Source organism: Carassius gibelio, chromosome B24 (genome assembly GCF_023724105.1).
Source record: "Carassius gibelio isolate Cgi1373 ecotype wild population from Czech Republic chromosome B24, carGib1.2-hapl.c, whole genome shotgun sequence".
Classification (NCBI taxonomy): Eukaryota; Metazoa; Chordata; class Actinopteri; order Cypriniformes; family Cyprinidae; genus Carassius; species Carassius gibelio.
In genome coordinates, this window is record NC_068419.1 from 2,444,525 (window position 1) to 2,516,613 (window position 72,089).

Genomic DNA, 72,089 nt, shown 5'->3' on the forward strand with positions numbered 1-72,089 from the left:
AATCTGAGGCTGCGAAAAAATCTAAATACTGAGAAAATTGCTTTTGAATTTGTGCAAATGAAGTTCTTTTCAAAAATTCAAAATTTACGTTTTGATGTATTTACTATTGACAATATATACTTATATTTACTAAATATCTTCATGAAACACATGAAAAGAAACATCTTTACTTAATATCCTAATGATTTCTGGCATAAAAGAAAAATCGGTATTTTTGACTCATACAATGTAATTTTGGCTATTGCTACAAATATACCCCAGCGACTTAAAACTGCTGTTGTGATCCAGGGTCACATTTATCATTAAATATATCAGCACAAAACTGAACACAACAGAAAACACCAAAGAAGAGAAATTAATAAAATAGCAGATAGTTGGCATTATGATCAACTGTTGTGTGTGTGTGTGTGTGTGTCTCTTACAGGTCTGTTTGAGTGTGACCCGGTTGTGCTGATCAGAGGTCAGTTCAGTTTCTTCTGCTGGATCAGTGTTGATCGGATTCTGACCCAAACACACACTCACACACACCACCAACAGCTTCCACTTCAACATACTGCAAACACAGAGAGAGAAATCATTACAACAAACAAACAAACAAAACAAACATGTTAGAATCACTGGTCCTGACACCTGACCCAGCAGACTCTCAGTGTCCTCTAGTGGCTTTGAGATGAACTGCACTCATCTTTTCTTTCATCATCCTCCTCTGAGACTCTCCTTCTGTAGCTCACATAATGACTCGGAAATACATGATTATTTACTACCAGTGTTGTTTTTGTTAACTAAAACTCAAGCTAGTTTAAGGTATAAACTTAGACGATGAATATTAAAAATGCTGCACTGGCATCTGCTAAACTGACTAAAACTGAAACTAAAGTTCATAAAAGTGTACATAAAATTATACAAATGACAAACGCACATTATGAAAATAATAAATATATATTCAGCCTAAACCATGAGGTTTCAACAGTAGGCTGTGATTTGTGCTTAAATACACACAAAAAAATAAAAAAGACTCAAATAGTGGAGATTGTGTTAAGATGCATTATTCAGTCCATTTGACATTGGTGAGACATTACAGAAGACAACATCCAACTACCCCAACATTCACATAACCCAGTGGTCTCATATGCATATATTTAATTATTACTTCCTACTAAATTCATGTGACATCATATTTAGAAAGGGCCCATCATATTGAGATGTACATGATGAAAAAATAAATAAATGCATGTCAGAATAAATTATCTGCATGGAGGGAAAATAAAATAACAGAGTTGGGGTAAAATTTAAACATATGTACCCAAATACAAACAAGTCACTATTAAAATATTTTCAGTATAAAATTTTCCTGGCTAGTTTATGAATTATGCACACAACTGGTGTGTCATTTATGTTATAGACACTTACAGTTCAAATCAGACCAAAATATATATTAAATGTATCACAAATAAGCTAAACCCATCATCTCTTGAAATGAAATTTACATCGTCTAAATCTGGATCATATGCAGACCAAAGCATGTTCTTAATATTAATTGTGAACAATCAGACTGGTGCATTGAGAATCAGTGTGAATCAGAGCTCATGGTGAAGTATTTCAGCGACAGGTTTTTATGCTTCAATTCATTTCTCATGTTGGCATTCCAAATATTGTGATAATAAATACATCACACTTCAGGGTTGAACACAAGACCCAGAGCTCAGGTCCAGCAGGTGAACACAAAAAAACAAGACTCTACAAATTATTCTGATTTAAACTTTTTTTTCCACATACCTGATCTCCGTTTCTTGGAAGCGTTCTCCTCCAGTGATTTTGTCTTTCAGCTGCGCTGAGCATCTCTTTGTTTGTGGATCGTCTCTTTCCAAGGTGGAGCTTCACACCATGACAACAAAAGTCCCAGGACTATTAGCTCCCACACGCGTGACAACCAGCACAAAACAGCTAGAGAGGACTGCAGAATTAGGATTTTAAATCATCTTTAAAAAATGACAAATTAAAGCTCAAGTGTAAAAAAAAATAAAAAATAAAAAAAAAATAAAAATACATTTTTCAATTGAAATTTTACATTTAAAAGGAGGAAAACTAACATTTAAGTAAAAAAAAAATAAGTAAATAAATATTTAAAATTAATCAATGATAATGTCTAACTGGGCAGATAACTTATTCTGGGTCTATTAATAGAAATAATGTCCATTTCATCCCAAAACCAAACCAAGGTAGTTTATTTATTTATCATAAAATGTATCATTAACCACTAAAGTTCTTTTTTTTTTTTTTGTACATTTCAGTTTCAATAATGATTCAAATAACTAATTGAAACACTCAAGTATTAAACCTATAAAGCAAATAATTTTTTTTCCAAAACAGGAAAATTTCTGCAAAATATAAATAAAACAAACTTCATGTTACAAGATTCACCTGTACACAGAAAAGAAAACAGAAGTCATATGGAGGTCTCGTAACCATTTATACAGAAACAAGATCATCATGACACAAACTGTACAAAGACCTCAAACAACATCCACACAAACTGAAGACCTCAGAATCAGGTTTCTGACTGACAGGAAGCAAAAGGAGGAAATACTGAAAGCATACCGTAACATATATACAACAAAGACAATCAATCTCAATCAATCTCAAGTATTCTACATGAGGAATAGAGTTAAATTACATCATTTCATCACATATATATTACTGATCAGAACTACTTAAGAGTTCAAGCTACTGAACAAACGCAGAAGACCCATCAAACCCCTGTGAGAGGCAAAGATAACACGACTTCACAATGACTATAAGCCATAAAATGTCTGGCCAGCGGGTCAGATGTTCGCTTTTAAAAACATGTCCGAGATGTTGTTTAGAAAAAAAAAAAAAAAAAAAAAAAGGAGGGGGAGTATTTTACAAATAGCCACAAAAATAATTCTGTACAATATAAAATTAATAGCAAAAACAGTAAAATTGTTCTGAAAATGCTGCCTTGAAATACTTCATAAGAAATCCCACACGTGTCCGAGAAAATGCCTCTCTTATTAATCAAATGATGGCTGTGGTTGGTGCTCAAATAATATGAGCGTAGAATGTTACGGAAAATAAATAAAGAAATGTCCATGTCAATATTTGGCATAATTCAATCTGTTTTTAAGATTAAATATGACTCGAGACATTTCGGTTCAGAAAATACACAGATGTTGTAGATCCGAAACGGATTCAATAATCAGTTATGGGTGATTGTTTAATGGTTCAAAACGTCTTCTGAACACACTATGTATTTTTGTACTCATTTAAATATTGACAGTAAACACATCAGAATGGACCAACATTAACCCTTTGATGCTAAAGCAGCCATTATCTAGTAGTTATTATACAGTTTGACCCGTACACAAGTCAAACCAGCTGTCCTCTTGAAATGTCAATGTGTTTTTATTTATGACAACGAAGTATTGATGCACCATGCAAACTAAATTAGCATTTTGGAAGAAAAGATTATTTGGAATGTTATTTTCTTTCATGCATCAAAGGGTTAATGACATCAATGGAGATGAAGCACTGGATGCTTGTTCAGCATCGTAGAGTTCAAATAACACCGACAGGTCAGACCCATCATCAACACCTTTATGCAAAACATGATGAAAACCTGGTCAGGGGACTAAAGCAGCAGGACTGTCAGTTACCAAATGATTCGACCGCTGTAACAGGAAACTAGTGTTGTTCATCGCTCACCTGAACCCACCAAACACAGGTCCAGACTCAGGTACCATTATTACACTGTGCTTAAAGCAACAGTTCACTCGGAAAACGGGAAATGGTCATCAAAGCAGCTATAACATGTGAGTTTGAGAAGCCAAGAAAAGAGCAGCCTGAACAAGCGGTTAAATAAATCATGAGGACTATCCGTGACGTTTAGAGTGACGCTGATGACTATTTTCTTTTTGGGGTTGAACTAACAGTTTAAAAGCTGTTATGTTAGTGCACGTATGCGGAGATACAAATGATTGTTCCTAACAGTAAAGTACGCTCATAAAATGCTCTTGATTTAAACCGATCCTTCTCAGATGTTTGTAAATGCCTTCTTCTCATAACACACTTGTTTCGAAGTGTTCAATGTGACCGTTCTGCAAACGTGTGTCTTGGTTGTCCTCAAGCAAAGGGGAAAATGAGCTGGGGTCGCCTGCTGAGGGCGGTAGCGTGTCGAGAGGGGTCAGGTCTGTGTCTGTGGTGGCACACGGGACATATCCCGCCTCGGCGTCTGCCGGAGTCTGGCTGAGCCGTTCCAGGAGGAGGGAATGAATGAATCCGATAGGAACGGGAAGAAATGCGACAATGATGAGTGTGCTCAGGACAGCAAGAGCCCAGCCCGGATAAGGCAGATCTTCCTTAGATGCCTGGGAGAAAACAATGGAAATGTTTATATATTTAAAAAAAAAAAAAAAAAAAAAAAAAAAAAAAAACAACTAGAAACCATTCACTGAACTTTAGATGAAAAAAATTTTAGTTCCATATTTGTTAGTCTTTTATGGTTACTATAGTGTGATGAACATATGATATGGAAGAAAAACAGCTAAAAAATTTGCAATTTGGTGATATTTTTATGATGAAATTCTGATAGATTGCAATGTAAATTATCTTTATAACACTATTTATAAGAGAGAAACGCTACATGATACAGTAGGCTTTATAGGGTTTAACCTGTTAAATGTCACCCCGTCCCGTATACGGGACGCCTACGTTGACTATACTATATTACAAATCTAATCTAATCTTGACAAACTACATATCGCTGGAAAGGTCTAAGACTCCCAAATATATATTTTACCAATATATTTTGTTAAAAAATTATGTAGGAAAAGTAATAGATTAATTTATGACAAGAGTGCACCCTCAGAAATCTACATTACAAAAGGAGTTTTGACCTTTGTTTAAAAAAAAAAAAAAAAAAGACTTCCTCTTTGCCTTTTTCTCTATCACATTTTAGAAATCATCAAAAGTTATGTATCACTTGAAAACATAAAATCTCAAAACTCATCCTTTAAAACCAATTTTAAAATCATACATTGCATTACCATGTAAATGGCACATCAAAATCATGTTACAAAATGTTTTCAGTCATGAATTTTAAAAATTTAGGTTTGTATCATGCACATTCAAGTCTATCTTCAAAAACGTGAGTGACAGTTAACAGGTTTAAAGTAAAGCTTGTTTGTAAGAGCACAGGTGATTTTACCTTTTCTCTGTTCCAGGCAATGTATGTGGGACGCTCCAAGAACATCTTTAGCAGACTGGCACCCAAGAGCCCCAGCATTGCAACCGGACACACGTACTTCCACAAGTACTTATACACCACAGGAACCGGCCGACCCAACATCCGCTTCAGGTCCTCCAGAAACCTGCATTGAAATCACATCACGTTTAAGCACTTCAAACCACAAATAAAGACATTTCTGCTTGAGCTCGGAGGGTTTGTGATACCTGTCCGCTCCATAAACCCAGGCCAAGCTGATGGTCTGGAAGATGACGACCATGATGAGGGGAAGTGTGGCGGAGTAGTCATCAAACATGGTCACAAAATAGTTTCCACAGCGCTGAGTGAACATGAGACCGATCAGAAAGCCCAACACACAGCTGCACGCTGGGTAAAATCGAAAACAACAATACTGATTAAAACCAAGAGACAGACAAAATCAGCTTTTTAAAATAAACCCAAATCTAAAAAAACAACAGTGTTACCTGTAAAGAGGAATTTGTGGTTACGCAGGGTCTTAAAGGTGTCCGTCAGTGGGGTCAGTATTCCTGCCATGGTGCCGAACATGGTGGACAAACCCAGATTGAGCAGCATGAGGAAGAACAGAGCCGACCAGAACGGACTCCCAGGAAACAAAGTCATGGCTTCAGTGAATGCTATGAACGCTAGACCGGTTCCCTCCACACCCTGAGAGAGAGAGAGAAGATCCCAAACTTTAACTTCAACATTAAATCGGAGTCACTCCATCCTAACCAAAGAAATCCTGCTTTTGAAGAGTGACTTTTCTTAGACCTGGCATCATTCCAATAACATTCCAATAAGACCCCAGCAACCACCCAAAATAATGCAATAATGCACCCCATGCTCATGGACCGATGGCTTAACGGCTGGTGCACATGGGACACAAAAGTGGAAACACTTCAGGAGTGTCAAAGTCATCATTGGATTGGTTGAATTCTACAGGATTTTCGCAAGGCTTGAGTAGCGTTCTTTAACGTTCTGTCCGGAAACAAAGATGTGCGGCACAAAACCCCCTCACGAAAGAAGAAAGCCACCGTGCTTATCAGGATCAACTAAACGCTGGATTTTCGAAAGTACGTGAAATATTTAAAGTTCGCCGCGTAAAATCTTTAAAATACATCCGCGAGTTTTACACAGCGGTCTGTTCTTGTGCCAACATTTCCACGTCTTTAAACATGACGATTAACGAAACGATCTGTGATTGGTTGTTTAACATGTCGTCAAACGGCCTCATGGGCGGGCCTTGGCCAAAGAAAGCAGCCATGAATTCCAGAACTTCAGTTTGAAGACAAAAAACATTCCAATAATGCCCTAGCAACAACCCAAAACATTCCAATAATGCCCTAGCAACAACCCAAAACATTCCAATAATGTCCTAGCAACAACACAAAACATTCCAAAAAAGCCCTATGAACCACCCAAAACATCCAATAACCCAGCAACCCCCCTAAAACATTCAAGCAATAATCTAGAAACCACCCAATATATTTCAATAACCTACCAACTAGTGGTGGGAGATATTGACAAAAATGAATATCTCGATATTTTTTTCAATATTGATACAGACGATATTTTTGCAATCCTTCAAAGAAATGTTTGCAAACTGATAAAGAAGGTCCAGTTGGTCTTTTGACTTGCTGCATTTGACCCATTATTGAATAGAATTACTAGTACATAAAGATATGAGACATTATTGATTTAAACATGAACCAAGTTACTGTACTAAATATATATTTTAATTATTAACAATTTGATTAATTAACAATATAACAATTTTCTAATGATGCTATCATGAAGCTCGCCACTTGAGGACGCCACAGACATTTAAGAAAACTTTTTAACTTCAGTTTTCTGCAAACAACGCATATTTGACCTTTTCTAGCAGCTATTTCACTAATCGTACATCGGCTTTACTCGTTACGTTTTTGGACTGTTGCTTCAACCTAAGAAACGTCATAACACACAGGTAAGAACTCCGTAGCAGCTAACTCATGCAATTTAGGAACGATCATGATTTTGTAAAAAAAAAAAAAAAAATGATCAAACAAACCCTTACATTATTAAAATCGCTACATATAATTGTTTAGAAGGTTATAGTGTGCGTTATTTGTTTTCTCTTTAACTTCCTTCAGCTCTTTTCATGTTTGTGGGGTCGGATTATACAAATTACGAAATATTCGATATCCCAATTTTGCATATCATCCAGACAACAATTTGGATATTATCGTCTAAACGAAATATCGCCCATCTCTACTACCAACCACCCAAAACATTTCAATAATACCCTCGCAACCACACAAAACTATATTTTGCACCACTCATGTTTTGTTCAGAAAAGATAGAGCATGTAGTTGTGTTCTGTACCTGTTTCAGCTCCTCCTCCAGGCTGCAGGCGCTGAGGTTGTAACCATACATATTTAGCTGCTGGCCGTGAGTCTTGTACCATTGCTCATACTCATTCAACGTCATGTCCTCCACATCTGACGCATTGATGATGAGGTCAGGGAAAGGACGGCTGAACATCGCTTCAACCACGGCTTTCATGTTACTGCAACATTCACAAACATACAATGCTTCAGTAAAATCTACCTAAATAGCCTATACTTACCATGCATCTTAAGATCAAACATTCACAGGTCATTTGTGTCTGAGCTGCACACTGACCGTTTAACACACTCCGTGGCGATAGTTTTGGCTCTGAAACCCAGCACGGCAAACACCACCAGCGTGGCCAGAACGGACGTCATGAAGTTGACTCCAGACACGGTGAACGCGTCTCGATGGCAGTTGTTGTTCCTCGGGTTGTAGGAAGAGTACGCGATCACAGAACCGAAACCCAAACCCAGAGCAAAGAACACCTGAGTCGCCGCCTGACGCCACACCTGAACGTCAGCCCAGATCTCCAGCTGAGAGAAATCAGACACTCACTTTAAACACATTTTTGGGGAAACTGAATGGCTTCTGAATTACACTAATCATGTCACATGATAATATATAAATGTACATTTATTTATTAGAAGAAAAACTTAAAATACAAATGTTGGCTTGTCAACTAATACAAATGTTTTTCCTTGAAATACTAAAACTAGAATAAAAATAAATGCTTAATAGAAATATAACAAAAAACTAATAAAAATTATCATTGCACAGTTACAAAAAAAAAAGAATTATTAAAAACTTTATTAGGTAATAAAAAAATGATTACCTACTATATTATTATATAAATAATATTAATCAACACAGATTTCTAGGTCAATAACACAACACAGAGAAGACACCGTTTTGGTGATTACAGTAATCTTCATAAATTAAATCCCCAACTCAAACACACTGTTTAGTGTTTGTTTACGTACCTTGGGGTAAAACATGAATTTAATGCCCTCGGACGCCCCGTCTAGTGTCACGCCTCTGATCAGGAAACACAGCAGCACCACGTACGGAAACACGGAGGAGAAATACATCACCTACACACAACCCATACTGATTAATATCATCAATAATCAAATTACAACACAAAATAAACATAATATATATTCAGATTCACGACACAAACACAAACTCCAAGTACCTTGCCGGTCGATTTGATGCCCTTGTACATGGCCAGACAGACGATGACCCAAGCGGCCAGCAGACATCCAGTGATGATGAGGTTTAACTCTCCGGTTTCGTCAATGGAATCGGTGATGTCCAGAGCTTTACGGTACCAGAAATACGCCGTGGGAGAGCTGGCGGCACATTCCTTCACTGGGAGTGAAAATCAGATAATGCATCTCCATGTAGAAAGTCAGATTTCTGGCATCAGTTCTTCATATCTTAATCTCACAAGTGTAAACTACTCATTTTATAATACACTACACAGACTCCTAATCCTTACCGGTGCTGTTCCCTTCTGTCGGACAGGTTTCCCAAGGTAGAGGATACTTGAAAGAGCTTCCCAAGTAAAAGATACTCCAACCGATTATGACGTTATAATACAGAGCTACAAAGAAACACACCTGGGAACAGAGAACAGGAAAACAGTGTATTAAAGGTCATATATTGTACACCTTTCTGGAGTTTTATTTTAGGTTTTGATGTCTTTACCAAATACCAAAAACAATCTCATTATTTTTTACAGCTCCTTTCTCAGGATCTCTTCTAAAAACAGGTTGATTTTAGCCCGTCAAATTAATATTCATGAGCCTCTTTTCTGATTGGCCTGTTGTTTTCTGAGTGACACACGGCCAGGCCAATCACAGCGCTAGCTGCAAACAAAAACTGGAAGCAGCCCATTTAAACCACAGCACATTCGGTCATGTAAGGAGCTTAAAATATCACAAAATATTGTGATGTTGGGTGCCAGAATTGATGTAATACAGACTCAAATTAGAAATTTGATTACATATCTACGCCCACTGCCAGACAAAAAAAAAAAAAGCATGACATCTGTGGTTAAACGTGATAAAAAAAAAAGCTGAATGTACAGAAACGATCATCAAAAATGCTCATGTTTGCAGCGCACACTTATTACAAAAGGTTCAATAAAGTAATGTCTTTTCCTGTGATGGACAGATATCTTGCATCTCAGGAATATGCGGTGTGTGAAAAAATGTCTTAAATAGTTAAATAGCCCTTAGACCTCAGCTATCGAGAAAAAAGCCAGGGAATTTCACTTCTGACAATATGGGACCTTTAAATAGTTAACATTGTGAAAATCAAGATTTAATGTTGTTTACATGTCTATCGGTTGTTGTTAAAATGCTTAAAAGAAAAACCAAGTGCAAATTCATCACTCGACACCATTGCACAGCATTAATCGTTTCAGCCTTATTCAAAAGTAATCTACAAGTATAAAAAAAAAAAAAAAAATAGTAATCCAAATCGAGTTATCCATATTATTTTACTAACTGCAACTTTCATCATTTAATTTGTAATCAGTAATGGACTACAATTTCATTCCCACAGGACTCACAGCCTCAATATCTTAATTTGTGCTGTGAAGATGAAGGTCTTGGGGGTTTGGAACGACATGAGGGCGAGTAATTAATGACAGAATTTTCCCTTTTGGGTGAACTATGCATTTAATGCATTTACAATTGCATAATAATGCATTTAGATAATTTATACAATTAGTACATATGATTTATATACTTAGATATGAAACTAATTCCACAAGTATTAAATGCGGTGTATAGTTACATTTAAGCCATTTTAAGAAACAAAGTATACAAATTTCCTCAAAAACAAAAAACTTTTAAATGTCATTTTGACATATGGCATTTAGAGATAAAATTATTGACTGAAGAGGATTTTAGTAATTCTAGTTTTCTGCAGCTGCTAAAGTAGCACAGTTTCTTTATTATGCATCAATGCAACTGACTAATAAAGCAAGATAATACTCACCACACAGCTGGAGTAGCCAATGCCAACAAGTCTTGGAGAAATGTGCCTCCAGACGCCGATGCTGCCCTGTCTGATGCTCTGACCCGCCGCCAGCTCCAGAAAAAACAACGGCACGCCGACCAGCCCCATCAACAGCACATACAGCAAGATGAACGCTCCTGACAGACAGTAACATGACGATTACAAAACAAAAACAATCAATGCATGCAATCAAAACGATCTCGTCCTCACTCACCTCCTCCGTTCTGGTGGCAGAGGTACGGGAATCTCCAAACGTTTCCCAATCCCACACTGAATCCCACCTGAGCGAGGAAATACTCCACCTTGCTGTCCCAGCCGTCTCGGGCCGTTTCCATCGTGAGCTCCTGCTCGAGCACTAAACCTGCTTCAGCTTCGTCCCGCTGGCCGTCCGCAGGCAACGGCGGCTTCTCTGACGTCATCTGAGAGACACAGACACTCGTTTGAACATTAAACATTTCACACATAAAGCCACTGCGGATTTATCTTGGTTATAGAACATGCAGCTATAAAAATCAAGCTCATCTTGCTAGTTCAGTCATAAAACTGCTCAATCATGTGTGCTGCTTCGTGTCTGATGGCTATTCAAGTTCACTTCTGTCTGAGTAATCAGTCCAAACAAATGATGGAGTAAAAGCAACAAACAGCATTAGAAAACAATCATGTGAACCTGGTTTGATCTGTGAATTTATAATGTGTATGTTTTTTTTTTTAATTATTTGCTAAAGAATAAATAGGGTTTCTGCAGGGTTTAATCAGTCAAATTTAAGACTTTTTAACACCTTTTAATGACCATTAGGTTTCGAATTTATGACCTACACGAATAACGATAAATTTTAATAAATTTCAAAAGTCTTTTTTTATTATTGACTTTCATTGAAAGTAACAAGTTTTATTATTAAAAGAGTTATTCTATTATTTCTTAAGATTAAGAAACTGAAGCCTTCGCCTTCTTTTTCTTGAGTATCAAGAACACAGGAACACTTAACAATTGTAACATTGTAAATTAACAATTATTTTATGACGTTACTTTCCAAAATAACAAGTGTTATTGGTGTTTGGTCACAGTATTGAACACCCACAGGCAGGGCTGGTGAAGGTTGTACCAGTGGGCCCTGTTTGAAATTGTTTAATTTGTATGTTCGTTCATTTTTATTTATTTGTGCCATTTACACAATGTTTAAGGTTTTTTCAAGTTTGTAGGTGTCAAGGTACAGAAACCGAATAATTAAATGTAAACTAGCACTGGATAGTCTTCAATGTAAAAATGAAATATACAATCAAATCAGACACCTTGAACATTTCTCACATTATTAGTTTATTTGCTATTGCTTCTAAAATGGTTATAAAATATGACACGAACTTAGAGTTAAATTCGTCTTGATAATGTCATAACTTTGATAGAAATGTACGTAATCAACCAAAACTACAGACAACTGTTATTATGACAATATTTACACAACTATCAATACTTTGTTGACCAATTACCAAGCAATGCTTCATTTTGTTCAGACTGTGGTGTGAAAACGTTGCATTAGCAATTCAGGAAAGAAAAAAAAAAACATAAGCAATGCATGGTGCTTTATAAGGTGCTGAATATTTTTTGTTCCCAATTTTATATATAGATAGATAGATAAAACATATCTATCTATTTCACTTATAGTTCACTGTATGAAGATTATTTGGGTATAATATGTCACAGTTTGCTTATACTCACTTACATAAATGTATTAGTCTCCTTTACCTACTAGTAAAATATGTATATCAAAAATTATATCTGGAGTCTGGATAATTTTTGGTTTGACTGTGCATAAATTCTTGTTAAAACTAGTCAAGAGCAGTGAGTGATTTTCTTTCATTTTCTTGGGTTAACATTACAGCAGCCAGTCGCTAAATTAGGAGCGGTAACTTTAAGAGACGATGAACGCATCTTTTCCCTCAACTGTTTACTTTCACTTAAGAAATAACTGACAAATAAATAAGTTTTTTCAAGCATACTTTCCAAGGCGGGTATTTTGACATATTTTGTATGTATTTGTCAGCACAAGAGCAAAAAGAAGCAAATTCGGTGTACAAGCGTTTTGAGACGCCTTTCTCAGCGTGAGCCCTGAACACCTGAACACCGTGGTAATGAATCGGGCTCTTTCACGTCCTTTTTTAAAACTGCTATAAGTATTTGTTCGTTCATGTGCAGGAGGGACTGTCCATGATACGCGGCTCTCTCTCTCTCCGCACCGAACACAGCGCGTGAGTAACCAGCTACTCAGTTCAGCTTTTCCGCGTCTTGTGTTTGGATGCTTGATACCAATTGTTAGCGACGGGTTGAGCCAGCTACTAAATGCACCGTCTTCGAGCCATAGATCGTTAAAGGTACATTTTCCCATTGTGATAGCCAGGATGATTTCAATTAATCTAAGCAGTCAGAAACGGAAGTGCTAAAAAATGCTAAAAATGGGCTTCACTTGTCTCAATTGAGTTCCAATGGGGTCGCTGTGTCCATTTCTTTTACTGTCTATGGCAGTGACTCAGTATGATACAGTATGTTCGGCATTCGCGCGGGTTTCTGTGAAAGTCCTCCTGACAAGTCTGTATGCTGCCGCATGGCCCTTGTAGTTCTGGAACGCTGTGATACCAGTGTGATACCACCCAGATTCCTCATACAGAACTACAACAGGCGAAACAAATGAATGCCATTGCCGCTGCGAGCGCATTTTGATGGAAGAACAAATTAATGGACTAGCATATCAATTTAAGACGTGGCTAAATGTTTTTAATGACCTTGTATTGAAAAACCAGACGTTTTTATGGCCTTAAATTCTTATTGTTAAATTTAAGACATTTTATGACTTTTTATGACCCCGCGGATACCCTGAATAAATGAGACTGTTTGTGTTTTATACGTGAATAAAAACTTAATAGCAAACTCAAACTGCATCTCAGTTATGATTGCTTTTAATATGCAATGAGTGAGTGCATGTGTTTTTCAGTTAGCATTAATATTTTAGCCATTCAGGTTATTATACACACAATGGAGATGTAAAAATTTAATAAAAAAAGCTTGATCTTGTTTTACAAAATGATATCTTTTAATTGATCCTTTCTTTAAAAATGCTAATTACTACATAAGGCTATTAAGATAAGATATTAAGTTATTGCATGTTAATGTACTATAAGTGTACAATTATCATAATCATCAAAAACAATAAAATACTTATTATTTTAATAATTTTTACAATATTCTAGTGGTTAAGGATTTGGAACAATTTGAGAAGTAGATGGACCAAAATGAGATCGGAGTCCACTTTCAAGGCAAAAGAGAGTGTGAATGCAAAATAATAATAATAATTCCCTGATTCGACCAGACCCTTCAAGACCTACCAAAAAACAAATATTTTAATGTCCTGACATTAACATGTTTTCCATCACCATGAATTACGCTTGTAGACCTGTTTTTATACAGTCTATATTGTAGACACGCGTGTGTGTGCGCATGCGTACAAGAAACATCATCAGTAAAATGACAGTTTATGCTCTAAAACGATCATTCAGCAAAATAAATGCACGATAAAACAAAACCAAATGCTGGTTAAGTGAGATCTAACACAGAGCCAGTAAAGCAGCTGAACCAGTCAAAGAGATCGGCTAGTGAATCTCACATATGAAACACAAATTAAATAAACCACAATTATGCGCCCAAATTCGCATGTAAATCTGTAAATCTAACGTTCAATATCTATGTAAGGTTACACATCATAAATATGAATTAAATAAATTCTCACCGCTCCTGTGATTCTCAAAGCACGCGCACGTGTTAATGTCTTATGGCGCGCGCTATTGTCACCGGCTCACACGTACGACTCAAATCCTCTTAATAATACCCCCCTTCAAGTTCCCCAGCTGATCCATACAAATATAAATTAAAAAATCAAGTATTTAAAGTACATAGCGATAAAGAACAACGTTTATTTTGGCGCTCTTTCAGTGTGGCACGCGCTTCCGTTGCGCGATTGTAGATTCGCGATTTCGCGGAACTTCAGGCAACACCCTCGTCATATTTGTGTGGCCCCGCCCACTTACGTAAGCGACGTTCTGAGCTATGTGAACGAGTGTAAAAATATTCGTGCTTTAGCATAATACATCACATTATTATCCAAACTTAAAAATGTTAGAGTTTTATATCTTTTTAAATTTAGAACTTTCATATGAAAAAAGGTAAAGGAAGAAATGTTCAACGTTACTGATGCATCAAATAGGTTATTGCATTATCCTTCGTTTCATCTGTAATACTCACAACAAAGTTTTCATTAGTTTGTCCTTGCTACGCATCCATAATTATCTGTCTCTATATAGCATCAGCTGAATGGTTTATTTAGGCCTATATTCTTAGCGTGATTCTGAGTGCTGTACAGTTGACATGCGGCTCTTCATTTCCTTCCTAAAATTGCTGAATGATGCAACTTCAGACAGGATTACAATGAGTTTACTGTAAGTTACTCTCAAGCAGATGGCGCTGTTGTCTCTTTGCATCTTATTTTACAGTCAAAGTGACCCAACTGACCAGGACACAAAACTTTACTCTCATATATTGTAAATCAGCCTTGCCAGGATTAATAATTGCCTTAGATTGTTCTAAGATTTATTTAATAAAAGCAACATACAAACTATATAGGCTTTAAATGCAAACTGAATATACTTTTAACGCTTATTTTGTTTTATTAAAACCATGTACGTCATCTGACTTAATAAGTAAATAATAATTTGTCATAACCTACCGTTTTGTGACTGAAATCCTAGCAGATTCCTCTATGAAAACATCCACGTTGTCCTCTGAAGATCACACACAAATCAAATTATCCAAGACTTTTAAACACAGCTGAAATGGCAGGACCCCAAAGTCCAACAAAGCAATAAAATGCGTCGTGACTAAACGATCAATTTCATTTTAAAAACCAAGTGCTGTTTCAGCTCCAAGGAGAAGTTCATTCCCATGGAGTTTATTTTGCCACGTTGAGTTCCATCGCAGCTGTCAATCACAAGGAAGAACCGCCCAATCAGGCCCAACACTAGAGCCAAGCCCCGCCCACAGGCATGTGCTTCATTTCATGGAGAAAACGTGGAGTTTGGCTGGACAGAGCGCTGACCTGAGAAATGACATGACCTTTGTTGACTTAAAAGTGTGAATAAGAAAAAAAGGTCTCAAGATTTGTTTTTCTAAAATATATTAAGAGTCGTCTTTTACAGCGCAATTAGCCATTCTTTTACGAGGCCTTGGATTATTATTATGAGAGTCTCCCACTTATTGATATTGGCTGCCTGACGCCTGCAAATTATAGGCCTTTAATATCCTGGAAATATCATCGAGACAAAATATAATCGGTAAACAGTCTGTGGGTTGATGTTTGCAGACTAAAAGTCTTGTATCTTTTTCTGACCAAGTCCACTCAGTTTCTTTTTTTAATGCTGTTCCTTTTTTTTTTTAACTATTAATTTATCAGACTTATCAGGTGTTCAACCAGTGTTTTTTTTTTTAAGTCTTGTCACCAAGTTAAAACCCCAAATTTCTACTCAAGTTCTGAATTTATGTTTACAGTTCTCTACATTAATAACAAGGTGAATATAAACTAAAGAGTCCACACAAATAGTAATCCACAAATTAATGTTGATAAATTATCATAATCTATCATAAATAAATGATTCCTAAAAGACAAATGACAGGCACTGTCTCTTTAAGAATAACATATCACAAATAAGCTGGGTAATTATTACAACTTTTATTGACACCTTTCATAAACCAAATAATATGTTTGAAACCTTTTATGTAAAAAATACAGTCAGAAGAAACAATGTCAATTATAATATAAAACATTTTTTTATATATAAAATATGATTGTACACAAATCAGTGCATAAACTTTAGTATTATCAGTTAAACAACATTTAAAAGATTTAAAGAATGGACGTCTGAATACAACAGTTCCCATGGGGCCTGAAAGTAATTTGGTTAAAGTGTGTGTGTGATTTAAAACACTGTTAAATAACTCCTGATCAGTCATCATTAACAGTAGCTTCTTTTGCTGCTCTTTTCTGAACTCTTTCTTCACACAAGAGTGTTCTCTTCATTAAAGCTTCAAGGGTTGCCAGATATAACGCGAGGGACAAAGATCAAAAAGTGGTCACTGTTATCAACCCCTATATGACGCCTAAGATTTGTGAACCACAAAAACAGATTTGGTTTCATGTAATGTAAGGCTTTACAAAACACATTTGCCTAGTTCTCAAAAAAAGAAAAGAGTTCAAAGAGCAGGAAATAAAGTGCAATAAATACAGTGCGAGAATTCAAGTTCAAAACTGCACCACAATGAATAAATGACAGAACAGCATCTCATTCAAATTCGGTAATACAGAAAGCTACATAAACCAAAAAATAAAGCATTTGAAAATTATGATTAAAAAAACACTGTGTGGTCGCTAAAGGAATACAAGCACAGCTCATAATGCACAGCCGTGAAGGATGTGTGAAATATGCAAGAAGCAAACTGAGGAAAGTTGTCCAGGACAGAGACTGAAGTGCTGTCAAACAAGAGTTTAAGCTCCAGATGTTTTCTAAAAAAGCATAAATTTCTGTATTATAGGCCCTAAGCTTTGGAATAAGCTGCTTTTATAATATATATATTGCTGGTTCCTCTCTCCAGACCTTCAACAAGACTCATCTATTCCCTTTGTTCAGTGAATAACTCATTCACCTCCGTGTGTCTCTGTTTCCTAACTTTGTATGTTACATGAGCACCCTCTTGACATAACCGATGTCCATCATCATCTGATTCCATGACCTCTTATCTGCAGTTATTTGCTGTAAACAGCTGTTTGTCTGAATGTCTCCTCTGATTGTCAGGTGCATCTCGTTTTCCAGTTGCTTGTATTATTTTGTGTAATGTCCTTGAGTTCTTAAAAGGTGCTATAAAAATAAAACAATAATATTCATAAACATTAGTCAACACTAAAGTACATTATCGATATCACTACTCCTGCCAGTAATGTAAACTCACCTCATCCTGGACCTTCTCTGGATGATCACAAGAGACTGAAAGATCAGTGATGAGAACAAAATATCAGTATATATGGATGTCCTATAGAAGGTTTGAATCAACTTCATAACTGTAGTGTTGGTGTTATGATAAAGGAAAAACAATCTAGTTTTCTGAAATCTCGTAGAATCGCTTCAATACTCACAGTCTGGTCTCACATGCTCCATGCTGTCCCATCGAACAGGTTTCGCTGTATTTGCATCTCCTGACACTTTCATTTGTGACTTTTCTTGTTTGTTCTTCATCTTCTCGTTCTTGCTCCTCTGATGATCAAACTGCAGTTTGATGGGCATCATTCAGGTTTCAGTGTTCTTCTTCAAACATTTCTGTCTGTGTTACACAAGACGTTTGACATTTTGGCAACAATCAAGTGTGTGTGTGTTCAGTCCTTAGTAAAATAAACTACTAATGAGTTCACTAAAATGAGATCCACTCGTAGAAGAAAAAGTGAGGAGTTCTAGTTTTGTTTCTCCTCGTTGAAGGCTCTAATGCATTATCCCTTGTTTTTCTTTAGTGCACGAAACAAAGTTTCCCTGTTTTTTCTTGCAACGCAGTCGAATCTGTCTCTACATCATCGGCTGAAATGTTGATTTATATTCTTAGCATGATTCTGCACACTGTGCAGGTGACATGCGGCTCTTCACTTCCTTTGGAAAGTTACTGAATGTGAATGATGCAACTTCAGAACAGAATCACTGTGAGATTATAAAGGTTGCTCTCAAGCAGGTGGCGCTGTTGGATCTTTACATCTTATTTCACAGTGAAAGTGACCCAACCATATACTGTTAAGTGTTAATAAGTCTGGCCAGGATTGATAATTGCATTAGATTGTGCTAAGATTAATGAAAGCAACACACAAACTACATAGACTCTCTAATGCAAGCTGAACACTTTTTTAAAGCTATTTTATAACTAAAACCATTGAAATTTAATCTGAATTCTTAATAAGTTAATAATATAATAATCATTATCAACAACCTTTTTTAAAACCTAGCTCTCTTAGGACTTATAATGTAGCAGTTTCTAATGCGAAAACCTCCTTATAATATAATATATTTCCCAAATAATACATTTAAACAATTACGACATTAATTATCATGCTAAACTGAGCTCAAAATAAATATTACAATTCCCCATCATGCTTTGCTCTATAAAAAAATGTTTAAACAGTGGTTTTATGAAATTTTAGCAAGATGAGAAATTGGGAGATTATTAATATTTAATGAATGCAACCTATATTAAAAGTGCCATGGATGCACTATTACTATAACATTACAGTGATTTAATAACTGATATTGGTTCCACACAAACATTGGAACATTTTTCTCTAAGCTATTTTCAATATTTCACATAGGATCAGCTAAAATTAGACAAATACCACTGTGCATGACTGAATCATATTCAACCAAAGAGGATTATTTATTGAGTTAAAAAGTATTGGTCAAATTACAGGATTTTAGTCAAGTTGTGAATTTAGGTTTATAGTTCCCTAGGACTAAAGATAACAAGGTTAATATAAACTCAGAGATATAGAGAGACAGAAATTACTATCAATAAATTGCTATCAAATTAGGCTTTTCTCCTTCCAGTTGACTATCATAGGTAAATTATTTCTAAAAGATAAAATGCCCTGCAATGTCTCTTTAAGAATAATAAAATATCACAAATAAGTTGGGTAATTATTAAGATTTGACTACATGTTTAACACCTTTTTAGAAAATGATCATGTCAATTTGAATGTAAATATATATTATATATATATATGTGTGTGTGTGTGTGTGTGTGTGTTCTCTTCATTAAGCTGCAAGTGAAAGGTTGCCTGATATCATGTTAGTGACAAAAATCACAAAGCTTTCTCTGTTATCAACCACCAAAATAAGACACGAGATATGTGACCCACAAAAAAAAGACAAATAAGACATGAGATATGTGACCCACAAAAACAGATTTGGTTTCAAGTAATGAGACGCAAGGCTTTACAAATGACATTTCCCTAGTTCTCAACAAAAGAAAAGAGTTAAAAGTGCAGGAAATAATGCGCAATAAATCCAGTGCGGGAATATAAAGTCACAGTGCAACACAACGGACAAATCACAGAACAGCATCTCATTCAAATTCAGTAATACAGAAAACTACATAAGCCAAAAATTATACATTTGAAAATGATGAATAAAGAAGCGTACTGAGGAAAGTTTTCCAGGATGGAGAGATACAAGAGTTTAAGCTCCAGATGTTTTCTAAACCATTTCACAAACATTAGTCAGCACTAAAGTCACCTACATTCTTGATTTATCAAGATCAGTCAGTTTATAATCACTACATCTGCAGTCATGTAAACTCACGTCATCCTGGACCTTCTCTGCCTGATCAGAATGAGACTGAAATATCAGTGATGATAAAAAATTATCAATATGGATGTCTGAGGTGCATGGTTTTAATCAACTTTATAACTGAAGAAGATGGTGCTTTGATGAATTATAGTTTGTTTTAATGTAATCAAGCAAGAGACACATGATAGACCAATCAGATCACTTTCCCAAGACATTTTTGTATCTCAGATTTCTCCTGTTATCTGTGAGATGAATGTCTTCTGTTTATTTTCTTGATGGTGATTTCAAGAGGAACTGTTCATACAAAAATGAAAATTATGTCATCATTTACTCATACAGTACATGCCTTTCCAAACCTGTATGACGGACTTTCTTCTTAGAAACATAAATAAAGGATGTGAAACATACAAAGCTGTATATATATATATATGTATATTCACATCTAAGAACCAGACATTTACAAATGAGACTGTTGAGCTTTTGATGGAGGCTGACATTATTGCACATAAAATATTACATTTGGGTCACTGGAATATTACATATTGGCTTCTATTGCCTTTTTATGGTGTGTTTTTTCCTTTTTTGAGATTACTTCCCCTGCTTACTGTAAAAGAGCAGCTTGAACTTTTCATCCTAATGTCCTTATCTATGCTTTTGTGTCCCATTATAACATGAGGGTGAGTAAATGATGACGTCGAACGGGAGGAGAGAGACGGGGAAGGTGTAAAAACGACACACTCTAAAGCTATTTATGCATCGAAACATGAGCCACTTTTGATCACCAGTGTCATATATGCACATGTCTGATCTGTGATCTGTTATGATCTGCAGGTGTGTGTCTGTCTATGATCTTGATGGGGGTCATATCTCAATACCTGCTTACTGTGAGTTTCATTAAGTGTTTGCCGTGCATGTTCGACTGGTTACTAAGTTAATATGGAGAGTTTTTCCAGTCGGGCATTAATATATATTAATTTCCTACTTCAATGCAAGGAATAATAACCCAAAATATTGTTGAGTTCGAAAAGCTGCGAGTTTTTAAGAAACAAATCCATTATTAAGTATATAGTGAATTTCAAAGCTTTGTTAAAATCGAGTTATCTGATTTAGGAGAGAAATCTGCACAGATCAAGCACCGTTTACAAGCAAAATCAGTCCAAAACGGTTCTAAACAAATATTGTTGGTGGATTTTGATGTCAGAAGACAGCAGTGGATGGTCTTTTTTACTGAAGAAAGCATTATTATGCTTTGTGGAATTCGCACGTCCTGATTTTGCCAAGTTCGATGTGTTCCTAGGTCAACATATTTTGTTGACCCTGGAACAACATTTTACTCCAAAAATATATTCTTAACCATATCCCTACACCTAAACCTAACCTTAACCATGAGTAATCCCTAAAATCAGAGGAAATGATAGATGAATGACACTGATGTACAAGCACCAAACACTGATTTTAAGCGTAAACTTCACAAAATCTATAAACTGGTTCTTCAAATCTGATTGGTTAATCACAATGTTGTTCCAGGGTCAACAACGATGTTGTCCCAGGAACATGTTTCACTTGGTAAAATCAGGTTCTGCGTGGAATTCAGCCAAAAGCAACAGTATTAAATTAAATGTGCCTCAATGATGGATTCGTTTCTTACAAACCTGCAGCTTATGGCTTCACACGATGTTAACTGATGGGGTGGATCACTTGTGGATTATTGTGATGTTTTTATCAACTGTTTGGACTCTAATTCTGACAGCAAATCACTAATTTAAAGCATGATCAACAGGTATAGTAGCTCTTATTCAGATATGCTAAGGGTGTATAATTTAGTAGGGATGTTAGAGACATGTCATACATCCATATATCCAGCTACTTTCTAAATAATCCCTAGCAATAGTTTTGATCAAACAATTAAATATATGTATATAACCACTGTTGTTGTAATTTTGGCTGCATCTGAAATAGGTCATACCATTGATAATTACTGAGAAGTTAAAGTAAATGCACAAAAAAAATGTCCTTGAAAAAGCTTTTCGAAACTCTGAATCAGTTAAACCATTGCATCACAAAATGATTCACTGTTTCAAAATGCTCCAATTGGTTCGCATATCGTGAATCATTTGTGAGCCCGGAGCACAAAAGCAGTCTGAAGTCTCTGGGGTATATTTGTAGCAATAGCCAAAAATACATTGTATGAGTCAAAAATATACATTTTTCTTTTATGCCAAAAATACTCTGATATTAGCTGAGTAAAGATCATGTACCATGAAGATATTTTGTAAATGTCCTACTCTAAATATATTAAAACTTAATTTTTGATTAGTAAATGCATTGCTAATAATTCATTTGCACGAATGTAAAAGTTATTTTCTCAGTATTTTGATTTTTTCTTTTATTTGCACCCTCAGATTCCAGATTTTCAAATAGTTGTATCCAAGCCAAATATTGTCTGATCCTAACAAAGGACAATGGAAAGCTTATTTATTCAGCTTTCAGATGATGTATGAATCTCAATTTCGCAAAACTGACACTTAAGACTGGTTTTGTGGTCCAGGGTCACATTTGTTTCATATCGAGACTTCAGAATCCAGTTTTGTTTGCTTTAGGATTAGCAGAGCTTTGGATAGTTGCCTTGTACTTGTCTTTATCAACTCTGAACGAAGAAAAGAGAGCGTCAGAGCCAGATTTTAGTTTATGTATGCGAAATCTAGCTAGCAGGGAACACAAATTTGTTATATTTTGCTGTATTCACTTCTGAGTAGTGAAATGATCAAAACATCTTTAAAACTGCTGCTGTAATGTGGTTTTACATCATTAGAATTGTTTTATTATTGTCTGATTCATTTAAAAAGCTCTATTTATAAATTATGAGTATGTTAGTCACCCATAAATAAAGACTTTAGAAATTGTGGTTAATAGTCAGTCATAAATGTGAATTTTGGGGTAGTTGGATGGGGAAGGGAGTGTTGTCTGCTGTTATGTCTCACTAATGTCAAAATCAAACCTACGCCCTAGAAACACACACTTCAGAGAGTTGTTATGATGGCCAAAATATATAAACCCATACAAATATGTGCTGCCTAATAGGAATAAAACAAGCCAGTGCATGAAGTGAGTAATCAGTCTATGCATGTAGTTTGGGAGATTGTTCTTACATGTAGTCTACAGGAAGTGTCTATTATATGAGTGTAAAGAGAGAAAGTATCTAATATTTCTGTAGGAGAAACAAGATGTGATGAGATCATACCAATTCACAAACACTCAAGTCCAGCACACAACTTTTCCCCATTAAATATCCAGTTTCAGTCACAAATATTTCACATTACAGTAGTAAAATGAGTGCTGTCTTTTTTTCTAACTTTAAAGCACTGTAGTTGTTTTATCATTAAAATGAGCTAATTTCATGTAAATAACTATATTTGGAGAGTTCTGGTGAATGTTAATTTTTAATCAGTTAGTTATCTTTATCAAATAAGTAGGATAAATGTATAAAAGGCAGCTGAAGAGGTAATTCATGCATGCATGCTCCTGATAACATTGTGTGTGTTGCCATATTTCATGTTTATCTTTTTGCTCATTCCTCTTCTCATTGAATCTTATCGACTGACCAGTGCTGAGGTGATTTTAGAAGTCTGTAAGAATACAACAGAGAATAGAGCGACTACATGTATTTACACATATGAAAAAAAAAGACCGAAACTAGCATGGTTCAAAAATCTTTACAGTTTTAGCAATGCATGCATTCATCTAATGCAACAAATAGTATGCATTAAATTAATAATTCACCCAAAAATATAATATACTGAAAATGTACTCACACTCAGGCCATCCAAGATGGAGATGAATTTGTTTCTTCATCAGATTTGGAGAAATGTAGCATTGCATCACTTGCTCACCAATGCAGTGAATGGGTGCCGTCAGAACGAGAGTCCAAACAGCTGTAAAAAACATCAGAATAATCCACAAGTGATCCACACTACTCCAGTCCATCAGATAACAATTTAAGAAGCAAAAATTTGCAGGTTTGTAGGGGAAAAAAAATCATAATTAAGACGATTTTAACTTAAAACCACTGCTTATTGCCTGAAATAGGAATACATTATCCAAAATAACGTTTCCTCCTGTGAAAATGTCATCTCGTCTGAATCAGGAGAGAAATCTGCATAGATCAAGCAGTGTTTGCAAGCGAAATCAGTCAAAACAATTCTAAACAAATATGTTGGCAGATTTTTTTCATTGAACAAAACATTATTAGGTTATATTGTATGGACTTTAGTATTTTAGCCAGAAGTGATGGTTTAAAGATGCATTTGTTTCTTACAAACATGCAGCTTTTGTTGCTTCACAAGTCTTTAAATGATGAAATGGAGTGGTGTGGATTATTTGTGTAGTTTTGTATTTGTTTATCAGCTGTTTGGACTCCTGTTCACTGCGTATTGTTTTCAGCACATTTAAAAAGTTTGGGTGAACTATCCCTATAACTTGAATGCAATGCAATGCCATATGAGCCACTTTGGATATAACCATCTTACATGACTGTAAAATGTTGTGCACAAACCAAAACACTAGTTTATTAAAAGACTTAAAAGAGAGAAAGATCCTGCAGCGTTTGAGACACATACAGACACTTGATCTAATGCAACAACAGTTTCAAATGCCACTCGAATACACTTTGTATCACCAGGCAATGCAATGTACACTGTCCAGAATATTTATTTTCTGAATGCATATTTAATTGCGAATAATGACAGATTTGTTAACTGTTCCATAACTGACCATTAATGAGTAACTGAAGGAGTTTGCTGTGTCCTCTCTTCTCCACTCTGACTACATCTCTCAGCCCTTTTCAGTTTCATTTTAGCAATCACTATTAATACCTAATTCAGATTCAGATGATACTGTTGTGATTGTCCACCCACAGCCCCGCCTCTTTGATGACATCATTCTCTACCTGTTTGTATATTTCAGGCATCAAGCCTGAAAGCAAGTTGTGTCATTACACAATAAGTGCAAATGGGTACGGTTCTTAACAGTCAGGTAATTTTGTGATTTCCACAGTGTGTCCACAACCTAGAGAAATAGGACCTATTACTGAGAACACAAACCGGTTTAACCAGTTTTATAACTTGAGAAGGCGTGACTAAGAGTACAGTGAGAGAGGGACAGAGAGACAGATTTGCAGAGGGAAAGATTCATTCGACCTCGGCCGTTCTTTAGGACTAAACACTTACAAGACAAGCGGGACACAAGGAAGGTACAGTGTGTTATCTTTATCAGCTACATGGCTGAAACTGTGTGTGTGTGTGTATGTGTGTGTGTGTGTGTGTGTGTGTGTGTGTGTGTGTGTGTGTGTGTGTGTGTGTGTGTGTGTGTTTGTGTGTTTTAGAGCAGGAGGCACACTGAAAAACCCTCAAGGCATCTCAATGTCAATCTGAATGCCAAACATATTTTCTAGTTTTTATTATGAATGAGCATGTGTGGTTAACTAAGACTCTGCTAAAAGTAAGCAAAATCTAACCAAAGTTCACTTTAACGATATCCTTACAGATAAAAATATTCCTAAATAAATTCAATAATGTTTTTTCGTTCTTGAAATGCAGTTTCTTTCAGGGTTTGTGTTAATGTGTAATTAATATAATAATTTGTATATTATATTTAAAAAAAGATGGTGTATCATTTAAAGTACAGCCCTTCGCTCGACTTTGTTGTTTTTAAACAAATTTGACTTTGACTGATTTTCCTAGCTAAGTAAATGAACTTGATTCAAAAAGGGTGTTTTATTCTTGTCCAAGTCTTTATGTGGAAGATAATATCTAGCTCTTTTTTCCATGTGTGGTTTTTCATAGGGGAGTTGTTTTTTTTTTGTTTTTTTTAGTTATGCAACTTAAAGTTGTTTGATGTGTTTGTTACTGATTCATTAGCATTGTGTGCCGGCAATTAAATCACATTTTGTTTAAAACAGCATGACGCACATCAAAACCGATTGAAATACTGCAGATCTGCTCATTGTCCATCAGGACACACACTTTCATTCTGAATAAAGGGTGTTTTGTTGTCCTGTCAATGTGTGTGTTTCAGGTTCTCTGAGTCCAGTATGGATTATACAGGAATCCCGAGTCCACCTTACACCCAAGCCCCAAATCCACCCTCACCCGTCCCTCCTCCACCCTATCCGGGCATCAGAGGTGTGTGTGAATCAGCGCCTATCAATGCTTATCAATACTGATCATAACATCCACAGATTAACACACTCTTCCTCAACTCTAGCTAATGGACTGGTGAACGGTCAACCTGATAAATCATTCCTTAGGGCTCAGATGGAAGTGGTGAGTACATATAAACAAATACAGAAAACGATCGCAGAATTATATATAGACAGCATGTATTTGTTTAAAATTACAGTCAAAATTCATTCTAACATGCTTAATTGGTGCTCAATCATACCATTTATAAAGTTTCTTATTATAATTACTACTTAATATTTATATTATCTTAAACTTCGAATGGTAGTATATCATGTTTTCCACAAAATTATGAAGCAGCACTACTGTTTTCAACACTGATAATAATCAGAGATGTTTCTTGAGCATGAATCAGTATATCAGAATGATTTCTGAAGATCGTGTGACACTGAAGACTGGAGGAATGATGCTGAAAATACAGCTTCGAACACAGGAATAAATTACATTTTACAATATATGGACATAGATCATGGTCATTTTAAATTATAATAATATGTCGTAATACTTTTACAGTATTTTTCTCAAATAAGTGCAGCATTGCGGAGCATAGGAGACTTAAAACAAATGTAATGAAGAGAAAAAAATCGTAATTATTTCAAAACTTTTGACTTGTAGTGACCAGTAGTATGTATGTTTATCAAATTTCTATATTTAAAAACTTTATTTACTTTAGAAATCATGTTTAACTATGGTTTTGTTGTATCTGACTAACATCTGGGAACATATTTCACCCATATTGTCCACAAGTACATCCGAATGATCTTGTTTTGTTCATATAGTGGATCTTTATGCGACTGTTGACTTCCCACACTGTAGTTGACCTTCAGTTTGACCATTAGCTCGACCTATAACACCGCATTGATATGCCTGTTTACAATACCAACAGAGTTAAAAAAAGATCTCTGCATGTATCTTCATTCCTGACTGCCTGGTTTCTCTCTATTTCCAGGACTTGCTAAATCATTGTTTTGATGATATCGAAGCATTCATCGGAAAGCTGCAGCACTCAGCAGAGGCTCAGATTATCCTCGACCAAAGGAGCAAGAAGAAGAAGAAAAGCCAGAAGAAAAGTGCAGATGGTAGGAGTCTACCTGTAGGAAAAAAATCAAACCTGAATGCTTAATAAAATCTAAAGCGAAGCTCTGAAACGCAGCTGAAGCGAACGCTCTGTAAAGTGAGCTCTTATCAGCCGATGGAGTCTGTTATCAGTTCCTAGTATCATCAGGACATCAGCTGATGGGAAAGTGTTGTGTTACGAGGCCGTCAGCAGTCTCCACCCTGTGTGTGTGTGTTGAATACTAACAATCTCTCAGTTAAAATAACATCAAACCTGCATCGTCTTAAACACACACCAAAACAAGCCCGCATTTGTTCCAGGAACACAACACACCTGGAAATCTTCTCTTCATGGTTTCATTATTTCTTGTTAAGTGCACACATGATCAGTGTTTTAGAGTGTGTTGTGTGTTTGTGTTTTACAGAGGATCTCCTCACAGCTAGAGCCAAACCGCCTTCAGAGAAAGAGTTTCTCGACGCTTTTCAGAAGTTCAAATACAGCTTCAGTCTGTTGGTGAGTCGATGTGTACATTTATAACAGATATTTTAATGACGGGTAACACTTTGAACATTAATGAAAAGCATTTATTCATCTCATTTCATAACAATTGCAACATTTACTAATAAATTATTAAAATCCAAATATTAAAAAAGATCAAAAGCAGTCTTAAGTCGCTCGGGTATATTATTAGCAATAGCAATAGTCAAAACTAAAGTTTTTTTTGTAAGCCAAAAATCATAAGGATATTACGTAAAGATCATGTTCCATGAAGTTTAGTAAATTTCCTACTGTAAATATATCAAAACATAATTTTTGATTAGTAATATGCATTGCTAAGAATTCATTTGGACATCTTTAAAGATGATTTTCTCAATATTTAGTTGTTTTTCCAGATTCCTCTAATAGATATATCTCAGCCAAATATTGTCCGATCCTAACAAACCATGCATCAATGGAAAGCTTAAATCTCAATATATTATATAGTTATTCCTTGTTATTAAAATTGTTAATATCAATCATTGCTATTAATAATACTATAACACTATGAATTAAGCAGTGTGGCGTCGTATATATATCTTCTCTCAGGTTTCCATAAGAGTATTGTATGTTTTACAGGCACGGTTAAAATTTGCCATCTCCAATCCGACCTCAGAGGAGCTCGTGCATCACGTCTTCAAACCGCTGGAAATGGTAAATGCATGCTCTTATTCCTCCTGTGCAAACAGCAGAGCTTTGTGTGTTTCATCAAATGTTTGCACACTATTGTGTAGAGAAAGGAGGCAGTAAAGAGCACCCAAATAACTCCCCTGTATCTGTGTGTGTTTGTAGATGGTGAAGGCTACAGGAGGTCCTGGTTTCGCCGCGTCCGTCTCCAGCCCGGCTATGACACAAGGAGCCGTGACTCTGCTCCAGAACAACCTGACAGCACAGGACAATGCCCTGTGGATCTCTCTAGGCCCTAACTGGACACAACATAGGTACGAACTCTAATTTATAGATTATATGTACCTTAAATATACAGTGTGTGCACATGCTGATGGCTTGTTTCCTTCATGTAGATCTGCTCTGCGGAGCCCCGTGGCGCCGTACACACTCGTGTTTCAGGACGGATGGAGACCGCCGGGGTCCGATGCTGCTGGATGGGTCGATCCTGTGGAGTTAGAACACAGACACGACGCTGAGCTCTCAAAAGCAGAGGTAAAATCATCTAATAATGTACACTAGTGTTCAAAAGTTTGGGTTAGGGGGAAACAAGTCTCGTAGTCAACAAGGCTGCATCTACTTAATGAAAAATACATGAGAAAATTTGAAATATTATTAGTTTAAAGTAACTGTTTTATATTGTAATATATTTTAAAATGTAATTTATTCCTGTGGTCGAAGCTGTATTTTCAGCATCATCAGTGTCACATGATTCTTCAGAAATCGCTCTAATATTGCTGCTCAAGAAACATTTCTGATTATTATCGATGCTGAAAACAGTTCTTTTTGTGAAAACGGTGATGCATTTTATTTTTCAGGAGTTCTTTGACGAGCAAAGAAGCTCGAAAAACAGCATTTGTTTGAAATGGAAATCTTTTGCAACATTGTGAATGTCTTCACTGACACTTCTGATCGATTGAATGCATTCTTGCTGAATAAAAGCATTCATTTCTTTAAAAAAATATTTTTTAAATTCGGCTAACCACACAGTTGGATGCAAAATATACTGTTAAAACCGAATTAAACACACTAGAGTCTACATTCTTGTGGAAAAACACACTAATGAATCCCACAAATGTGATTTCCCTGTCCGTCACTGTGTGTTTGGTGTGTGTGATGTTCTTGATAACCTGGTTTTGTCTCTGTCACAGCTGACTCACGCGTCTGACCGTCACACTGCTCCCGTTCAGACTACAGACCAACCGTGAGTGTGATTCACAGCTGAAGAATCAGTCGAATCCTTTCAGATCTGTCCGTTTCAGCCATGGCTTTTCAGTATTTATGACTAACACTAACTAACACAAGTTCATTCATTGTGTCAACTAGCAACCCACAGTTTCTCTTCTCTTCTGCATTTTAAAGAGGTATTTTGTATGAATGTGATTCTAATGTCTGATCTGAGAAAGCATCTCTGTGTCTCGTCCTCAGTGATGGTGGAGTTAAAGAGCTCTTATATCGCTGCAGTTATGATTTTGTTGCACGAAACAACAGTGAGCTGTCTGTACTTCAAGGAGAGACACTCGAGGTAACACACACACACACACACACACTTATCTATAGTAGTTATCAAGATAAGACATTTTTCAGAATTATTATTGCCATAAATTCATAATTCAGGATATTAATAAAATAAATATTGATGAATTAATTTGTTTTGGAGTTATATTATATTATATTATATTATATTATATTATATTATATTATATTATATTAGGGGGACATTTATTTATTTTGTAGACAACATTGTTATTTTAATAAAATATATTACTACTAATAATAATAATTATAATAAATCATAAAAATAAATAAACACTTAATATATTTATTGATATTGTAAAATATTAATTTAATTTTATATTAATTAAAGAAATGTTTGGTTTCACCATACAAATTTTATATACACACACTAATATATTTATTAATTAATAATACAATTAATTTATTAATTACAAATTATTTATTTATTATAAATAAATAATTATAAATTAATAATAAATTCTATATTTATTATATTTATTTATTCTATGCCATCCCCAGGATATATATAAACTGTGTGTGTGTGTGTGTGTGTGTGTGTGTGTGTGTGTGTGTGTGTGTGTGTGTGTGTGTGTGTGTGTGTGTGTGTGTTTGCGTGTGTGCGTGTGTTTATGTGTGTATATATATTTTAATTTGGAAACATTTATTTATTTATTTATTTATTTACCATAATATTATATAATATAATATTACTATAATAGTTAACCCACATCTATATTAGTTTACATTATATCCTTAAAGAAAAAGAGCTAAAGAAAATATGATCTCTCATCTCACAAATTTTATAATGCAATATCATATTTAACACCTCCAAGTATTATATTAATACAAATAATCTTTATTTTCCTGTTGTTCGTCCGTGCTCCAGGTGATGGAGTCATCTAAGCGCTGGTGGAAGTGTCGTAATAAGTTTAATGAAGTGGGGTTTGTGCCCTTTAACATCCTGGAGCCGGTGACACACATCGACAACCCTGTGCTTCATAAAACTCCAAAGGTACTGAATAAATCACATCAACAAACAGGCTTCAGAAACCACTTCTTCTGACATTACCCTCTCTGTTTCAGCCTCCCGCTGCTCCACCGATGTTCAACAGCCCGCCCAACCCGTCCACCGTGACCTCTGACCCCAGCGCCGCTCGGCCGCGCAGCATGATCCTCGGGTCACTGTCTGAGGACACGGAGAAAGGTACAAACACATCAGAATCAGATCTCAGTTATATCACAACAGACAGCAGCGCAGCACAAACAGAGACTTTTGATCAATTCTCTTGTTTTTAAACCAGTGTTGTTACTGTTAACTAAGAGTACAACTATTACAAACACATTTCAGTAATCGAAATAAAGTCAAATGGGAATATTAAATGAAAAAGCTAAACAAGGAATAAAAATTTGCTTTGGTAACTAACTGAAGTAGAAATTATTAAAACTGAAATTATAACAAAACTTGAAAACAAAAACTATTAAAAATACAGAAGCACATACGAATATGACTAAAACTTAAACTTAAATTAAAATGAAACTTTATTATATATTAAATTTTTGCCATTTTTTTTTTTTTTTTTTTTTGCCATTTTTTAATATATTTTTTAAACATGTCTATATTAACTTTAGGTTTAGTTTATTTAGTTTGACTTCAACTTAATTAAAATGAAAATGTATATTATATTAGTTAATTGTTTTTCCATAATTTATATATTTTTATGGTTTAGGGTTTTAGTTTTATGTAATCCAGTTTGAAATATAAAAATAATGACTATGGAATAATTAAAACTCTCCCATTAAAAGAAAAATAATTAAAAAATACATTTTTTTTAAATTATGAAATGTAAAAATTCCCAAATTTCTCAAATGAAGAAATCCCCGATTTTAATTTTTTTCAGAATCTAAAACGTACTGTTAATATTATTTTAGTATCATTGATCATTGACCTTTTTTATATTTTCAATTCGATTGCACATTTTTATTTTGTTTTTATATATTTTTGTTATTTGTACGTGCTTTGCCATTTTTTTTAAATGATTATTATTTTTTATTTACTAGTTTTATTTCTGTATTTCATTGTTTTTATATTTTATTTGATTTCAGTTAATGCTTATTTTAGGTAATTATTTGACGTTTTTTATTTTCATTTTATATAACAATAATAACCCTGCTGAAAATCTACAGCAAGCGAATCGAAATATTCCTACAGACTATAATATGATGCATTGCTCAGGGGCAGGTTTTTGATCTTGTGCTGATATTGATTTGCTGGTTGTGTGTCAGTGATGCAGGTGAATGACGAGCTGCTTCACCGTTTGACCAGTGGGAAGAATCTGTCTCCTCGTCTGGTCATCCCTCGTTCAGCAGAGACGTCCGTCCCGCTGGACTTCAACTCACCGCCCGCAGAGGTGGAGATCTGGCTGCGCAAGAAAGGCTTCAGTGAACCGTGAGTCTCACACAGCACACACTTTACAGCAGAAATGAATAATCATACTCCACCTGTAACTCCACACATCGCTCTCACATTCACTTTCATTTTATATGAAGTATGCAATATATAGGAGCTTCAGTCTAGACTTCTGTGATCAGTGTTTGAGGTCAGGTAACGGCTGTGGATGTGTGTGCAGGACTGTCCAGTGTCTGCGGGTTCTGAATGGAGCTCAGCTGTTCTCTCTGAATAAAGAAGAGCTGCGCGCTGTTATTCCTGAAGAGGGCGCTCGAGTCTACAGTCAGCTGACCGTCCAGAGAGCGCAGATAGAGGTGCATCACACACACACACACACACACACACACACACACACACACACACACACACACGTCTCTGCTGGTTCACTTGAGGCTGCAGATGATTTAGGAAGCCATTCTAACTAAAGATATAGAAGAAAACATTTGAACATTTTTTTTGTTGCATTTATTTCTTAATTTAAAATGTAAAAAAAAAAAAATGCTAAAAATTCCTGAATCCAAATGTGCTCTAAAAATTCTGAAATGTTACACACATCCCTAGCATTATTTGGGTATATTAAAAAATAAAAATATGTTTTATACAGGATTAGAAGCTAGAAGTCTTTAATTAAAGGTTAATTAGTGATAATTTATATTTTAAAATCAATGCAGCCCAGAGTTATTTTAGTGTCAATGACACATTATAGTTTTTTAATATTTAGATTTTTTTTTATGTTTTGTTTTCATTTCATTTAATTGTTAGTTAAATTTGTTACGAGTTGTAATTTTTATTAGTTATTAGTTTACTAGTTGTTACTTTGATTAGTTATTTTGACATTTTATTAGTTTATCAGTACATATTCATTTTAAATTATAAGTTTAGTTTATTAGTTTTGTTGTTTTAGAAGTTCAACTTGAAATAAATAAATATGACATAACTGCTGACAGCTGGCCAAAATAATTTTCTTTTTTTCTTTTTTTAAAGCTTTTGTTTTATTTTATTTCAGTTAATATTAATTTCAAGTATCAAATTTTTACTTTTTAATTTTTTTATTTTATTTTGTTAACACAATATATTTTTGCAATCCTATTTGGTGCAGCTATTTTCTGTGTAAACATTACGTGAGGGACTAAGCTGTCATATTTCATATTTTGAAGCACTGACGAATGATCAGAAAGTGTTGCATTTTAGTATTTAAAACTATCTGGCATTTCACAGTATGTAGTGCAGAGTTTGAAACACTGGATCACTCTAACGACCTGCTAAAAACTGCTTTAACACTGAAGCGTAAGATGTGTTAGTCTAGTAGCAGTTTTAATATCCTGACTTAATATGCAGCAATCAGTCTAATTTATTTATTTTAAACCAAGCAGTTTGATCTTGACAGCCAGCGGTCAGCATGCATTTATCATCTAACCACATCTCTCCATCTCTCAGGACGCTCGCAGAGCTACAGAGCTGGAGACGGTGATGGAGAAGCAGAAGATGAAGGTGGATTTGAAACTGGAGAGTGGAACTTTATGAAGATCTCATCTTCTCTTAACGCCCTCTGTCTGTATCATACACATGCAGAAGATCATTCACGCTATTGTAACCTGCTTTAAGGATTGTTTTGTCTTCTTATTTAGTTTTACAGCATGAAATAAGAATGCAAATCGGCACAATGTTGTACAAATTTCTAAATTCTCTATGTAATATGGGTTAATATATTCTTAATAAATGCATTTAATGCACGAATGTGAAACTATTAAATCATCTCCCGCCTCAAGAGGGCGCCAGACACCAACTAACCACTCACTGAAGCACAGCAGATTAAAAACTCTTCTAGGATCTGAACCTGCAACCTTTGGGTTACCAGCCAGGTCTTAAACTAGTGCTAAAGAACACACACACACACACACACACACACACACACAAACACTTTAAACCTTCAGGATTCGGGAATCTCAGCATGCACTTTGACAAGAAGAGCAATAGTGATACTTGACTAAGTAATGATATTACTATAAATCACAAAGCCAAGCCCAAGTTTGTATGGGTCCAACTAAATAATAAAAGGTTTCGGTGTTAGCTTTGTTGTTTTGGGACTTCAATTCAAAATCTTGGCCAAAGTAAATGCTATTGCTCCATTGCTTGGTCAGCTAAACTACACATTTACATTCACAGCTCCAACAAAACCCACAAAGATAGAAAACACTGACTAGAAAAATGATGACTCGCTAATATAACACTATTATCTGCTGCTGTCTATGACGGGTGACTAAAACTAAGATATAAAATAAACATTAACAGAGATGAAATATGAGAACTGCTTTTATTTCAGCTAGAAAATTTCTCATTGTCGTTTAACTTAATGTATCTGGGGCTTATTCTTTTTTTTTATGGAAGTACATGGTAAATATACAGTCTTGCACCTGCACTGAACACACACATCAGAATTGTATATAATGTGTGTATGTGTGTTCATTTGGCTGTGAGCCGCAGCAGCTCAGGTGTCAGGTGTGTGAGGTGACGAATGTGTGTTTATATGTTTGATTAAACCAGCTGCGTGTGTTTGTGTGCGAGATTCATCAGCTAATTAAACCCATTTTATGATTTCACACACACAATGAACCTGTACAAACATGAGTCTGATGCTTTAGGCCCATGCACCTGAAAGAGAGCTAGATTCAGTCATCTCAATGGAAGTAGTAATGAAGAGCTGTCAACTCTGCTTCTGCTTCAGCATGCATGCGTTTTCTCCTGAATGTAAACAAAGCTGATTACATTAAGCTCCAAAATAGTGGAATCACATTGGAATAACAAAAAAAAGAAGAGAATGCAACATTGCATTGTTATGAATTGCATTCACACACATTTTAGAACACCATGCATGCAATCAAGTTTGTTAATGTTTGTTTGTTTAATCTTTTAAAATGGAATTTTTACATTTTCAATTATTTGATGCATGGATATATTTAAATGTATATTTTATGAATGCATACATGCATTTAAGATTTTGTTACCCAGTCGTAACACTGAACATTTTACATTTATCTAGTATTGCAAGTTTATATCTAGTTTTGCCTCATTTGTTGTATACTGACACATTTTAGAATTAAAAAAAAAAACTAAAAATGCAACATTGCATTGTTATCATGATTTGAATTCAGACACATTTCAGAACTAGATGCATGAAATCAAGTTTGCGTCACTAGAAGTGTTTACTTCATGTTCATGCGTAGATCAGCATCCAGGCCTTCGCATAAAGTTTCTCCTCATATCCTGACTGTGAGGCGCTCGCTGCACCTGTTCAAGATTTGTACTGAAATGCTCTAGTATGTGTGTGTGTGTGTGTGTCTCAATATCCAGACTGGATATTTCACATGAGAGCAGGAAGATGACCTCTGACCTTTGATCTCTGAGGAGTTCGTGTTTCTGTTGAGTCCCTCAGGTTCTCACGGCCCCTGCAGGTGAACATCATTTCAAACACATTCCAGGATCCTGCACCTGCAGCGGCGCGGCTCGTGTGTGTGTGCGCGCGTGTCACTCAACAGGCCGTGATAATGACACAAAGCCTCTTTGGATCCGACCGCTCGCTCCGACACCAATCACAGGAGAGATGATGAAAATTCCGTCACAACATCTTCTCTCTTCAGCCTCTCCTTCTGTTTTCCTCCGACACTGAGAGAAACGAGGGCAGAATAATGAGAGAAATACAAGCGGGATAACGTACTGGATTTTGGACAGCCATCTGAAACGCTCCAGAAATGTTAATTCTAGCAGAACATCACAAACATTCCACTGGAACATCAGAAACATTCCAATGGAATATCGGGAACACTTTACTGGAAATACACTGTCTTCACCTCAGAATTTTCCACCAAAACATCAAACATCATTGGAAAACTGCTTGTATGCCATATGAGAATTACCACATTAAATGCAAAGAAAAAACTCATTTACACTCATTTATCTATATAAATGAGGACATAACTAAGTTATAATGTTCTACTAAAAAACAATTTTATATAAATTGTATATAAAATTAATTATTCCAACAGGCTTAACCCAAACCTCTAAAGAACATGTTCAGCACTCTTACATGAAAACAACAAATAAATACAAATAAATAAATACAAATAATAAAATAAATTACTCCATAATTCAATCCTTTTTTTTAGATGCTAATAAATTACACGATAAGTTACAAAGAAATTGCAAGTAACACACTGAATTAAACATGACATCTTGAAATATTGAAATTAGAAGAAAAAAATTACTAATTAAAAAAAACGACTTTATAACAATCTTTCAATAAAGAATGTCCATGGGTGTTCCCTAAAAGCCTTTAACTTTTGAAGAAATTTTGCTCCCCAACTAAGTAGCCCCTCACAAACACACACACACACACACACACACACACACTGGGTGGTCTAGACAATGAAGACAGTGTGTGTGCGAGTGCATCTTTGATCACCGTGTGTGTGTGTGTGTGTTTGAAAAGTTTTAGGATCATCATCACTAAACTAAAAGGCAGCTTATTTTAAATTAGGCAAAAATTAAACCCAGACTCCACCTAACAAGACCACTGGCAATACAGGAGGAATGTGTGTGTGTGTGTGTGTGTGTGTGAGTGTGTGTGTCTGGCAGACTTGCCTCTTTTCTTGGCAAAGGAAATGAGGAGCTAAAAATTGATTTCATGCTGCAGAAAGAGCGCTGTAGAGAATGCTGAGAGCGGGAGAGAGCCACCTGACCGCGTGATGGATGGAGAGTATGTAGACAATGCCTCACACATACGCGCTCGGGGTCTGAACGAGCTGTCTGCCGCTCTTAAAGCCTTTTGTTGCGCTTCTTCTGTCTGTCCTTCAGATTGTCCAGATTGTTTTCCCATAGCACCGTGGAAGCTCCTCCTCCTGGGCTCCATGGAGACGTGGCTTTGCATCCTCAGAAGCCTCTGAACGTTTGTGAACGCATGAGAACGCGACAAACAACATGTACAGGTCAGGTGTGGATGCTCAGCAAAATAATCCAAAAACCCCCACTTTTACATGTTCTTGGAGTCATTGTGAATTATTCATCAATGTGTGTTGTTCTAAATAAAAAAGTCAAATTCATCTCCTCTTCTGAAATGACTTTACAGTCACCTTACAGAAACACTTCTCACCATTATATGAATACAACTCAATTCTGTCAACCTCACATTAAAGGTGTTATATGTATTTTTTGGACTGTACTAACGTATGAAAATACTATGTCTGCAGATATTTAGGAAACATGCTAACATAATACATAATAATAATACATAATAAGTTCACGTTGTTTCTCTAAAAAACAACAACAGCCTGTTTCTCCTTCCGTGTCCGAATGTCTGTTTTTGATTTGGTCCGTGTGACTCCGCCCACTGACAATTTATCCAATAGCACTGGTGAAGTCAGCAAAAGTGTGACACTCTTTTGGTGAATAGTGATTTATATACAATTAAATCAATACAAAAATATAAATACAAATAAATCAATTCTACCAACACAATTTATGCTTTAAACAAATTATCAGTGTCTTGTATCCCCCAGTAGTTTTTTTTTTTTTTTTTTGGAAAGAATATTGGTTGTTGTAATAAACACACAGAGATTTAAAAACGTATAAGTACCCATTTTTTGTTCCTTCTGGCTTTTTCTAGTAAATTGGGACACTGCATCTTGTAAAGTGGTACAAACATTTTTATCTGCTTTGCTATGCAGTTGTTTAGGTCCTCATAGGTTGTTCTGGGTCGTTTTTAAAGCAGCTGAGGTTACTACTATGCATTTGTTGTTAGTGTGTTCTGGTCTCTGAGACATTGCAGACAGATGGAGGGAATACAAAACACCAAATACATAAAAACAGAGCAAAGTTGAACCGTAATCAGAGTCTCTTCAGCTTTGTTTCATATCTTGGCTCTCGTGTGTTCATTCTTCTTGGCAGGATGAAAAACTCTCCATCAGGTTGGAAGGAAGCTTAAGTTCTTCTGCAGATGCTGAGTTGGACTGAATACTGCACCGGGACATTAATCTTTCGGTTTGGAGTCACTCTCACGTCAGCTTTATGGCATGTTATGGGTCACTGTCATGTTGAAAGATCATCTCAGTCCCACGGATGGCATGTTACAGTGCCACTTCTTTTCCCTTCTGTCCTTTTGAGTTTAACAGCACTGCGGTCAGCGAACGACAAACATCGTGATAAATATTCACAATCAAATCTGGTCTCATCGCAGAGTAGATTCTTCCTCTGGACTGTCCAGAGAGTGTTTTGCGTGCGTTTAGGCTGAACACTGGCTGAGATGTGATACGAGTCTATTTGAACAAATTCCTTCAATCATGCCGAGCAAATCGAAAAAAAGAAGAAATGGAAGGTTCTGGAATTGCCAAGTTAAATCCCAGACGCTGTGGGGGAGCTGAGGCAGGCAGGACACTGGAACACGCGAGGAAAAGTTCGACAAAACACAGCACTTCAAAGTCACACACAACACACAGCGCATCTCTGAAAAACACACACACTGTATAAAAAGACTGGCTTTAATTCAAAGCACCTGTGAGCTGTTTAATCGCTCACTGCAATACTCTACTTTTTTTTCAGTGTGAAGCATGTACATTATATTTTATACTCCAGGTTAAACAGAACTTGGGCTCTAGATAAACTTGACTCATGCTTGTTTACAAAATAAAATAAAATAAAATAAACAATAAAACACTTGCAATGGAAATCAATGGTGCTAATGCACAAGGTTTAAAAGCAAGATGAGAGTTGAGTTTATGTTACATGTTTTCAAGTCTTTATTTATAGTTATACTAGCCTAGCTAATCATAATTCATAAAGAGGGCTTTTTATGTTAGCATAGCCTATTAATCAGACAATAATAACACAATTGTGATTATGTAAAACCAACAAAATTACAGCAGCAGTTTTAAAGATGTTTTGATTGTTTGACTACTTAAAGTAGAATATAGAAAAATATAACTTAATTTGTGTTACCTGCCACACTTTCACATACATAAACCTCTCTTTTCATTAATCAGAGTTTATCTAATTATATGGAAACTATCCAAAGCTCTGTTAATCCTAAAACAGTGGGGAAAAAAATGTTTCTATATTTTTTTAATATGTGCACTTTTAAGTTGTAAATGTATTTCTTTTTTGTTGTTAACCTCGAAACACATCCCTTGGTTTTACTACACTAACAATAGTTTAACCATTTTATTTGATTCAGGATACTTGCTCTGAAGTCCTGATCTGAATAAAAAGATTTGCACACCCGTTCCGAAGTCCCTATTTGAATCAAACGATTCACGACCCCCTGCTCCGATTTTGTGATCTGAATCAAAAGTTTCACAAACCCAATCCGATTTGAATCAAAAGATTCACGAGACCGCTACGATGTTTCAGACTGAATCAAAAGATTCACAAATCTGGTCAGATGTTCCGATCTGAATCAAAAGATTCACAAACCTGTTCTGATGTTCCGATCTGAATCAAAAGATTCACTGAACCGCTCCGATGTTCTGATATGAATCAAAAGATTTGTAAACCTGTGAAGCTCCAATCTAAATAATGATTTGCAAACCATCATTTTAGACTGTGACTTCGGAGCGCGTATCACACATTTTTCAATTCGCAAAATGATTCACCAACCCAATACTAAGTTCCTATCGAAATCAAATGATTCACGATACGTGCTTTGACATCTCAATCTGAAACAAATGATTTGCGATTTAGGCTACGCTCTGATTTGGACCGTATTCAATACCGTGATTCATTTTGTGAAACAATGGTTCAACTGATCCTGAGTCCTTATAAATAGCTCAGAGATGAATCAATATTAAAAGCTATAGTTTAAAGCATAAATATATATGAAAGTAGAATATTAAACAAGTATGAATATTTGTTCCTTTTGTCTGATCTAAGGCCAGCAAGAACATGAAAACTGTAAGTAAAATTGCTCCACTTGTGATGGTGTTCAAACTACTTGTGCGAGACATGGTTTCAAGGGTCCTTGTGTATTTTTCACTAAATGTGTTGAAGTGATTAGAGCGAATGCTGTGTCTCTCTTCACCAGCTAATGAGATACACAGACTTGGGAATTGCTCTTGGGAGGAGAGAGACTACATTTCTAATTGTAGAAGCTCAGCATTAGTGTGTGTGTGCTTTGGTAATCCTCAAGATGTGCTTTAATTGATACGTGTTGAAATAAAGGATGAAGTTTCCACTTTAAACCCAGTAACTTGAGAGAGAGAGAGAGAGAGAGAGAGAGGGTTAGTATGTGTGGAGGTTCTTGTACCACAAACCAAAAACTGCTAACGAGAGAAGTTAAAGAAGAGACTATGTTTAAGGGACAGTTCACCCATTTATAAAGATTTACTGTTAATTTATGATCGGATCACCTTTATGAGGCTGTCTGGGTCTGGAGTCGGGCATCTAGCTTCATCTGTCTTTATTTTGGTTAGGTTAAGATTCATTTGCAGTTGTTGTATGTTGTAAAAAAAATAAATAAAAAATCCATTCATGTCATGCAACAGCACGCAAATAAGATTGGGAAAGCCTATTAGTAAGTCTGATTTTATTTATTAATTTACTTACAATAAATAACAGTAAGATATATTAAAATAACTATATTGTATGCATATTTACTTTTGACTTGAAAACATTATTAATTAACAAATATTTAGTAAAATCTTTCAATAGTTAGGGGGGAACGATTAAAAATAGTAGGATATTTTGCTAATTACTAATTGCAAATAGTTGCAATAATATGCACCTCAGCATTGTGATACATTATAAACCAGTATTAGTTGAGTGTAAATTGAGTGTAAATTTTAATTCAAATTATTAAATGGATGCCAGCTTATTGGGAAAAAAGACCTCCCCTACACCTACCCTAACCATACCCAATATTTTATTTTCAACTTTCTGATGATTTTCTTCAATGTTATAAAAAAAGAATGCTTTTCTGATGTGATTTGAAATTTGAAAAGGGAGAAAAAAACTGCCAAAAGGCAGATTCAAGCCCATGTCAATTGCATCAATTGGAATAGAATGACACATGCTTTACCATCTACACCTCTGAATAAGATGATTGGCAGCTATCTTTTGAAATGTTGACTAGCGCAATCACAATCTGCCAACAATACCAGGTAATTGCAATTTCATAGTGAAAATAGACGCCAATTTTGTTTCCCCCAATAGTTAAACAGTTGCCCATTTCCCGCGACTAAGTTAATCAGTCATTAGAACTGTATGAATGAATGAATGAGTTCACAGAAAAGAATAATATTTCCCCATTTGCTCTGGATTACAGGTATTAATGTTGTAAATAATGTTCAGTTTCTTGCACAGACTGATCATTTCACTTCATAAGACCTCAAGTCAGGAGCCACGAGTATTCATTTTGTGTTGTCTGTACGTGCTTTTTTGACTCTCAAATTGACGGTAGTTGCTGAAAATATGCTATACTCTTCTGCTGAAGAAAAACAGTAATCTTTGATATCCTGAGGGTGAATAAATGAACAGCAATTCCATTTTTGGGTACACTGTCCCTTTAAGACAAAAAAGATTAAATTTGCTCCCGTCGTCTTCATGCTACAGAGCTTTGTGTTCTTTTTCAACTCCAGCAAACTCAGACTAATGAATTTACTGAGATGATGTTACAGCACTTTGAGGGGCTATTTCACCTTAAATGCTTGGCTTTTAGCAGACGCTTTGTATCTTAAATGACCTACAGTACGCTAATTGCAGGTTCTGTCCCTCTGGAGCAGCTTGGAGTTAAATGTCCTGCTGAAGGGTACAATGGTGACAAAGAGTGATTGTAATCTATGTTACTCTCCAGGTCCTGGGTCGCCCCTGTATACTTGGATGTGAAACTGCAACCTTTGTGTTTGCAGCCCAGATCCTGAACTTGGCACACATATACTGTACACTCTTCAAAAGAAAGACTCCAAGAAGATTTGCATTTCCTCAAGGAAATAGCATTGCATGCAGGGTACCAAAAAAAAGAACAGTGTTAAATTTTAAGCTTTAGGTTTTGGTTCTGAACGAATGAAAGGACAGTGTCAGAGCGACCTCAGGCCTGAAACATGCTCTACACAACTAAAAAAAAGAAAATTGTAAAGAACCTACAAGCCAAAATATCAATTTTTCATCGTCCAAATAAAATGTAGCAACCCAAGAACCACAGCCAAAATGGCTCTTGATTATATGACTCAGTTCTGAACCTAAAGAGATCCTTTGAAGAACATTTATTTTTAAGAGTTTAGCATCCTCATGAAGCTTGCTGTTCCTTAACGAGTCCTTCTGAGTCATTCATTAGTCATCAGCTGGTTGCTGAAACACACAGGAAGTGTCAGATGAGTTTCCTCTGGTGTAAAGGCAGAGCGGCGTGTGTGTGTGTGTGTGTGTGTGTGTGTTGTGTGAGTGCTTAGCCAATCTAAGCAGACTCATTCTCTAAGATCAACAGCACAAACACCTGAGAAAACACAGTAATAGCACCTAAATTCTCCAAACTCCCTGTACGCTCTCGTGTATAAATATTAAGAAACGTCAGTGTAATGTATACAGCCCGACAGAAACCTGCTAGTGTTTACACACATTTGAACCTGTATATGATTAAACTGCTTCAACATGAAACATGAAAACTCCTGGAAAACCCGGTCAAATAATATCTTAGATCTGTAATGGTTTGATTTGGATTGATTTGAAACTCATCAGAACAAAAATAAAGACAGTAGCATGAGCTGATCTTAAGTTTGAGAGTATTTAACAACGGCTGCCATTGGTTTTCTTCATCTTCGTGAAGTGCAGTTCTTTCTAATTGACTCTGAATGGAATCTGCGAGCTTCATTTCTTTCTCACATGTGCTTTTTATTATACTAAATCTGCTTTGACCCTGCAAACCATGTCGGAAAGTTACCAAAAATCACTCACTCTGGTTTTAGAGAACATACACATGCACAAACACACAAGCTTGGAGTTGTTTGTAGAATGTGAATCTTTTCTTTCTTGTGGTTCTTTCGGCAGCTTTATATGATTCACTCACAGTTCTACTGGACTTTGGACTGGTTGGTTATGAAGGACAGAAATCATCTGGAAAGCAAAGCCCTTGTTTATCCATATATGTGCAAAATTCAGAACTAAATGGTGAATTGAAATTGAAATGGCCACCAAATGAATTGGAAAGATGGGGAAAAGAATTTACTGAATTCCAATACAACCAAATGCAACATAGGATGAATGCAGTGTCACTTTAAATAAAAGCATCTGCCAAATGCATGGATGTAGAACTAAATATACATTTCTATAGGTGGCATTTCAAACCTATTACGATACCTTACCTTACATACATACATTTTATATGGAAAAGATGGCCTACCTTTTATTGTGGCGTTGCATATCTGATTAGATTTCATATGTCAATTTAAGTGATACAGAATTAATCACAGCTGATAAATTCCAGGACAAAATCGTACATCAACTAATAATTTATTTGTATATTTGATTAATTCAGTGGTCATTGCAGTTACAGAGACAGCAAATAAAACAGGTGATGAGAAGGAGAGAAACTCTCTCTGTACGTCAGAAGAGGAATGTTCCTCATGTGGAAACACATTAAGTTCATCAAACTGCACATTTACTCATGTACATGTTCATACACACACACATACACACCTCACATTCAGACTAATGGAAGCGAATACACACAAATACTCATTTATACACAGATATGTCAAAATATAAAGTTGTGTGCAAATGTCTGTGGCTGAATTCAACGTCCTCTGCCATATTGATGCTAGTTTTCGAGCTGTTTATCTGCTGCGTTTCTTAAAAGCTAATTTCACACATGCCCAGTTGGGATGCCAATGCCAGACTGAATCACCCGGACATGAATTGTGGGAATGGTGCCCAAACTTTTGCACACAAACTATAAACACATATACATTCGCACAAGCAGTAACAGACAGAGCAACTTCTGCACGTCTGCCGATTCCCTCCAGAAACACAGTTCAGTCTTTCTCTAATTCTTCATTTACTTAATGACATCAGGGTCATTAAAAGCAGTAATCTACACCGCTCTTGCGGCGAGAAAGCTTTCATATGTTTATAGTCTCTAATCCAAACCCCTTCCAGGAGTGAAACGAAAATGGAAATTGCTGTGGAAATGACATTTCCTTCGTCAAGGCATCTCTGCAAACTAGGCTAAGTTCAGGATGGCATACTAGTTTCTACTCTAGCATTTGTTATGCCTGTTTCATCCCTCGGGTTAGTCGATTCTGCTTGTGTTATTCCGATTTGTCACTTTGGATAAAGAAAAAAACACATACACAGCATTCTGTCAAATACAGTGTACTGTGTTCTCACATGACATCATTATGCGAAGGCTGTCCTGTTGTCATCTTGGTTGTTTTGAATTTTTAACCCAATGTCTGTTGTATTATATTACCTGTGCATAATATGTCACTGCGTTGCATTGTGGGATACATTGTTACACATACAATGTGATATTATCACACTGCTTACTGCTGATTTTTGAACGAAATGTGTGAAGCAGTTTTTAGCATAAATAATTAATAATATTATAGTTCGGTAATAGTATTCCAATCTGTACATATCCCTAGTCCAAGTATTTGAAAAGTACTTTTATTGTGTGGAATTAAAAATAAGTAGCTAAAGTGTGTATATACTGATGAATTTTCCCGTCACTGGCACTCAGTGGACAGCACATACTGAAGTCAGTGTGCATCATGATGTGTGAGAGAGTTTACTGTAGTGAATCTATGGACGCTTGTATTAACAGTTTAACACTAGTTCAGTTAACTCGTCTGTTAGTTTAACATTGGCATAAAGAGAGCTATCAACATTGACTATCAACATAAAATAGTAAAACAATTTTAAAAATCCTGTTATCCTAACAATAAACATTTATTTATTCATTCATCTCTCTCTCAGAAAATGAGACTTGTTTGATGGGTGGAACCAGGCGGTGTTTTTTACCAATAAAAATGACTGTTTACTTCTTAATGCAGCAAAGACAGAGTAAACCAAAGTTTTTGCATTAAAATTCATCTCAACATGATCAGAATGAATCTATATCTAGTTATTGCTTCACTGTGATTTCCTCTGTAATATTACTGACACAGGAGATAATATCGTACTGTACATCATACAATGCAGATACATTGAGGTCCGAAAGTTTAAAAGATTCAATTCTGGCATTTTTATTTAATGCTAGAAATAAACAAAGGATTGGGAAAAAATATATATAAAAAGCCAAGTTGTGATGAAAAATGTAGAAGGGATATTTAAAATTAAAAAATGGCACTGTTTCTAGTATGAAATATATGTGGGCATTATCAGTCAAATCATGCTGGAGAACATGATCTCGGTTGTTCAAGTCAGCTGCTGCATAGAGACACACCAAACATCATTAAAGTGTGAAAATGCAATGCAAACTAATGCATTTGCAACTAACAAACTCAATGCAAACTAATGCATTTGTAAATAGAAAAAAAAAGAAAAAGAAAAAAAAGTATGTTTATGTGTGACCCTGGACCACAAAACCAGTCATAAGGGTACATTTTTCTAAATTGAGATTCATTCATCATCTTAAAAGCTGAATAAATAAGCTTTCAGTTGATGCATTGTTTGTTAGGATACAATAATATTTGGCTGAGATACAACAAAAATTCTAAATACTGAGAAAACCGCCTTTGAAGTTGTTCAAATTAAGTCTTTAGCAATTCTAATCAAAAATGACTTTCTTATATATTTACTGTAGGAAATTTGGGACATAAAACAAAAAGCAATAATTTTGACCCATACAATGTATTTTTGGCTATTGCTACAAATATACCCCAGAGACTCAAGACTGCTTTTGTGCTCCAGGGTCACGTGTGTTTTCATACACATCATTATTTTCATCTTTGTCTTGTCTTTTATAACGGACAGACGGCAGATAAAAACACAGATATTCAGTAGTAGAAGAGAGAGAGAAACATTAGGACAGAGCATTAGCCCTGAAAGGTGCTCTACACAAGCATGCAAACACTCTCAATTTCACATGTCATTAGATTCAGTAATGCAGCAGAATGTAATTCATGAAGCTATACTCATCACTGCCACAAGGGGAGCTATGATGCTTTAGCATCAACACAGGTAAGTAAACACACACTGCACAACTTTTGCCCAGATCTTTTCTCCAATTTACAGTCTGAATGAGTTGATCAGAGGCTTTGGGCAGTCTACATTTTTTAGTTTCAGATTATGAATTCATTTTTTAGAGGAGATGAAACATATTTGATATTTACGAGGCGAGTCTGAACACATATTGTGTGGTGTATTAAATCTTAAGCTAGATCATGTTAGATATTTTTATTTCTAGTGACCTGAACATGACACAACTGGTTGTAGTTCAACCAAAAATGGAAATTCTGTTATCACTGACTCACCCTCAAGTAATTCAAACCTGTCCGACTTTTTTTTTTTCTTCTGAAGAATGAAAGAAGATATTTTAAAGAATGTTGGGGACAGCTGGTAGCCAAACCGTTTCGGTTCCCACTGACTTCCATTGCAATGTTCATCCATCCAATGGAAATCAATGGGAACCACAACGTTTTGGCTACCAACATCATTGAAAACAGCCTTTGTTTGTGGACCACAGAAGAAATATGGGTATTTTTTAATTCTTGGGTGAACTATTCCTTTAAAAAAGGTTCCCAAATTCGATCACCTCATGTTGGCTGTCAAGAAAAAACTAAACAAAAGCAGTCCACACAACGAATGTTTTATCATACAAGTCTTCTAAAGCCATACGAAGCTGTTAAAAAGCCATTATTAACTAATAATCTTCTCTCAATTGTGCTTGTATTTAACTCAGTCTCTAAATGGATTTCTTTGACAGTGCTTTTTTGTCATCTTGTGGTGCTTTACAGCCTGTTTTTATATGGAAAAGAGGGAAATTTTCCTCTTGCGTTCCACAGAATAGAATAACACACTATGGGTTTGGAACAACATGAGAGCGAGTAAAATGATGACAAAATATTCATTTTGGTTAAATTTTGGGTGAACTATCCCTTTAATGACAGACATTTGTTCCTGCCACAGTTACTCAAAAAAGCATGTTAAAAATGCACAGTGAAACTATGTTTGCCAGGCATTCGTGCATTTGCATACTTGCGCTTGAGTATGTTTCTGTCTGCTAACAGACATTCGCTCTGTTCTGCACTAGATCCTTCTGTATCAAAGTACACACATCCACACGTACGACACACAACCCACAGATACGAGCGCTCTTAATAAGCTCTTCAAAAGTGAAATGATCCAGGCCGATGATGATGACGAAGATGATGGAGATTTTGAGGTTTTCAGCACTGAAGCGAGCAGCATGTGGTGAACACCAGTGTGACCATCTGATGAAGGCCACAAAGACTAGAACCGAACCAGATGCGGACAGAACCGTTCCCCTGATTTGTAATTTGAGGACACATTTCATATTTGATTGATTAAATTGTGGCTTGGAGAGGAAATGGAATCAGTCCGTGTGCAGCTCAGTCGAACTACAGCATGTGTGTGTGTGTGTGTGTGTGTGTGTGAGAGAGAGAGAGAGAGAGAGATTCAGTGGTGTGTGTGATTAGAAACAGTCTTTTTAACGGTCCCTTTAGAAGGCTGACCAACAGGACGATGTCAAATAACACACTGGAAACGACGATACGTAGAGTTCGCTCTCTCAGTCTCCTGCGTATGCTGGACAGTGGTCAATAATAAAGAGTTCCCTGCCATCCCATCATGCTTTGCTGCACTTGCCTTTCTTCTCCTTGCGCTGGAACTTGCGCAGTCGTCGAGTCCAAATGTCCCTCCACTGAATGACCAGGCTGTTTTTGTCGGCCAGGAGTCCCGGGTGTTCGGGGCTCGCGGTGCCCTCGCTCGTGCCCAGGATGAGGAAGCGTTTGCCCATGTGTATCCGCGGACATTTGCAGGCCAGATCCTTCATATGGACCCACAGCACGTGATCGCCTCTCTTCAGCGGTTCTCCGCGGCTCTTGTACACAGACACCAGGCTGACCGAAAATTTGGCCCAATCTCCGACGGTCTCCATGTCCAACACACTGACCTGGACAGCTACACACACACACACACACACACATTACACATGAAGACATTACACCAGATACGATTAATGCTTGATTTTGCATTAGATCACAACAAATGCTTCTTTAATATAAAGGGACTAAAAGGAAAGGACAGAATGAGAGATAAATTACCGTAGTCCTTTTTGCAGTATTTCTTCATGTTTATCTTGAGATTTCCCTTCAGTGGTTTACAGTACGAGTCACAATCTAGAAACACAGAAACGTTTTAATTAAAATTCTATTAGAAATAAAATGCACTGTGCACTGTTCACCCATCCATCCATCCATCCATCCTTCCATCTATCCATCTGTTCTCCCATCTATCTATCCTTCCATCCATCCCCCCATCCATCTATTCGCCTGTCCTTCTATCCATCCATCCATCTGTCCGTCCATCCATCTATCTATCCATCCATCCATTCATCCGTGTGTCACCAGAATGGATGCTGGTGAACTAGCATGCAACTAGTAAGTTGGTTTACCAAGGACCACTTGCTGGTTAAGCTAGTTAGGAAGTCTTTCCTGGTGTTGACAACGGAGTATTGTGAGTGTTTGCAATAGTTGGCATGATTCCACTGTGTGTGTGTGTGTGTGTGTGTGTGTGTGTGTGTGTAGGGCTCATGTGGCACACTGTGTGAAGTGTTCATTGACCCAGAAGGGCTGTTGAAAACACACACAATTCCTTCACTTCTCTACTTTCACACACCCCTGATTCATTTTCACTCATGACAAGGACAGATTGCGAGTTCTCCGCCCCTTTTCCAGCAGTGATACAGAGCGAAACGCCTCACAAAAGTGAGAGGTACTTCCTCTGTCTGTCTCTAAACTCTGTCCTGAATGTGTGTGTGTGTGTGTGTGTGTGTGTGTGCGCAAACCTGCAGGCTCCTCTGTAGTGCTGATCACAGCCGTTGGCTTTATCACAGGGATTTCTGAAAGACATGTATAGGATGATGTCAGTGTGCATTCCTGTAGCTCAAACAGAAGATTTGACACTAAAGGTCATGGGATTGATACAATGTAAGCCACTTGGATAAAAGCATGAACCCAAATCTAAAGTGCAGGTGTGGAGAAAGTGTTTGAGTAACAGACAGTGATAAACACACCTGCTGCCTTACTATGTGTGATAGCCAACTATATATTCACTTATCTACAATTTGAAAACAAAATTGTCCCTTAAAGTTCTTCACATACATCAGTGTCCCAACCAGACATGATGCAATTAGTTTCCAGACAAAGCAGCTCAACCAATCAGATATGTGATTGTGGATTTCACTCAAGACGAGGATACCAAGAATAAAAGTGCCTACTTGTTTATAGTTCACAAAAAAAGTGTGTGTGTGTGTGTGTGTGTGTGTTTGTGTGTGTATATAAGAGAGAAATCTGACAAAACTTCCCTTTGGGGAGATTCTGAATCAGAACAACTATCATTATACGTATATGAAATATCTTTTCATATTTTATAACATTGGTAAAGTTATCCAAACTATGAAACAACCAAAAAAAGACAAAGACAAAACAGAAAAATAAAAATGAATTTAAAATTAAGTTAAAATAAATTACATTAAATAAAATAAATATAATTTACATGAATTCACATTTGCTTCATGTCTCAGTGCCGTTTGCAGTTTTGTCTTGCATGTGAACGCTCAAAAACCATAAAAACTATTTTCATTAAAAAAAAACATTTCAGTAAAAAAATAAACATTAACTGAAATAAAATTATATAGAATTGAGTGTTTTTTTGCAAAGTTGCAAACATTCTCTTTTTAATTTTAGTTTAACTAAAAAAACTATATATACCTATATATATATATATATAAATATATATACCTATATATATATACCTATATATATATATATATATATATATATATATATATATATATATATATATATATATATATATATATATATATATATATTAAAATGAAATGAAATTGATCAAAATAAAATGAAAACAAAATCTAAAAACAACTACATATAAAAATATACAAAAAAACTATAACACTCAATGACAGAAAATAATACATCATTTCCTTGGGCCTCCTGATTCTTAAAAATAAAACATAAACAAAGTGAATAATGCTTTTTATTTTTTGTAATGCAAAACTTTTCTGTTAGGTTTGGGTGTCATTTTTGGTTAATTTTAGTCCTTGTTTTTATAAAAACAATATAAGTTTATAATACATATTCATGTAGACAGTAGACAAATGTGTTTGCCACTCACTAATGCACGGGGCGACGGGCGATCGGCTCTGCTGATACCCTTTAGCACAGCGGTTGCATGTGATACCAGTCACCCCGTCTTTACACGGGCACTGACCCGTCGTCTGGTTACACGTTTTACCTGCAGCTCCCACCGGATGGCAGTCACATGCTGGAGAGAGAGAGAGAGAGAGAGAGAGAGAGAGAGAGAGAGAGAGAGAGATGATCAGCTCTGGCACAGGGGCAAAAGGGAAGTCCAAATAATGGCCTTAGTCCCCGTCTGGACCCGTAAACATTGCCATGACACTCAATCTGTTACACACTTCCCGTAACCACACGCACACACACACACACACACACACACACACACACACAAACACACACTGCTATATCTCATTTAAAGTCAGATGGCTCAATATTATATTAAATTAGGGGCTGTGTTACAGGAATTACACATAGTAACCGAAGTCTCCGACAACAACAAACAAAGAGTCACAGCATGGAAAACAGGTTTCATGTTCTGTGAGACAAACTCGAACAATCAAAACATTATACAGAAAATATGGTTCAGAAAACATCATGTTATGATGCCAAGACCAAGAGCTACTTACACTTCTAGATTGTGCATATCTAATTATTCTTTAATATGACTATTTTGCATGCTTTATAATAATAGTAACCTTATCCAAACTATGACATGACAAAAAAGTATGGGAATCACAAATCGTGACAAATAAAATAAAATAATTTGTATTATGAAATAAAATGTTAAGTTATTTTTAATTTAAAAAAAATGTAATAATAAAATGAAACTACATTATTAATAATTTATATAATTTAAAATAGATTCATGTTTCATTACAGTTTGCATGTGAAGACTCCAAATGAACTTAATATTGTGGCTAAAGTTCGAATTGCGAGATATGAACTTGGAATTCTGAGAAAAAAAGTCAGAAAGGCGAAATATAAACTCACAATTGTGAGAAATAAAGTCGCAATTGCGAGAAAAAAATCTGAATTGCGATATTTAAACAGTTCTAAGATATAAATTCACTATTCTGGGAAATAAAGTCATAATTGCGACATATAAAGAGTTTATTACTCACAAATACAACTTTATTTCAGAATTGTGACTTTATATCTTAGAATTGTGTTTAAATATCGCAATTCAGATTTTTTTTTCGCAATTGCGAGTTTAGATTTCGCCCTTCTGACTCTCAGGATTCCGAGTTCATGTCTCGCAATTCGAACTTTATTTTGCAATTGTGAGTTTATATCTCACAATGGTGACTATTTCTCAGAATTCCAAGTTTATATCACACCATTGGCCACTCTTATTTTTTTTATCAGAATTTGTTAACAGTGTGAACGGAAAGCTAACTGAAGTGATCCAGAGCCACGTTCACTTCCAGGTATAGTGTGAATACAAAGAAAAAAGGTCCAATTTAAAAGGGTTTAGGCATGTTTAATGTCTTATTTTCATTCGTACACCACTTAGACACTATTATACATTTTTACAAGTGTCTGAGTGAGTTTTTATTTTATATGAGTGAGTTTTTATTTTATATTTCCTGTTTACATTTTAGTTATGTTTGTAGTAGTTTTTATTTAAGTTTTAGATTTTTTTTTAGTTAAACTAAATGAAAATAAGAAATGTTCAAATAAATAGGGATTTTTTTATTTTATATATACAATATTATATTTGATTCATCAATAACTGTGGATTTTGGGCAAAAAAAAGTGGACAGTTTTCTAATTAGAATGATGGTTTTGTGTTTATTAGTGATAACTATTCTAGTGTTTAAGCACGTGCCTACATGTGTATGTGCACTGATGCGAAAATGTGTGTTTCCTCTCTGTGTTAAGACTCTCAAAACACACACACACACACACACACACACACACACAGATAAGGTCTGAACAGCTGTGGCAGCTGCAGGTGAAGCTGGACGCTCCGGAGACCGAGCTGTGACTTCATCTGTGTGTGTGTGTAGGTGGAATTTAAGGAATTCTCAGGTGCTGTATCACAGTAACGCTGATAAGGGTCTCAGCGCTCAACATGGGCGTTATCAAATTAACACTGACAGCACCACAAAAGAGTTCGTGATTGACGCACATACACACGTTGTTCATTCAGTCTAAATACTAATGTCATACCAAAGAGTTTCAGAAGCCACACACTCTTGTGCAAGAGCAGCACTGGTTCTTGTTACCACACACTCAACCACACGCTCTTGGGTTCATTTCAAACCAGCAGAGAGCAGCAGAAACAACTAGACTTTTAATTTATGAAGCAAATGTCAGACGCTAAGGTGCTCTGCTTTTTCTGGATTCCGTTTGATTTTTCCTGCACTTTGTCTTGATGTTAGCAATTATATTTTAGCATTAGAATTTAACAACAATTTTATTAAAGTTGAACAAAAATAAAATTTTGAGGGCCCTAAGAAATCAGATTTACTTTCTCAAAATTCTGACTTTTCTGTTTTATTTTTTAACGGTTTAATGTTTATTAATTTAATTTTAGTGTTACATTTTAACAACAGTTTATTGAAAGAGGAATAAAACTGACTTTTTAGGGGCCTACTTTTATTATTTTCCCCAAATTCTGTGTTTTCAATTTAATTTTCTGGACAACGTTTTAATGATTTACTTAACTATTAACGATCAAAATGGATACGATCAATACGACTTGAACCATTCATGAGCATTTTCGCAACTTTTTTTCTGAAATAAATATTTCTGATTTAATACTTATTTATTATCAAAAATTGTGGTAAAAAAAAAAAAACATTAAAACATTAACAGTTTAACCAGTCCCCTAAAATGTAATCAAAATAAAATATACAATTAAGACTTGAAAATAAAATAAACATTTTATTTTTGTCAAACTGGTAACACATGCTGCAAAAAATAACAGTTTTATGAAGACTGTGTGTATATGACAAACTATGCTGCTCTAACACAGATATACACGTTTAATATTTAAATAGCAGTTTTTTGAGCTGTAATATTCACAGACACAAGTCCATATTTCAATTTGTTTAAATTTACACCCATTCTTTTGATTTATTTATACAACATTTGCCAAATTCAGTTATATTCTGTAATATATTGTAAATTTTATTTTTATGACTGGATTCCATTATTCCATTCTTGTTTTCCACATCCCTGAATCCATAGGGCTCTATATCATTAATAATAATGATATTTTATAAACACACACACACACACACACACACACACTTTATCACTGTTAAATATTGCACATTTAAACCTTATCACTGATCCAGGTGAATAAATTTCGACTCTTGGCACAGAAATCGCACAGTTTTCCAGCAGCCACAAAAGCAGAATTACTGATTGATAGTTCTGTAGGAAGCAGACGTTTTACGCTGCTCGCAATTTAACTTACAGAAACCCCTTTACTTATGGATTGACTTTTCCTTCCAGGAATTCTCGACTTACAAGACATCTTTTATCCAAACACTTCAATTTTTCTCAAACTCTGATGTGTGTTTGCTTTGGCCGGAGTGATGGCAGCAGATATATGAGCTTCATGTACAGCCTGCTCCCAGTGCACACCGGCCCTGCTCTGGTTTTATTGAACTCTATTCTATTTTTAGATCTTAATTTATATACATGTGTGTGCTACTGATTTTATGTTGGAGCTTTCAACCTGGAAAACACAGTGCATAAAACATTTGACGCACATAAATACATTTTTCACCCATAAATAAAGAGCTATCCATAAAAATGACTGAAACACAGTCAAAAAATAAAGACGAGTGACTCTTATGTAGCAATAAAATCATGTCTAAACACATCCAGTCTGCAGTTTTCAAGGTTTGAAATAAAATAAAATAAAATAAGTGTTAAAAATCTAATCCAGGATTTCACAAACTCTTTTATCAGCCGAACCTCTTTGACTTCGACTCTCTTACATATTTACTCAGTCAATATTTCAGTAAAATGATCAACACATTTGCATGTTCACGGTTCTCTGGTATCAGTTAACGGTCAAATGGCTTTCATGTAAACAAATAAAATATCTGATAGTTGATTGTTTTTATTTTCTGTATTATAAATATTTGTTTTATGTTAGTGATACATTTTTATGATTTAATTCTTTATTAGCCTTTCATAAACTCATGAACACACTACCTGAACAACTCTGCCCAAAAATAATACATAAATGTACTTATTATCCAAAAATCGCCATGTTGCTCAATACCATCATTTATAGAGGCTTGTGTAAGTACTTTAAACAGCTGTAAGTGATTTTTTGGAACACAACACATAACATGTCGCTGTAACTTGACAGATGGCCTCAGAAATCACACTTGAATTTCAAAGTTCTTCAAATTATTTGTATACTTGTCTCTGTGGCAGCTCTCGGTTCTATAAACAGCAAAAAAATGACCTGACAGCGGCCCATTACACGTTAACTAATAAGAAACATTGTCCTGTTTATTTGAGCGTTCCCAAATTGTTTGGGATGGGACTTCCTGTCTTTATAGTGGAAGGGAAAATCTGTTTGGAAACAGTCATAAATTTTGTAATTCAGCATGCTGCCACTAGGGGCACTGAATGTCACAGCTGAGGCTGACCTTGCAAACACTTTGAAGTAATTAAACACAATTTTGACTTACTGGAGTTTAGAGGTGAAAAATGTAAACAAAAATAGATTTTTGAAGATAAAGAAATGAATTGAATGCGTGTGTCTGCAACTGAATTAAAAAAAGGCGACTTTTATATTACAACTCGTCAGAATTACAGGATATAAAATCGTAATTGCATGTTATAAAGTCAGAATTGTGAGATATAAATTCATATATATTCATATTTATTCAGATATATACTTATAGAGTTTATTTCTCGCAAATGCAACTGTATTTCTCAGAATTGTGACTTTATATCTTAGAATTGTAAGTTTAAAACTCGCAATTCAGATATTGCGACTTTATTTCTCACAATTGTGAGATTATATATTTCACCTTTTTGACTTTTTTCTCAGAATTCTAGGTTCATTTCTCGCACGCAATTCGAACTTTGTTTTGTAATTGTGAGTTTATATCTCACAATGGGGACTATTTCTCAGAATTCCGAGTTTATATCTCACCATTGGAATTCTGCCTTTTTTCCACAGAATTAGGAGTTTATATCCCGCATTTCAAACGTTTTTCTCTCAATTCCAAGTTTATATCTCGCCATTGGGAATTCTGCCTTTTTTCCCAGAATTGCAAGTCTATAGCTATCCTGCAATAAAAAAAATTCTCACAATTGCGAGTTTAAATCTCACAATGGGGACTATTTCTCAGAATTCCGAGTTTATATCTCGCTACTGGCCACTCTGACCTTTTTTCTCAGAATTAGAGTTTATATTTCGCAATTAGAACTTTGTTTTGCAAATGCAAGTTTATATTTCACAATGGTGACTATCACCAAATTCTGATTTCAACTCCAGATTTGCGGAAACAGGCTTCCATAAATATCTTCACTATAGACTGAAAAGTGAAAGAATGAAGAGTGTCGTACCTTTGCAGGCTCTGCGGTGTGTGATGGGTTTGCCCATATCTCTGTAGAATCCCTCTTTGCAGTAATGGCAATGGCGTCCGGCGGTATTGTGTCTGCAATTCATACACACTCCTCCACTCTTACGGCCCGACAGCTTATACAACTCCATGTTAAAGCGACAGCGCCGCGCGTGCAGGTTACAATTGCAAGCTATAAAGAAAGACAGGGTGAACATGTCATTGATGGATTCATATATCACACATATGTGCATATGGTGTTTTCTCAAAAAGTTGATTGCTTGAGACATACAATATAATTAAAAGGATTATACAGTCTGCAGGAGAAGCTTTAGATCCCTAAAAAATTTTGTTTGCATTTTATATCTTTTTTTCTGGTGAAACTACAAAGCAAAAAAATAATGAAACATTAAACATGAAACTCAAGAATTCTATTAAGCCAAAAAAGGCCATACACACACACTTATATATTTATACAGTATATAAAAAATTCCTTTAAATATTCAAATATTTGCTCTAAAAGGCTTTATCTTTTTCATTTTATGATTTGAAATTCCTACCTGTTCCATTTCAGTGTTTGACTTTGTCCATGTTTGTGTATGTGTGTGTGTTATTACAGGACCAATTTGTATGGAATTCTGTGGTTAATGAAACCTGCTTGGGCCATTCCCTCACACACACCATCTGCTGCTCTGTGTGTGTGTGTGTGTGTGTGTGTGTGTGTGATGAAAAGGGGGTGCAGTTTCGGGGGGTTTCTGGGTTAAAGTCAACAGGGTGAGATTACAGCAAATTCAACTCGATAAACGTCTGCAGGCGATGTGTGTGTGCGAGCGCTGTAAGGGTGTGTGCATTTCTCCAAATGAAATTCCAAAAGCGTGACAAAAAGAGCACACATATTCACACCCAAATTAAGTGCTACGCAGTCTCACACACGCACAAGACAGAGACAGAATTATTAAAGCATACGGTCTAAATATGAGCACTTTCTAGGGTGTTTCCAGATGGGCTCTGATTTGAGCGGAAAGGCTTTAGAATCGAGCGCAGGTTGGCTGATATCTCCCAGCTCTACGTTTGTGCCTTGAGCGTGGTACTTAATCTAAAGTTGTTCCAAGGGTCTTTCTCAATGGCACCCTTCCTCTATTACAAGAGCTTTCCAAACACAGCTGAAAGCACTCAAACCTATTAACCTGAGGTTAGAGCAAACCCAGAGCTCCAAATTCATTTATGTAGAGCAGAAACTTTAGTTTGATGGAGCGTGCACTACAGGTATGCACAGAACTACACCCAAAAACACATTTCTTTAAACCCCATACATCTTACAGTTAATGTTGTGATAAATTTGAACACAGACATGTTTAACTCTACATGATGTCTAAATTAATATGATTAATTAACTGTACAAACTAGCCATAATTAAACTAATATTGCTGTACAATTAAGCAATATAAAAATACTAACTGCTGTTACTAATTGCGGCTCCCCACTAACTTTCAAAATACCAATGGGGATCATTAACTGATTGGATACCCACATTCTTCAAAGTATCTTATTTTGTGTTGTAAAGATGAAATACAATTATACAGGTTTGGAAAAACTTGATGGTGAATAAATTACAGAATTTAAAAGGGAGGTGGGGATAAATTATGTTTTTAAGATAACGTGTTTCTTTAAATTAATAACCTGAAGTATGAGAAAAAGTGATGGTGATGCTTGTCTTAGTGAACGCTACTAATAAAAAACACCAATAACACCTTCCACAGAACATCACCTGTGCGTTTTAACACACATATGTTTTATCAACTAGGAATAACAGCACATTTAAAATTCCATCCCTGGTTTTATGTGAGCATAAATATCAGAACATTTGGCTCACAGGTGTTTCTAATTGATTAGGCGTTTCCTGTTGCGTAGATTGTTCACACATGAAAGAGTCGTGAAGTCTCACGTCTCCGGTCAAATCTTTTGTTTTCAGCTTGTGAGAGAAAAGCGAGTGTTTTTAGATTCCAAAAGAATTAGGAAAATTGGGAAAAGTCATAACAGAAGAGTTGGGTGTAGTCAAAACAGCAGTTTGGCAGTGAAGCTGCTTTGAAACTGTAGCTGGTCGAGCTACAAGCAACTCATAATTTAAATTACAAACAAGCTACTAGAAAACAAATGGCTAACTACTCAGTATAGCCAAATGTTTTTTGTGTGTGTGTGTGTGTGTGTGTGTTTTTATTTTTTTTTTTGCACACACAACAGTATTTTGTTGCACAAATAAAATGAGAATCTCTATTAGGGTAAGAGCATACACAAATACATTTACATTTTGTGTAATGTGTAAAATGTATTCAACATGAATTAGTCAATCTTTTAATTGGTTAATTCGAATGATTATCTGAGCAAGTGTTCATGTTCTTCAAGTGGTTTGCAAAAAGTGAACTGCATAAAATTTCTGAATGAACCAATTCACTAAAATCTTCCTATTGCTATATGAGAAAAAAAGGACATATCATAAAAAATAAAACAACTGTCAGTGAAATGAGAAAACAAGAACTCCAGAACTCTGTACAAATCCTGCCAGGTTTGTTGGCAGGCCCTTCAAAAACACAACAGGATGGTGATTCAAAACAACCAAAAAAGAGGCAAATGTTCGATTAGTCAAGTCAATCTCGGCCCTTAGCGGACATGTTTTTAATCTTTTAAACTTCTATTCAACTAAACAGGCATTTCACTTGCTGAAGAGTGACTCACTTCGAAACTCCCAGAAACAGGCAACAGCTGGATGTTTCTTCTCTGAAGGTTTGGCACAGGACGATAGCGCAAGACTGGCGACGTTGATGAGTTACAGACACGCCGCCGCTATTTCATGCTGGAGATCTCTGACTAAATGCTACATTTTATAAGCTTTATATTTGTTTTGAAATGTCACGAAAATTATGCTAACATAAAACGGAGTAATAGGGCGCTGAGAGTGCTTTTATTTATTAATTTACTTAATTGCTTACATGTGTTTAGACAAGCAAAACCTAAAAGGTGGCATTTAGCATTTTTAGTTTACAGGCATCTTTCAGACTGTTTAGAAACTGCTGGAGTGAACAGGAAATATAGAAATCCAGTCCCGATTTCTAGATGGCTTTGGTTTTACAAGAACACGAACAATTTTTTTAACAAGTTCTTCGACAAATGTGTCCTTTGAATTGTAGCACGCAAAGAAACAAAATGACAAGCTAGTTACAAAACACATAATCACTGGCAGACTAACAAATAAACAGGAAGATAAACATATCTCTACAGGGTTTCTCTACAGTGTCACAGCTTTATATCATTAACGCTCTGTGTGGCGTTTTTTTTCCCTCGGAAGCAGCATGTTTTGGTTTGTGACGTATAGGAAATCCAAGGCAGTAAAAGTGGGCTTGTGTATGTGTTTAATGAGGATATGGTTAGTACTCATACTTCCAGTGTCCTGTGCAGGTGGCCGTGACTGGCATATACAAACATACTTACACACTTTATTATATTAACCTAGCAACCGCATAGCAACTAACTAACAACCACTTAGGAATCATTAGTAACTGCATATCAAAACACTATCAAGCACTTAGAACACCCCTGAAACCGCATAGCAACTCATTACCAGCATCTCATAATACCCTGGCAGGATACACTAACTACCATTTAGAACATCTTAGAAACTGCATAGCTAACACTAACAATACTGAGCACCCCAGCAACCCCATAGCAACGTACTAACAGCCATTCAGAACACTCCAGCAACCGCATAGCAACACATTAAAGGCGGTCGCACACCGGACGAGAAGCGCCGCGTCGCGTCTCGCCACATGTAGGACAACTCGAGGTATCGCACACCGGATGCGCACATTCTATATGCGTGAGCTCAATTTCGCAGCAAGATGGGAGAGTTTTAACTTCATCTATTATTATTATTTTAAATATATGATTTTAATTGATAAAAGCTGAGTTTTGAACTTTAATTAATGAAAAGAATCTGTGTTATAATAAGTCTGTTTTGTTGTATCTGTTGTCTAGGCAACTGTGCAGCCTGACTGAAATCAAATCTGACTTAATCAAACACTATGTAATGTTTTATTTGAATGAAACAAATGTACTGTATTTTAGTTTCAGTTTCAGTTTACAACATCTGGGTTTTTTAATATAAAACTATGCAGATGGCACTCTGTGGCGCGGCAGAAATTTGAACAGCGTTCTGAGTCTGCCGCGGACAGACGCCGAATGGCGCCGCCAGTGTGTGTACACTCATAGAGAATAATGTGTTCGAATTTTAAAGACTTGGCGCGATGCGGCGCTGCGCTTCTCGTCCGGTGTGCAACCCCCTTAACACTCACCTAGAACACCCCAGCAACAACAGCATAGCAACACAGTAACACTCACCTAGAACACCCCAGCAACAGCATAGCAACAGCATAGCAACACATTAACACTCACCTAGAACACCCCAGCAACAACAGCATAGCAACACAGTAACACTAGCCTAGAACACCCCAGCAACCGCATAGAAACACATTAACACTCACCTAGAACACCCCAGCAACTGTATAGAAACACACTAACACTTACCTAGAACACCCCAGCAACAGCATAGCAACACACTAACACTCACCTAGAACACCCCAGCAACAACAGCATAGCAACACAGTAACACTAGACTAAAACACCCCAGCAACCGCATAGAAACACATTAACACTCACCTAGAACACCCCAGCAACAGCATAGCAACACACTAACACTCACCTATAACACCCCAACAACAGCATAGCAACACACTAACACTCACCTAGAACACCCCAGCAACAACAGCATAGCAACACAGTAACACTAGCCTAGAACACCCCAGCAACCGCATAGAAACACACTAACACTCACCTAGAACACCCCGGCAACCGCATAGCAACACACTAACACTCACCTAGAACACCCCAACAACAGCATAGCAACACACTGACACTCACCTAGAACACCCCAGCAACAGCATAGCAAGACACTAACACTCACCTAGAACACCCCAGCAACAGCATAGCAACACACTAACACTCACCTAGAACACCCCGGCAACCGCATAGCAACACACTAACACTCACCTAGAACACCCCAACAACAGCATAGCAACACACTGACACTCACCTAGAACACCCCAGCAACAGCATAGCAAGACACTAACACTCACCTAGAACACCCCGGCAACCGCATAGCAACACACTGACACTCACCTAGAACACCCCAACAACAGCATAGCAACACACTGACACTCACCTAGAACACCCCAACAACAGCATAGCAACACACTGACACTCACCTAGAACACCCCAGCAACAGCGTAGCAACACACTAACACTCACCTAGAATAGCCCAGCAACCACGTAGCAAAACACTAACACTCACCTAGAACACTCCACCAACCACATAGAAACACATTAACACTCACCTAGAACACCCCAACAACAGCGTAGCAACACACTAAAACTGACCTAGAACACCCCAGCAACAGCATAGCAACACACTAACACTCACCGAGAACACCCCAGCAACAGCGTAGCAACACACTAACACTCACCTAGAATAACCCCGCAACCACGTAGCAACACACTAAAACTCACCTAGAGCACCCCAGCAACAGCATAGCAACACATTAACACTCACCTAGAGCACCCCAGCAACAACAGCATAGCAACACCCTAACACTCACCTAGAACACTCTACCAACCGCATTGAAACACATTAACACTCACCTAGAACACCCCAGCAAAAGCATAGCAACACACTAACACTCACATAGAATACCCCAGCAACAGCGTAGCAACACACTAACACTCACCTAGAATAGCCCAGCAACCACGTAGCAACAAACTAAAACTCACCTAGAGCACCCCAGCAACACATTAACACTCACCTAGAGCACCCCAGCAACAACAGCATAGCAACACCCTAACACTCACCTAGAACACTCCACCAACCGCACTGAAACACATTAACACTCACATAGAACACCCCAACAACAGCGTAGCAACACACTAACACTCACCTAGAACACCCCAGCAACAGCATAGAAACACATTAACACTCACCTAGAACACCCCAACAACAGCGTAGCAACACACTAACACTCACCTAGAACACCCCAGCAACAGCGTAGCAACACACTAACACTCACCTAGAATAGCCCACCAACCGCATAGAAACACATTAACACTCACCTAGAACACCCCAGCAACAGCATAGCAACACACTAACACTCACCTAGAACACCCCACCAACCGCATAGAAACACATTAACACTCACCTAGAACACCCCAACAACAGCATAGCAACACGCTAACACTCACCTAGAACACCCCAGCAACAGCATAGCAACACACTAACACTCACCTAGAACACCCCACCAACCGCATAGAAACACATTAACACTCACCTAGAACACCCCAACAACAGCATAGCAACACGCTAACACTCACCTAGAACACCCCAGCAACAGCATAGCAACACACTAACACTCACCTAGAACACCCCACCAACCGCATAGAAACACACTGACACTCACCTAGAACACCCCAGCAACAGCATAGCAACACGCTAACACTCACCTAGAACACCCCAGCAACAGCATAGCAACACGCTAACACTCACCTAGAACACCCAAGCAAGCGCGTAGCAACACATTAACACTCACCTAGAACACCCCAGCAATCACGTAGCAACACACTAACAGCCACCCAGAACACCCTAGCAACTGCATAGCAACAGCAAAAGTTTCGACATGTTCTCCAGTCAAACTGTCTGATTTGAGCATCAGCGCCTCTGTTTGTGGTCGGCAGCTCATTAGTCTGCTGTAACTCTGCTAATCTCTTTGTCCTTGTTCTCTCAGCTGAATGGCGGGATGATTTTAACGAGATCACACTCAACCACTGCCAGGTCGGGCACCAAATCGGCAGGAGTCCTTGGCGTGTGTCGAGGCGAGAAAACGAGGGAGTGGAGCGTGTAGTGGGGTCAGTCAGAGACGGGGCCACCAAACCACAGCAGATGGCAGAAGGAGAGAGAGAGCCAGAGGTGAGAGGAGACAAACACAGGGCGCTGCCAATCAAACGAAAGAAAAATAAACGGTCTGAAACCGGTAGAGAAGCACATGGGGAAAAGACAGAGTGGACAGGAAGAATTAGACGAGGCAAAGAGATTTATGGGAGACATTAGTGATACTAATGGAGTGTCAGGACTGCCCAACTGGAGCATTTGGGCACAATATATCTTTCCTGACACAAAGATTATTACATTTACACCATTTGGCTAATTTTTCGTTCAGCAATTATACTGCCTTCAGATAAGATGAGATAAATATCTGCAGCTGCTACTGATCTTTAACATATGGATAGTTGTATATCCACAAATAGACGCTGAATACAAGAATTAGAGCCATCAAGTATATGCATCTTTAAAACATAAAATAAAATAAAATATAGTACAAAACAGTGCCCAAAAACTGTACATAGATAGATAGATGGATGGATGGTGTGAAAACAAACAGTTTAGAATAATAAACTTAACTAAACTAAAATGTGCATTTAAAAATTGAACTTATCCCAGAAAGTGTAATTACATATTTAGCCTAAACTAAGCTGTCACACCATAGGGGTTATATAATTTTTGACCAAACGTTGGTTTGTACAATAAACAAATTTTTTTTAACAATATTTATTTATTTATTTGTGACAAACTGTAGTATAAAAGTCCAATTCAAATTCATAAATATAAAGTATTTGTATTGCTTTACAAAACTCTATGTAGCAAAAGAAAAAAAAAGAAAAATTCAAATGTGCATTTAAAACTTTTTTTTGCAGAGTGAGAGTATTTTTTGGTGTAAAAAAAATACGCTTACATTCTGCTAAACTGCACTGCGCTTCTGCAGCAGCCGGTGTAAATTCTGTGATAATATGGCCGCCAAAATAAATAAACGCTGCTTTCGCACACGTGTGAAATAGGTCTAGAGCTCTCATTGCTGTCAGGAGTGTTGGGCTCTGAGCGTGGGCTGTTCAGACACAGGCTAAGAGAAGAGGTTTATGTAAAGATTAACATACTGCAAGACAGACATACACAAACACAAATCTCTGCTCTGCACTCGAGTGTCAGTCTCTATGTATTCAATGGAATGTATCCAGCATTAATACCAATACAGGCTAAGTTAAACTCATAAATCACGTTCAGATGTGAGATGTGATGAGAATTAGCCTTCACGATTTTGCCAAGAGATCATTTCGTAACACCACACTGCAGCACTGTTCTAAAATGTAGGGAGATGTCTACCTAACTTAGCAGCGTAAATATGCTGCTTTCGATATTATTTTGATTCATCTTTCACAAAAAAGCCAATTCCAGAAAACACTGCAACAAGCTCCAGTGAAAAAGTCCATTCAACATGGCAGACAGATCGAGAGAAATGGTATTGTAATGGTAGAGAAATGGTAATTGTAGAGAAATGACAATTTCCAGTCTTTTTTTTTTTTTTTTTTTGTAATTTGTTTGGCCAAGCGACATTTTGTGATATTTAGCATAACGTTTCATTCAATTCTGACATATTCTGTAATTAAAAGACAATAATTTTTTTTGCCTATTTTAGTCAAGATTTGTATATGTTGTGAATTTGCATAAATAGTTTGGCAAAGTTCTACCATCCAGGTCATACCATACCAGTTCTCCACAAGTGTCCATCACAATTGATTTGATGGCATAGCTGAGTCGTCCAGATGAGTGGTACAAATCATTGGCAAATAAGGCCTATTCACAATAAGAAAGATAATTATTAAGAATCCGATATTATTTCATTGTCAATGCCAATGAGTGATAACAATCTGTTTATTATAAGCAAGCATTGGCATTTTGTCATCTGCAACATTAAATGCTTATGCTCTTGATTTGAGTGGATTCTGATTGACTGTCAATGTTTTATAATTGATCAACTTGAAAAATTGTTCTGAATTGTTCCTCAGTTGTGGTGTGAACTTTGTTATTCTCATAGAATAGGAATTATTATTAAAACTTGATAAGTGTAGTTATCTTGGTGCAAATGGGACTTCAGGACACCTATGAAGGCAACAGTTAGCAAGGAAGCTCACTAGGGGCCAGATTTACAAAACAAGACAAAATAGTGTGAGAGCACGATGTCATAAGAGCACCGAGCAAGTTCTACAGATGATCTACAGGTGATTCAAGATACACCCAATGCATTTCTATAATGACCAGCACAATTTACAGAGAGCAGCACAAATGATCAACACTCGCATCCATGTCAAAAACAAATGGGTAAAGACATGCTTTTTGGTCTTTTAAATAATAAGACAAATACCAGCAAACTGACTACAGCAAATCTCGGTAAATCACATTCCAAGATTTATTTAAATACTCTCCTCCTATAAATTTTGCAACTGTAAGGGAAACTACTGTAAATGCATATGCAGTAAGATCAGTCGCAAAAGTGACTGTGTCCATGCCTTTTTATTGCTAATTTTTAACTGCGTGACTTTAATAATCTTGAAAGTAGTGTTTTAACGGCAGAAGAGGTTTTGTGATGGTACAAGCTGTAAGTAAATCTGGAACAGCTAACGAAGACTGAACAACTACCAAATTTTAATTAGAACAAGGGGTGCGATGATAAATCGATTCATGGATCGATTCAGCGATTTTCCGAATGCATTGCGATTCTCAGGAATTGATTCTGAACTTAGATTTTAACAACAGATGGCGTTCTAGGCTAGTTTTTAACTGCACACTCAAATGTTGACGAAGAAGAGCACTTGTGCGTTCGGCTGAGTAATGTAAGTGGTTAAATGCACTTGAGCTTTTATGCTTTTATGATGCGAGATTCATGTAAACAACCCACTGTAAACACACTTGCAATTTGCTTCAACCTTTAAGAACTTTATGAATAATAATTTTAGGTTCAAGTGACGTGTTTAAGGAACCTAAATCAAGCAGAGTACAGCTGTTTCTAAAGCACGCATTGCCATCTCCTGTAAAAAACTAAGCTGAGAATCAATTATAGAGAGAATTGCGATGAATTCAGAGTCTATTTATCGTCACATCCCAAATGAAACAAAGTGGTCTGTGTGCAACTTACGCAAACACTCATTGGCTTCTTTCGCTGTTGCGCGTTGCCAGGGCCGGTCGTAGTGAAATGGTTTGCAGCGGTCACACTCTGGACCCTCTGTGTTGTGTTTGCATTCACACAACAGTTTCCCGTCCTTCTCTCGCATGCACCTGGAGGCGTGGCCGCTACATTTACACCTCCCGCCCACTTGAAAGTCGCCAACCGCGTAGTAATAAGTAGGCAGCGCTCCAGGTGGCCCGAGTGGGTCTTCGCTCTCACGTCCTGACATGGGCAGTGCTCTAAGGTGCTGCGGGCGACTGAAGACCACTCGAATGTCAGTGACAGTCACCCAGTCCTGCAGAACAGGGCTTGAGTCGAAGTCCTTGCCTGAAGGGCGTCCGTCTAATGTGCTAAAAGCGATAAGGCCACCAGAAAGTGGGTAGAGATCGGTGTGTCCATCTGTGCATAAAGCTTCCTGCTCGTTCTGCTTGGTGATCGTTGCTTTGTTGGGTCGGTTGTACATGCGACGGCACTGCGACGAGTAGAACTGGTAAGGTGACCAAGTGCGCCCATAATCCATGCTTTTATAGATGGCCAGGGACTCGGGCCGCGGGGAACAGAACTGCAGGCTGACGTACGTGATCTCAAACTTCTTCCCGAGCGACAGCGTGAGTGTAACATTGAGAGGCGAGCCCTGCAGGTTCTCAGACTGCCAGCAGGTGAGGTTGTGGGCGGAGTTTAGGTCAGTGAGGTAGGAGGCAGGGTGTGAGTGGCGAGGGTCTGATGCGTCGCAGACCTGACATGCGCGCACAGCGGGACGGTCGTCACGTTCCACTAAACTACAGGAGCGAGACGGCGGCCGGCCGCATACACTTGATACGCTGACCTCCTGGCCGAATGCTGCATTGATGAACTCTGGGATACATCGGCGGGCGGCGCCCGTCTCATCATAGCAGGGGTCCGTCGGCGTCACTTGAGGCCCGGCGAATGGGTTCGGACTGTGACTGGAGGCCCAGGGAAGCGTATGAAACAGAGTAAGCAGAGAAAGCAAGTTCTGAAAACTCTGCATGATGTCACGAGAGGGAATGATGAATGTGGGATGGGGAAGGGAAGAAACGTATCCAGATGGATGGCAGAGAGAGGGGGAAGTCAAATAAACAAATATGGCTGTAGTGTCTCTTCAGACTGGAGTACGTGTGATATCTTGGAAAGACGACCCGGTCAGAAAACGTCCAGTAGATAGACGACTTTCCCAGAACCAACTCTCTGCAGTGTGTGTCTGGAAATGGAAAGGCACAAAATGTCAACAATATTCATATAGTACTTCAAAGAAAGCATGTTCAAAACATTATGTTATTACAATGATACCATAACACAAGTGCACTGAAGAAAACAAGGTACAAAAACAGGGCCTAAAACCCATTTTTTTTTAATAATAGTCAGTGAAAAGTAGAGATTATCCTTTTTAAAATGTAAAAAATACTAAATAAAAAAAATATATATAATTATTAGTAAAAAAAAATTACAAATAAAAACATTTTAAAAAATTACTATAAATTCCATCATATATTTAAATAACAAAAAATAACTAAATTCAATAAGTAAATACGCTGTAAAACACAAAATAAAATAAATGTAAAAATGAATCAAATTAATTTAACCAAACAGACAGAGAGTTACATACAGTAATCAACATAAATTCAATAGTCACTCAATAGGAGCTAGATAGTTTAGGACAAAATGTTGTTTTTTTTACTTATTGATAAACTCACAGCTCTAAATCAAATACTACACTAAAAAAGGGACATCAATGAGTTGTGAATTATTGTAAAATATGTGTATCTACTTTATATTTAAGTTGTTTAAATACTTTGCAGCTGAACTTTTTGCAATCGTTTGTAAAATTCACTGCCGTGATGTTACTCTGATGTGTGTGAATGCCAGGACATTGCTATGCGGTTGCAAAGGTGTTCTAATTAGATTTTAGTGTCGCTATGCAGTTGCTAGGGTTGCTAAGTGATTGCTCACAAACCAAATCAAAAGTGTTCACCCTCTAGTCTCTAGATCTGGTTTCAATGTGCATTTGTGGGATTCTTCGCCTGTTTTATAGGCCTGCAGTTAAAGTAATTTGATCACTTAGTAAAGTAAGAACACATCTTTGCAAAAACACACTATTTAAGGAATTATTAATTACTAGAGCACAAACGCAGGAGGATGATGCAACAACTTAACAATTATAGTGACGATTGTGCAAGAGTTTAGAAATGCTCATTTATAGACGTTTCAGCCATTTTAGGAAAGCCGTGCATGCAGAAATACACTGCAGATGTTATTTGATGGGTTAATTTTGTCTTGGTAAACATGCTGAGATTCCTCATGTTTTCTCGGGGAGTTTGGCCAGTTGGAGGTCAGGGGTTTTACTGAGAACATTTAATTTAATGTTGCTGTGCACAGATGCTTTTCTAGATTCATAAAGCAGAAAAAGATTTCTACAGTACAGTGATATGTATCTTGTTTTAAAACAAAGAAAGCATACTTCCTCTATTGCTGGAGGAATCAGCAGTCAAAGTCCGTTCCGCATCCTATGTGCCATGATCCAGACAGACACTGAATTAAACTCGATACTCTCAAACTCTCCTGATGCTTGGATCCGCAGGTCGACGCACATATGATCAGCCCGGAGGGAATCTGATGAGATCTGCACGCTGTTTAGAGTTAATGAGAAACAGTTTGACATTAGTGTGTATCTGAGCCGAATCACACTTCTACAGCACTACAAAGGGCAATGAACCATGAAACCAGAGTAAAACTCCTCTCTTAGGACCTGTCACTGCATGTGTGTGATGTGAATATCAATGTGACTCTTTCTGCTCGGGCCCCTTTGCAACGGTTCAGATGGACCCTCAAATAAAGACAGTAAAATCATGTTATACACAACTTACGAATTAGATAAAAAGCCTGAAAAATTAACTGTTATTATTGTGCTGAAAAATAGATTAGAAATTGGCTCAGATGCATGAAAGCTTCACTTCACACCTGTTACTGTGTCATGCATGCTCTTCCCATGCGATTACAGTGAAGGTGTCAAGCATCAAAAACGGCACAAAAGCAACCAAAAGAGTCCATTCAAGTTTTCTTAAAACATACAATGTGTGTTTACTTAAAATCAGAGAATCAGAGAAGTCAGAATCATTGGTTTGAGTTGGATCTTTCAAATGATTCAGTTGATTCAGTTCACAATCCATTCATTCATTTATCTAACTGAATCTAAAATGCAAAGCTATGATTCTATTACATTTTTATAGTAATTTTGTGTCCTTTTTCAAGTGTTTAGGTAAGTATATTCCGGCATTAGTATTATTAAATTCTATGAAGCCTGTGCTTTTGATGATTAATGAATTATAGAGCATATGTTTTATATGAAGACACAATAAGCTCTGAATGGCCCCTTTTCTCCCTCTGTTTCTGTCACATTCTCCCAAACTCTCTCTCTCTCTCCATACACACCTCTTCAGTCACACATCATCAAACACCAAACAGAGAATTAAGCTCATTATTTGACCCTCACGCCGTCAGTCGAACTCTCTCACCCCCACCTCTCTCTTTCTCTACCTCGCTCGACCATTATAACATAAACAGACCGAGAAACATGCATAACACGCATATATATATATATATATATATATATATATATTCTCTGGAAATCAAACCCATAGGCTTCTTGTTGCTAGTGCCATGTTTTATGGTTTGAGCTACAGAAATGGTAAATTTTATATTTTTCTGAGTCTTATTTATTTTCCAGAATTAAATGGGGGGAAAAAATGTCAACGTGGTCTGAGACGTTTGAACCCCATTGTATGTATACACACATATTCTGATTGTGCGGTCTTTTGGTGTTTACACTGTGTGTATGTGTGTCCATGCCACAACATCATTTAATGTTGGATCCGTCAGATTCTGAGAAAAAGAAAACACATCCCTCTGATTTCACACACACACACGCACACACACACACACATGCGGGAGCATGAGACAGAAATAGGTGAAAGGTTTAGTGAGACACAAAAGGACAAATATGGACAGAACTGAGGAAAGGGGTGGTATGTGGGAGAAGAATAAAAAAAGACAGATAGTGGCTGAAGATAAAAGACGGCAAAGTAGAGATGAGATATATGAGAGAATGAAAGAAAGAGAGATGGATCACAATGAAAAATGGATGTCTCTCACAGAATGACTAAATATGGAGAGTCGAGTTTCTGCATCGAGCATGTGTTTGTGTGTGTGTGTGTGTGTGTGTGTTACTCATGACACAGAATTTATCAGAACTGAGACATAACACAAGTGCACAGGCTCAGATGGCAACTACATACATTTCAGATTTAAAGGTTATTATCATTAACTAAAACTATTTTAAAAATGGTTTACTCAAATAATATTTAAATAAAAAATAAAAATAAAAATACTAGATGAAAAACTAAATTAAAGTGAAACATGTAACCTTGTCAGCTAACTGAATTAAGTTTAAGTAGAAGCATAAAAATTACTAACTGGAAATAAAAAAAAAACTAAATATAATCGAAAAACTGAAATAAAAATAAATGAAACCTAACAGTGATATTTAAATTGTATAAAAAATACTACATTTAAAAATGAAAACTGTAAATATTAAAATAAACAAAACTATAAGTAACACTAAAATATCACTGTTTAGGTCTGATTCCAGTCTGGATAAAACTCCCACTTCTTAAGATCCAGTCGATTCCTGATAGAAACAGTTTTCTAAGTTTCATGTTGATTTTAACGGAAGAGAGAGAAGAACTGGTCAGGGCAAACTAATCCAGAGTATCTCAGCAGAGAATAATCACGTATATCACTCATCTGACTCCCGTTTTCGATACAAATTTTCCTTTAAGGACTTCGAGATTGCAATAACAAGATGTGCTCTGTCAGAGGTGTGCAATCTGTCAGCGTAACTTAATCCACAGAAAACCAGTTATCAGTGTTGATTTGAGCTTACACATGGTGAAGAAGTGTTGATAACTACAGATTTCTGTTTTATCCAGTCTCAGGCCCAGTCTAGGTTTTTTCACTTGTTTTCTGGTCCAGCAGGTGAAAACGGGGCATCTGACACTTGAAGTAGCAGCACGCTCTCCTCAACAACACACAAGATTTGAAGAACCATTCACGCCTGGGAAGGTTAAAACTGCTTAAAAAGTCACATACAGCAAACCGACAAGTTAAATGCATGACTACAAATGTGCGAGTGGAAAGAAAACCGCCTGGTAAAAGAATGCAGCCACTGCGACCAGACCCTTCCCTCACACACACGGACCAAACCCAGCCCTGACTAAAACAGCAAAACCTGATCTTAACCACACACACACACACACTCACAGAAAAATACACATGATGACCGGGTCACGCATTGATTGCTGATTTGAAAATAATTTGAAGATAATTAGAGAATCTGTGCAGTAATACATCATGCGTTGCATCACACTTCTGTAATTTTACTTTGGGGACAGAAATGCTGCCAGACGTTCTTTAAAACTAATCTGGCAAAAGCTTTTTCCTTAAAAAAAAAAAAAATATGCATAA

At 36.5% G+C, this 72,089-nt stretch overlaps 3 protein-coding genes and 1 long non-coding RNA gene across 8 annotated transcripts in view; 1 reads left to right on the forward strand and 3 right to left on the reverse strand.

Moving 5' to 3' along the window:
• Window positions 1-2,451: 2,451 nt before the first annotated feature.
• slc6a16b (solute carrier family 6 member 16b) lies at window positions 2,452-15,683 on the reverse strand. 3 transcript variants are annotated; one of them, XM_052596633.1, is made up of 12 exons: window positions 15,436-15,683; window positions 10,881-11,085; window positions 10,646-10,803; window positions 9,138-9,258; window positions 8,832-9,007; window positions 8,617-8,727; window positions 7,928-8,169; window positions 7,628-7,811; window positions 5,728-5,929; window positions 5,470-5,629; window positions 5,225-5,387; window positions 2,452-4,385 (listed from the first exon to the last, which is right to left on the reverse strand). In XM_052596633.1, exons 2-12 carry the CDS (start codon window positions 11,083-11,085, stop codon window positions 4,077-4,079), a joined length of 2,031 nt encoding a protein of 676 aa, XP_052452593.1. In that variant the 5' UTR covers window positions 15,436-15,683; the 3' UTR covers window positions 2,452-4,076. The 3 variants fall into 3 exon arrangements, with proteins under 3 accessions (XP_052452593.1, XP_052452594.1, XP_052452592.1); XM_052596634.1 differs by lacking the exon at window positions 15,436-15,683 and adding an exon at window positions 14,955-15,115; XM_052596632.1 differs by lacking the exon at window positions 15,436-15,683 and adding an exon at window positions 14,443-14,677.
• A 732-nt stretch (window positions 15,684-16,415) lies between these two features.
• LOC128013571 (uncharacterized) lies at window positions 16,416-18,402 on the reverse strand. The gene is made up of 3 exons (XR_008183343.1): window positions 17,893-18,402; window positions 17,709-17,743; window positions 16,416-17,617 (listed from the first exon to the last, which is right to left on the reverse strand). It is a non-coding gene; the product is annotated as an uncharacterized LOC128013571 (long non-coding RNA).
• Window positions 18,403-25,082: 6,680 nt separating this feature from the next.
• On the forward strand, window positions 25,083-34,270 carry LOC128013540 (epidermal growth factor receptor kinase substrate 8-like protein 1). 2 transcript variants are annotated; one of them, XM_052596647.1, is made up of 15 exons: window positions 25,083-25,325; window positions 26,115-26,256; window positions 26,339-26,397; window positions 27,263-27,392; window positions 27,795-27,883; window positions 28,487-28,561; window positions 28,700-28,848; window positions 28,930-29,068; window positions 29,725-29,777; window positions 30,002-30,098; window positions 30,978-31,103; window positions 31,175-31,295; window positions 32,375-32,537; window positions 32,719-32,851; window positions 33,975-34,270. In XM_052596647.1, exons 2-15 carry the CDS (start codon window positions 26,166-26,168, stop codon window positions 34,059-34,061), a joined length of 1,512 nt encoding a protein of 503 aa, XP_052452607.1. In that variant the 5' UTR covers window positions 25,083-25,325; window positions 26,115-26,165; the 3' UTR covers window positions 34,062-34,270. The 2 variants fall into 2 exon arrangements, with proteins under 2 accessions (XP_052452607.1, XP_052452606.1); XM_052596646.1 differs by having other exon boundaries at window positions 25,084-25,325; window positions 26,150-26,256.
• Window positions 34,271-44,005: 9,735 nt separating this feature from the next.
• Window positions 44,006-72,089, reverse strand: part of LOC128013536 (netrin-3) — a 32,190-nt gene continuing 4,106 nt past the window's right edge. For both annotated transcript variants that reach the window (XM_052596637.1, XM_052596636.1), the window contains 7 exons: window positions 69,028-69,196; window positions 66,522-67,770; window positions 56,405-56,593; window positions 50,892-51,041; window positions 49,540-49,593; window positions 48,797-48,871; window positions 44,006-48,653 (listed from right to left, as the gene is read on the reverse strand). In XM_052596637.1, the coding sequence (XP_052452597.1) occupies window positions 48,319-48,653; window positions 48,797-48,871; window positions 49,540-49,593; window positions 50,892-51,041; window positions 56,405-56,593; window positions 66,522-67,560 (1,842 nt within the window). In that variant the 5' untranslated portion in view covers window positions 67,561-67,770; window positions 69,028-69,196 and the 3' untranslated portion in view covers window positions 44,006-48,318. The remainder of the gene's footprint in view (window positions 48,654-48,796; window positions 48,872-49,539; window positions 49,594-50,891; window positions 51,042-56,404; window positions 56,594-66,521; window positions 67,771-69,027; window positions 69,197-72,089) is intronic.

Bases quoted from the DNA above. Each gene is read 5' to 3' on its own strand.
- slc6a16b (XM_052596633.1), bottom strand. From the start codon at position 11,085: ATGACGTCAGAGAAGCCGCCGTTGCCTGCGGACGGCCAGCGGGACGAA. The intron at 5,630-5,727 runs GTAACACTGTTG...GATTTTACCCAG, and splicing joins CCACAAATTCCTCTTTACAG to CGTGCAGCTGTGTGTTGGGC. The intron at 5,388-5,469 runs GTATCACAAACC...ATTTCAATGCAG, and splicing joins TGGGTTTATGGAGCGGACAG to GTTTCTGGAGGACCTGAAGC.
- LOC128013540 (XM_052596647.1), top strand. From the start codon at position 26,166: ATGGATTATACAGGAATCCCGAGTCCACCTTACACCCAAGCCCCAAAT. The intron at 29,069-29,724 runs GTAAAATCATCT...TCTCTGTCACAG, and splicing joins CTGAGCTCTCAAAAGCAGAG to CTGACTCACGCGTCTGACCG. The intron at 32,852-33,974 runs GTGCATCACACA...TCCATCTCTCAG, and splicing joins TCCAGAGAGCGCAGATAGAG to GACGCTCGCAGAGCTACAGA.